General features: G+C 36.1%; 3 protein-coding genes and 1 long non-coding RNA gene across 4 annotated transcripts; 2 read left to right on the top strand and 2 right to left on the bottom strand.

Moving 5' to 3' along the window:
* Positions 1-13,134: 13,134 nt before the first annotated feature.
* On the bottom strand, positions 13,135-19,666 carry LOC130955465 (glycoprotein 3-alpha-L-fucosyltransferase A-like). The gene is made up of 7 exons (XM_057882314.1): positions 18,999-19,666; positions 18,072-18,232; positions 17,290-17,531; positions 16,359-16,463; positions 15,161-15,317; positions 14,757-14,984; positions 13,135-13,824 (listed from the first exon to the last, which is right to left on the bottom strand). Exons 1-7 carry the CDS (start codon positions 19,389-19,391, stop codon positions 13,569-13,571), a joined length of 1,542 nt encoding a protein of 513 aa, XP_057738297.1. The 5' UTR covers positions 19,392-19,666; the 3' UTR covers positions 13,135-13,568.
* Positions 19,667-21,536: 1,870 nt separating this feature from the next.
* LOC130957076 (uncharacterized) lies at positions 21,537-22,197 on the top strand. Its single transcript, XM_057883971.1, has 2 exons — positions 21,537-21,935; positions 22,117-22,197. The coding sequence occupies exons 1-2, from the start codon at positions 21,537-21,539 to the stop codon at positions 22,195-22,197; spliced, it is 480 nt and encodes a 159-aa protein (XP_057739954.1).
* Positions 22,198-22,723: 526 nt separating this feature from the next.
* LOC130954082 (uncharacterized) lies at positions 22,724-23,218 on the top strand. Its single transcript, XR_009076173.1, has 3 exons — positions 22,724-22,930; positions 23,031-23,110; positions 23,198-23,218. It is a non-coding gene; the product is annotated as an uncharacterized LOC130954082 (long non-coding RNA).
* A 16,243-nt stretch (positions 23,219-39,461) lies between these two features.
* LOC130957077 (uncharacterized) lies at positions 39,462-40,787 on the bottom strand. Its single transcript, XM_057883972.1, has one exon. It carries the CDS (start codon positions 40,785-40,787, stop codon positions 39,462-39,464), a length of 1,326 nt encoding a protein of 441 aa, XP_057739955.1.
* Positions 40,788-72,089: the final 31,302 nt, after the last annotated feature.

Here is a 72,089-nt window from a genome sequence, read left to right on the forward strand (position 1 = left end):
GCATCGCCCTGGTGTCATCTCGGGGCCACTTCTGAGAAGGAAAGTTATCGGGAGAATTCACCACAACAAGTATCTCAGGGACTTGCCCTTCCCTTCTCCCTTCCACCACCCAAGGCTGAGGCCGAGGTTGACGACTTATGGTCGCAGACGACGAACCCCCGTCACCACCAGCTGTGATAGGAGGTTGGGATGCCAACCTCCTCTTCATCTCTTCAATGGCGGCAAGACCTCCAACCATGTCAACTGTAAGATAAAGCAAAAGATAACTCATTAAATAAAGAAGTCAGAAATAAATGGAGACGAAAAGATTTGGAATCTTACTGATGGCATTCCGAGCAGCCTGCTCGTTTATGAGAATATCTCTCAGAATCAACAGACGCTCATTCCACAGCATCATTAATAAATTGATACTGAGGAGTTCGTCAGTATTCACATGAGAAAGTTGGATTTTCGGCGAGGAAACATGGAAGTTCCAATAGAGATTAAATCTCTTGGCACCCTCTAAAGTCAGAAAGAAAGGAGTGGTACCCTCAACCCCCTCAACCTTAAAAAAAATTCTTTGAATCGATGATAGGATTCTTCAAATAAAGTAAAAATTCTTCTATTCGGGTCACCACAAAAAGATATAAACCCGCGACCTTGTGACCTAAATGGGACTGTCAAAGTGAAAAAAATAGAAGAAGACCCTAAGTGAAGGTACGATATCCAAGAACGAGCACCAGGAGCTTGCCATTCATCGGGGCAGGTCGGGGTCTCGAAAAATTTGCACTGCCACGATAACGAGCCCCAATGACCTTTTTCCTAGCCATCACCTACAAAGGCACCACTACATCACTACTACTACCAAGAAGGATAAGTTCTAACACTACAAAATTTTAGCTAAAAAAAGAAAAAATAAAATCTTGGAAGCACAAGAATGAGGGCAAGCAAAATCATCAAGCCACTTGAAAACAAATGGTGTCCCACCTATATTTAGCCTAATCAAAAGAAAATAAACGAAAGGAAACACATCGAAAATGGCAAGGGGCATCAAACACAATCCACAAAATAGGAAGAATGAACAAAGATTAAAAAATAAAAGCTTCAAAAAGGGAAAATCACATGCATGAACAAGAAGTATCAGAATCACTAACCTTAAAATGTTAATAGAAGGGATATCGACAGCGATGAACTTGACGAAGGCAGAGAAGGAAACAACTTGAAGAAGAAGAAGGCTAAAGAAGACTCGCACAAAGTGGAATTGGTAGAAATGAAAGATAAAGTAAAGAGTAAAGGTTATTTAAATCTAAACTAATGTTGCATTTATTGAAAAGAGAGAATAAACTAATGGTTTGAGGAATGAGGGAAGCATAACTGATTTAAAAATTAAAGGAAGCTGTTCAGTTTCATTCAATAAACTCTTTAAAACTCCTGTTTAAAGGAGGGCCTAACCCATAAACTCTGATACCCTCAACCGGAAAAGACCAGGTCTAGGAATCCGAGTTAGGGCACTGTCCCAAACAAAAGGAGAGCGTAACTAACCCAATGATTAAGGCCATAGCCGACTTCAGGGGATAACGGCCAGGTGTTACAACGGATATGTCGCCATACTCCATAACCACCGAATCCTAAAAAACAATACGCCATAATAAGTATTCAATGTTAGAAAAACGGCAACCCAAAAGGGCAAAAACTAAAAGGGAATGGCAACTACCAGGTAAACACACGAAACTCACTTACAACCTCACACTCTACTGACTTTGGCATCGGATATCTTGCAGGTTGCCCTCCCGGCCTAGTTTTGCGCTTGACAAAGTTGGGATCTCCAGTTTCCACCTTTTCAGATCGTGACCTCGTTCTGAGCACGAACAAAATAATATAAGTGAAAATAAATTTATTTCTTGCAAGTCGGGTCGGGATGAGGAATTTAGGTAGAGTTCAAGTTGAAACATTTAAACTCGCAAATAGAATTAAAATAGAGATTAAATCTTATTCTACCTTTTTGTATTCTATCATATCTATTGTTACTCCTGCCTAAGGGTGACAATGGAGTGGATAGAGACATATTTTTGTCTTACTCGATCTGCCTATAATAACTCGTATAGAATCTGTTCGCTCCTATTCGCGAATAGTAAAAAGTTGAACCCTAACATACTTCTGTGGATACCCACTACGTCCTTACCTGCTCCTATAATTATTAAAATCCAACATATAAAATTAAATTTTAAAATTTATAATAACTATCATCACATACATATTATAAATTAAAATAAAAAAATAACTATGATATAATATTATTAATCATTTTATTAATTACTTTATATATATTTATATATATTATATACATTAAAGCGAATAAAGATGGGTATTATCTAAAACCAGTCTCACACTGAGGTATAATTATCTGCCTGAATGGATAGGGATAGGATGAGTATTTGTAGATTTGAATAGTGTTCCATTCCTACTCCTATTAGCAAGTACAAGATACTGGTTAGTGAATATCGTATGTTAGAAGTTAGAACATTTAAATTTTACACACTTAAAATAGAAATCAAAACTAATTTTATAATGGTTTTCTTTTCTTTTCTTTTATTATTTTTGATTTGTGGGAGGATGTGCATGGTTGAAGACCTATTTTTTGTGTGTTTGAATGCTTACCCTAGTAAATGTTTACTAGGTATAAACATCAATTTTGATTTTTGCAGGTTACATGAAATAAAATAGCCTTAATAAATAAAAAACGTAAATTAACTTATTTTTTAAATGTGTAAAATTAATCGGTAAAACTAACATGACTTATTTGTTGTCTATAAAAACTATTTTGGTTTATTAAAACAAAAATGTTAGGTATTCAAATTTTTTGAGTAATTAAGTGTTAAAATTTAAAAAATATTCATGCATCACTCTTTTTCTCTCCTTTAATGATCATTTTTCTTCTAGTTTTTCTTCTTGATGATATTATTGTTGATGTTATTGTTATTTAATTTTTTTTTCTTTTTTTTTCTCCTTATTTTTTTTTTTATTATCATTATCATCGTACTCATCATCTTCATCTTTTTTTTTCTCTTATAAATGTTCAGAAAACTAGAGCACAGAAATTTTGATACACAACACATAAATTTTGGTATGCAGCACACAAATTTAGTATACAACACAAAAAATTTTGAAAGACCATATGCTCCAAACATTGACACCCAACTAATGAAATACGCAAAGTACATAAATTTTGGTGTATAACGTAGAAAACATGGTGCATAATACATCAATTTTGATGTGCAGTACATAAATTTTTGGAAAACTACATACCTAGAATATTGACTCACCCAACTAAAAAAAGGCCACGGATTCGTTACTCCTACTTTTGTGTGGGAGTAACATTAACCATCCTAAAATATTTATGAATGGAACCCCATTTTTTATTTTTGAAAAAATTTATAATTAGACATTGGCTCTTTATATTTTTCGTTTTTCAACATGTTCTCCTTCCCTTTTAAACATTCTTTTAAAGAAGAGAGACATTTGGCTTTAGGTTCCTGCTTCCTTCTACCGCCGTTGCACCACACTCCACACTTTTAGATCTCTCTACGTTGTCATTGGTTCTCATTCCTTGCCCTACTTCCTCACTCATTCTTTGCTCTTCACCGTGAGCTGTCACTGATACTTTGCTCCTCGCCGTCGTTGCTGGGTGGTCTCGCCTTGTTTCAATGTCGTGTTGCAATTAGAGTGCCTATACCTCGCTCCAACATGGTTTGCATCAGAGGGAACAACTAGTAATTTTTTTATTCTATTCAATATTTGAATTGAAAATTATTATTGATTCTTGTGTCAGACCTTGTATTGCCACTTGGGTGGATCATTATTTTTAAAACACAATTCTGAGCCTTTTCACGTGTTTGTGTGCATCAAATTATTAACTTTGTGATTAAGTATCTATTTTCTTTTGCTCAGCTTGGTGTTGAAATTGTCCATGTCCTCATTGGCCCAGTTTCATACTCATTGCTCTCCAAGCCTACTAAGGGTATTGAGAAGACCTTCTTTCTCTTCTCACTTCTCTCTGAGGTCCTCGCTGGCTACAAGTAAGAACTTTAACTTTTGTATTGTAACTATTGCTTATTTTGATGTGATTATATGTGTGTCATATATCTATCTTGCTCATATTTGTAAAATCAGCAAAGTCATATTTACTAGCATAGTTATATTTGTCAATTGATTCTAATTTTTGCTCATTTTTTAATTATGGATAATGAGATCAGAAAATGCATTAAATATTGAACTTGATGAATCTTTTTTTCACTTGCTAGAAATCTATCACAATTCATAATATTTTTGGTTGAAGTTTGATTTGTGTTTCATAGTTTCTAAGATGAGTCTCTTCCTTTCTAATCTGGTTGTTGGTGATTAAAGTATTTTCAAAGTTTAAAGAAATGTTAAACAATTTTTCCCAAAATTCAGACATAGTTTATGTTAGGATGTAATGTCACTATTTCATCCATGTAGCAAACCCTCGTTAGGAATGGGATATATGGTAATTATTATTTTTATTGTTGTATTGCATAAGATAAGAAGGCATGGATGTATGTGCAAAAATTTATTTGTGTGATGTATTATTATACATTGAGTTTGAACATCGAATTATAAAGGCCAACGCATTATGAGAACCAACAAGTATCTGCCAATTTCTTTATGTGAGGTCTCAGCTTTCCATTCTTCACTTTTTGACTTGCATTTGATAAAATCTTGTATTAGTGAATGGAAAATAGTACTTTTATGATGGTGATTCTTTTTCCAAGTAATGCTAGCAGGTGTTAATGCTGGCCAGCTTTTGGATGTGGCATTAGTCATCTCGTGGTGAATGTGGCATGGAACAATTGAATAATTTGTCATATTTGTCGGAACATTGATCAATGTTAGTTAGAAGGCCTTGGATTTGACATTTTTGAAGATGACGTTCTTGATCATGTGAACATTGATCATGATGAGATTGTAAATATATATGTCAATGAGTTATGATAAGATTCTAATTGCTTAATAGCTGGTAATGATACTGTTTTACTAATATTTTTAACATATGGTGAGGATGCTTCGCATGATAGCAATGAAGCCGAAGATTGATATGTAGCAAGCCAATGATTGGTAAGTTAGATAAAATCGATATAATAATGGTTAAGATGTATCTTTTCAACTTCACGTAATTTCTTTTATTATGAATTCACGCTATTGCATGATCAAGTACCTTTTACTCATGTAATTTTTGGAATCTTGGCTTCAAGGCTCTACTTATTGAGTATGCTACAAAGTATAATCAACTTTTTTTAAAAAAATAAAGCATTATTAGGTCTTTGTCGAGGATGTTACCTTATTACATTTACAATTTACATACATACATACAAGAGCAATTCTTTGATGCTTTTTTTACTCTGGTTAGTTTTAGTCATTTTCTTTAGACTGATATGTGTTTCTTTGCAAGCTAGTGTGATTTATATTGCTTATTGCTTTGTTGCTGTGACCAATTACGGTAATAAAATTATGATTGTGCCTTTTATATTCACTGTTATTCTTTTTTCTTTTTTTTGAAGTAGTTCCTTTATTCTATAAACTAATAAATCATCTTTGGTACAATAGCATCTTAAATAATCACAATTACTAGATATAATTTAAGTAGTATTGAATGACCTTTTGTGAGCTGATTATTGATTAAAGAAAAATTAGTTTTTATAGTTAAACAGGTTATTTGTGGTTTAGTAAGTGAATTTAGTCTACTACTATGCATGCTTGTGATTTTCATTGTATGTAACTGATTGCTCTATTGTAAGTGTAACTCTTTGATTTCCTCGTGTAGAGTTAGAACCGTAAGGTAAAAGACTTAACTGCCAAGGATACTCCCTCTTGCGAAGGATACAAGGCCTATGTGTGACCTGGGGACACCAACCTACCTCACGTTGAGTTGTCAGATCTCATGTGAAAAGCTTAGCCTAAATGTAGTTGTGATTGGCACTGTTGTGCATGATCATATCTTTGGTTATATTTTGAGATTCACTTTTTTTTCAAGCTAATGCAATTTTGTTGAGTTTTTGACAATATGGCACTGCTTTTATAACGTTGAAATGAAGATTATAATGATTAATGAGTGATTTTTTAGCATTAGTCATATGATTGAAAATTTGAGTTTTTGCACTATAGTTATGGACTTATGATAAATAACTAACCTTTTACATTAGGTAACCTTATTATAATCTTAGTTTTTGACTTTTTTATATTAGATGCAAATAGTGCAATGGCAATTGAATCTATTTTAATGATTGATGCTGGTTTTCTATAAATATCTGCCATCAAACTCATTTGATCATGTAACCTTTCCAAATGTATCTGCTATCATTTGATCTTAGGGTATTATGATTGGCTTACTTTTATATACACACTCAATCAGGATTCTAGTTTTGAAAATGTAGTAATGGACTTCTTTTTCTATTTGTTCTACTTTTTATACAACACTAACGATGCAATTCTAGAGGAAATAAAGAAAGACCACATGCTACAACTTGGCGGGAAGGGAATTGCCAGAATGTAGCCTATTAAATGTCAATGTAAATGGTAAAGATTGTTATATATGTTGTTAAGCTGATGCATGGTGCATTAGAACCATAGCTGTGTTTGTAATTTTTTTTAAATTTGTATTCAATTAGAACAAGAATGAAATAACTCACAAAATGAGTTTTGATGATTGTTAAAGGAATTGAAGTCAAGAATTGAGGTTATTTGAGGGGAAATAGATAAATGGAGTGTTATTCGTGTTGGTTCCTTTGTTTAAAGGTTTTCAAATGCTTTTATGGCACTTCATGACTTGAATAATCCAAACAGAGCTCTTGTCTCATCCATTAATTTAAACAAATACACTTTCTTGTTTTTCATGTTTTTATGTTAACCGCATCTTAAACTAAATTCGCCATATTAGAAATCCAAGATGATTGCTACTTTGGAAAAAAATGTCAAAGCTTGAGCATTATGATCTAGAAGACCAAACAAATCAAAGTTATTTTTGTAGGTAAAAATTACTTTCAACTTGATCCACTAAGTAAACTATACTTACAGATATTAAAAGAAGATCCAATATTTAGTCACAAAAGAATATTATGTTTTAAAAAATTTCTTGGGACACAAAAGACAAACAAATCAAAACAAAATATAGGTTCATTTTCAAGTTTTTAACTAAATTATCGGATAGGTAATTAATAAAAGAGATTCTCATTGTACAACCTTATATGTACATCTACACAGTACTTTACAACAACATATGAGAAAAACCATAATATCCTAAACTAGCATTAATGTATATCTACACAGTTTTTTACAAATCAATCATTTTTCCATGTCCTCCATGTTCATAGGATGCCATATTTTAATGTGCCAACCATTCCATATGTTGTTTGCTAAAATTGTATTGACTGCATGCCATTTCTAGTTATAAGTACCCGATCCAAACCTTGTAATTTTCAAATCCACACAGCATGCCTTGTTGGTGACATTGAATCTTAATTATACAACATAAAGCTGAGTAAGCTTTGACGTCCCAAGACCAGAATAGTAAAACCTAGAAGTGAAAAAAAAAAGATACTTTACCATAACTTTGATGATTCTTCAAAATATTCATGGAGCCCTCAAACACGTCCGTTGTCACAGAATGTCGATGTTGTGTTTGATATTGTCAACAAATAGTATGTACACCCTAAATTGGATAAGACCAAAATCAAGTGGATAAAGAGACAGAAAAACACAATAAATTTAAAAAGGTAATAGCTTAATTAAGCATTGGGGATTTAAAAACTTCTAAAGTATATGAAGTTAAAATTCCGACACAATTGTGTTGGCAAAAAAAGATAATGGGGTAGCAATTGCAAATCAACTGGTTCATTAATTCTTCTATAGTAAGGTTAACCACTTTAAGCTTAGTGTTTTTAGTTGCAATTCCATTTCTCTACAATAAACCAAGCACTTTGTGCTTGATCTTCATTCTGTGATATAGAAAAAGAAAAAAATTAGTGTTACTCAACTTCACTCCTTTAAGTGGTTGATATCTTAACTAAACCACTCTTAGCACCAACTTTTGAGATCGGAGTTTCAAAGCCAAAGCAAAAATCAATTTTAATTAGCAAGGATATATCTAAGATTATGTTTGAGAATAGATGTATAGAGTAATAACACAGTTAAGCCATTCTCATATATTTTAGCGCAATTTGTTATAAGCTACTATCGCTTATGTTGTTTATTATTTCTACTCCTAATCCAATGTGAATTCCCTATACAAGACACCATGTATTGAATTTTAGCTCTTTAGAATCATTGCCTACTTTTACAACAGGGGTTAAATTTCAAACAAGAAAAAAGTAGGAACCGTATTCAATTAGAAATTAAAATAGTTTCTACCAACAAAATTACAATAATCAAATTCAATCATCCAAGCATAATCAAGGACTCCTAATCTATTTTAAAACTTTTCACTGGTTTATTATAAAATTCTTTTGAAATCAAAACAACATTCAAGTAAAACTATTAAACTTATAAATAAATCCATTGCCAATGAAAATTGCACATTTGTACACTTCTCAGAAGGCATACTCTGTCACATGAAGAACATTCAAATTCACATAAATTTTTTATAGAAAAAAAAGTAAAATAAAAAAAATAAAATGAAACCTTAAAGGAGTAGGTCGCAGAGGTAGAGGTGGAAGGAGAAGGACAGATATCAGAGTCACTGGTGAAGAAGAGGAATAGAGAGGTGACAGAAAACAATGAAGTGATGGACCTGAGTGTAGCGGCGGCAGCGGCAGCGGCAGCGGCAGCGGCAGCGGTAGCAATAGCGTGTTGCGGTGGCGAAGATAGTATGATGCAAAAGAGAACGAGCAACCGCGCAGATGGAGAGGATCAAAGAACGAACACGGCGCAGGGAGAGGATCAGAAAGCGAGCTACTGCAGAGAGGAAGCTAAGGCACACAGAACGAGCGACGTTGATAGGAAGTTGAGTGAGAGAAAAATCCTAACAGAGCTCTTATCCTTATTTAAACTCATATTAAAAGAGATAAGAGGAATATGTAAAATAAAGAAATTAGAGGGATCAATATTTAATTATTGATTTTTTTAAAATATAAAAAAAACAGAATTTATTTTGTAAATATTTTAGTGATGGTTAATCATACTTCCACATAAAAGTGGGAGTAAGGAATCTATGGCCCTAAAAAAATATAGCAACAAAATTGTATGCTATATGTAAAAATTTGTGTGCTATGTGTAAAAGTTTGGATGCTATATGCAAAAATTTGTATACTATATTTAGGGATGTTCAAAAAAATTAATTTAACTAATTTTCTTAGTATAAATAATTAAAATTTTTGTGTCACATTATACTCATAAATATACAATTTTAGTTTGATCAATCCATGACCACATTTAAATGAAAGATTTTATAAAAAAGAGGATAATAAACAAGAAATCTTTGTATCAAAGTGAAAAAATAAAGATAAAAAAAGAAAGAAATAAGCAAAAGAAAAGATAAATATGATAGAGAGAGAAAGAAGAGAGGTTAAGAGAGAGGGACGAGAGAGGTGGAGAGAAAAAGAGGGAGAAAGGTTAAATCGAATTTTTTACATGTTAAAAACTAGTTTTAGCATATAAATTAGTTTAAATTGATTTATTAAATTAAAATTAATTTTATTTTTATTAACTGGTTTAAACTGGTGCACTACATTATAAACTGGTTTAAAATCAATTTTGAAAAACTGAACCATGAACACCTTAATAAATTTGTGCAAAAATTTGTGTGTTACGTTTGGAAAATTTGTGTGTTATGTATAAAAATTTGTAGGCTATATCATTAAATTTGTGTTATGTACAAAATTTAGTGTGCTATACTTCAAAAATTTGTATGCTATGCTTCAAAATTTATGTGCTTTCCAACAAAAATTTATATGCTATAAAAAATACAAAATTAAACACTAGTACGTATTATTTTGAGAATATTTTTTATTGTTAATGGCTAACTTAATTATACTTAGTTACTAAAATATCTTGTGCACATACCATTACTATTACTGTTATTAAAATACCAAAATATCTTATGCGAATACCTACACTTACCAAAATGAGCATTAACTAATTTTAACTATGTTATTTCAAGTCTTTAGAATCAATTTCGTAAAATTACTATCGAATGCAAATCGCTCCACTAAAATTAGGACAAATTACTTAAATAAAATAATTAGATGAAAAATTGATGTAAATACAATATTCTAAAACAAGTTACATTTTAGTCTTAACTCTATTCTATATAAATCGATATAATCTATCACAGTTTTTGAATTTATACGTAATCTACGAAAAAATTCCTGTTACAGATTATGAGTAGTAAAAAAAAATCATAAACCACTGCTACCAATCGTGGATTAGGAGCAATAAAAGGTGGCCATAAACAGCTGTATATTGGCACAATTTATGAAAGAAAGCAAAACAAAAATCACTATTGGCATAGCAGATTATTAAGGAAAAAAATATAATTAATCTGTTGCTAATTATAACAGTTTACGTGTTTAAATGATAGATGTGAAATTTATGACATTGGAAGAGTTAATCATGGAGATTACTCCCGTTTATATTGAAAGATATGTATAGATATGGTGAATTATGGAGTACCATCAAAATTGTGAATGATGGAATATTTTTATCAATATTTTTTTTATGACTACTTTTGTCAATATATAATACTTTATGTACATCTTTTATTCCCCTATTATTCATTCAAAGATTTTTTATTTTCTATATTTTTATCCACTATTTTTATTCCTGAAAATGAAATACATGTATATATACATATTCAATTGTGTCTATCTTATTTTTTTTCATTATTTTTCTTTAATTTATCTCTTATAAGAAGTTTTTTAAAAAATAATTTTTTAATGACAATTTCTAATTATTATTAACTTTAACTTTTTTCAATACAATTAAATAACAAATAAAATTCAACCTTTATTTAGCTAATTATTATTAAGACCAATTTAAATAAATACAAAACACGCATAATTAAATTTAATCTCATTTACTTCCTCTCTCTCATATTTAAAATAAACCTCCTTAAAAATCAATATATTTGATTTAAGACAAAAACAATCTAAATAAAAATAGGAAAACTTAAACTATAAAACTTAAAAAAAATTCAAATACTAAATCCTAAATCTTAATATATAAATTCATGTCATTAATTTTAAGAAGTTTGGTGAGTGAAAGAATTTTTTAGAATAATGATCAAATTCAATTTGAGTTACAAGTTAAATCTAAAAAAAAAAAATAGAAAGTAAATCTATACAAAATTAATATAATTTATTTTTAATTTAAAATATAATTTAAGACGGATGAATCATTAGCTATATGACATTTTTCAATTTTTAATAATATAATAAATGCAAGTGATATATATATATATATATATTCAGTAATAAAAAATAGTGGACAAAAATATAAAAAAAATCTTTGAATGAATAATAGAAAAAAAGGTATACATAAAGTATTATATAGCAACGGATTAATTACGAGCTAATTGGTTCGCGAAAATGTTTTTTATTTTTATTTTCAACTTTTTATATTTTAGAAAATATGATTGGTTTATGAAAAAAAGAGTTTATTTCCAAACATTGAAAATAATAAAAATATGTTTAGTTAGTATATTTTTAAAATGTGCTTTTAATATTGTAGAATTTAAAATTATATTTTTTTTCAATTATAATTTTAGTTATTTAATTTTTTATTAAGTTAACATTAATTTTTATACCGTATCAAATATAAAGTAAATTACTATCTTAAAATAATTAATTGTATTTATAATAAAGAGACATTGCTTAACAAAAATAACAATAATAAGTCTAGGTGATATTAAAAAATAAATACGAGGTACAAATACAAAATAAATAAAGCATATAAAATGGGAATACGGTTAAATTTGACTTTAAAAATGAAAATACCGTTGAAAAAGAGGATAATTGGATAAGAATACAAATGAGCTTTTAGATTAAAATCTTTATGCATCTGAATTTCACTCTGTTTTTTGGATATTCTTTTCTGTTATCATCCCAACAAAAAATAATGTACCAACAGAAAAAATAAAAAAGTATACTAACAAAAAAAATTATCATATTGCTATGAAATTGAGAAATACATCAACACAAAAATTTCAGACAAGCACCGAACAAATTTGAAAAACCTTAGATAGAGACGTTAAGGAGCTTGAAATTAAAAAAAAAATTAATATTACAAAAAAAGTTAAAATTTAAATTTCACCCCATTTAATATTCTAATTTAATTTATAAAAATAAAATAGTAAGAATTTTCAAGCCGCAAAATAAAGTTTTAAAGAGCTTTTAATTAGCAAGTCATAGAGACTGAAAGAGGAAATGAAAATACAAACTCAAATTTGACATCATATTCCAATTTAAAAAATATAACAGAAATTTTCATTAAACAATAAAAGTCTTTTACCTTTGAATGGACTATAGAGAATAAAAAAGCCGATGAAAGAGAATGAAAGAGAATTACCGGAGTTGGAATAGCCCGTGGAAGAGAGTGAAATGAGACTTGGAGGCGCTGGCTTTGTGTTTTTAACGTTATGTGATTTAGGATTTAGTCTTGATGGGTTATAAAAGGAATGATGAAGGATCGAACACGGTAAATCAAGGATTTTTCAACTGAAAACACTGTGTTTTGGATTAAAAATATTTTTATCATTTTTAATTAAAAAAGCTAAAAATTAGAAAATATCATTTTCAATTTTGCACTCTTTTTTAAAAATATTTTCACTAAAAACAATGTAAAATTACTCAACAAAACATATTTTTATATTTTATTTTCATTTTCGTTAAAAATGAAAATGGCCAAATCAATCAGCCCATTATATTTCCAATAACATTGCTTCTAGTCCGCTATTGGCAGTAGGTTTATGGGTTTTTTGTGCTGCTCATAATCTGCGACAAAAGTCTGTCTAGTAGTTTACGTATAGCGATTTATATAAAAGAGTTGGGATCCGGATGTAATGTGTTCTAAAATGTTACATTTGCATAAATTTCTCATTCAATTATTTTATTCATGTCATTTGCCCCCAAAATTAATTATTTCTAAAATCATCCTACAAATGCAAATCCAATCACACAGTTAAAAGATAAGTGATCAAGATCAACATGAAGCAATATGTACCATTGAGTGAAATGTTTAAGATTTCTATCAAATTTGAACCTAAAAAATATACAACTATCACACAGTCCATATTATGAGCGAGTCTAGAATCTAGTTGATCAAAGGCAAAAGCACAATCATCTAACATCAAATATGGAGCTTCATTTCATGACTTTGTAGTGCACAAATGAGTTCTAATCTGAAGTAAGGTATTTTCTGAATGGTAAATCCCTCTACGAGTTGGCCAAGAGACTAGGCAAAAACCAAGCCATTCCAATCTCATTCATAAACCTCTAATCCCCGGTGAATTAGCAGGCCTAATGTGTATTTCTGTAAGGCGGTGAGTGAGTGAGTAAGTAAGCGAGAGTGAGAGAGGGCACACGCTACACAAAAATGACTTCGAACTTGGCACATGGACTGCTTTCCAAGTGAGACGTGAAATCCGCATCCCCGTTGAAGCTGAAGGAATAAAGTGCTTGCCTCTGCGTCAGGCCGACCGGGTATACTTTGTAAACTTTTAGTTCGTTTCCTCCGCTTAGAACTTTAGGTCTTTCTGGCTTCCATACAGGTTCATGATTCAGGGATCTGAACTTCAAAAGAATAGCATTCTTCAATGCTTCCAGAGTTAAATTGTTTGACCTGCCAAATGGCATCAAAATAATGAGTTCTCATATGAGATGACATTCTTCTAGAACAGACGTAAGCAATTGGTCTGATCAACAACATATTCAGAGTGAATCGAATCATGTCCTTTTAGCTCCTAAACTTAAAAAATGTGTAAATCAACCCCTGAAGTTTTCAAAATGTGCATTTCACCCAAAGTAACTGTAATTTACCCTTTGGAACTTTGGGGCCATGAACAACTCACCTCCTTGAACATTTTTAAATATACAACTGTTAAATCCTTATTAACAATTGATGGAAAATTTGTCAACAAGGTCAATCTACTCAATTTGAGAAAGTTCAGAAGTTGATTTGCACATTTTAAAAAGGGTAAAATATATTTTTTGTCTTTGAAGTTTGACAAAAGTTTCAAAAATACCCCTAAATTTTATTTTGTTTCAATTTTGTCCTAGAAGTTTTCGATTTGTATCATCTATACCCCCTGGCCGCTAATTTTTCAAAAAATTTAGGACCAATTCAACAACAATTTTATAAAAACAACCTTCAACACAAGCAAATCAAGCATAACTTTCATGCATTTTTGTTGGATTGGTGTTAAATTTTTTAAAAATTTAGCTATCGGAGGTATATTCGATGCAAATCGAAAACTTTTGACAAAAATTGAAACAAAATAAAATTTTGGGGTATTTTTGAAATTTTTGCTAAACTTCAAGAACAAAAAATATATTTTACCCTCTTAAAAGTTAAGGGGCTAAAGTGCGCACGACTACAAGGGTAAAATGCAATTAACTCACAATCAAATGACATTATATTTTATACTTCTCATGATTGTCAATAAATCAGGGGATGCCATCAAATCTGATGGAAGTCTAGCGACAACAAAATCTGATTGTACTTTATACGAAAATATAGCATAATGAGTGTTACTACTAAACAAAATATTATACCTTAAGTAAATGGACTCCATTTCAAATCTTCCCCTTTCCCTCACATAGATATGATATACAGTTTCTGACCCCCGAGTGCATTTGCAAGGACGCTTCTTGAAGTCCGGGCTCTTCTCTTCCTTCTCTCTGATAGTGGTGGCCAAGTGAATGCAAAGACGACAAGATGAATGCACGGCTGCCATATCCACAAGGGCCTTGAAAGAATCAGAGGGGCCCTCATACTTCCACCTATAGAGAAGAACACAACATCCATTCACATTTGGAAACACATAAACCCTAAGATTTATTATTCAGAATCACATCATGAAACTCGCTGATTTTACATTAATCACCAATTGAAATGATGCTAAGTAATTAAAGGAAATGAAAATGACATGCTATAAAATGATGGTCTTCCAATTTACCTCAGTGATTGATTAAATGCTTCAGGATTTTCTGCTAGATATTTCATGGTTTTGGCTACAGACTCAACATCTTGTATCTCTTTAATATGTAAAATTGACCCAGGAGCAGGAGCAAAATCCTGAATATTTGGAGCACCAACAACCACAGGAACAGTTCCTGACATAAAAGAAATCAATTTCCAGAAGCAGCACCATCACTGAATTGTGCGAAACATTTCAAGAAACCAAACCTAAATGTAAAAAATATTCCATATATGGAAATGCACAACTCTTCTACATGTAATACTCATGTTGGAGCATCCAAATGCCACAATATGACCTGGCAGCATATTATCACAAATCAGATGAAGTTTGGCCTCAGGAAATTATTTTAACTATAGACTCCAGACAGGATTCAAAGGATGGCTTGTGGATACAGGAAAGAAATACCATAAGAGATGGAGGGACAATTCTAAAGGAGTCGTGAGATGCTTAACCAATTTGCGGAGTTAACAACAATGAACAGTGTGTGGGGAGAAGATCCTGAGATCCTTTCAGGACCATGCTAAATAGGAGTGAGGTGCAAGTACTGTGGAGGGGAAAGTCTGGGAGGCAAAACTTTTTTCTTTCTTTTTCTCCTTGGATCATACAAACTAATCCTCATTGGATTCAGCTCTGTTTTTATCAATATACAAGAGTTTTCTCCTTCATTATCTTATTCTATTACCGGCATCAATCAACTACAAATGTCACCCCACACACTGTTTAAAGTTTCGTTAACCACTTCAAATATCTCTAAATTTTATTCAAGCACAGATTGGCAAATAATTTGAAGGAACAAACTCGAGACAGTAGATTGGGCTCAACAAACTATTAGTCCAAGAACCATCACATAAGATGACTCATTTAATGTCGGCAATATCTACATTATCCACCGCTTAAGGACCACATGATCTATTAATTTAAGTGTGAACAACTTGTCATCATTAATATCCCTCAAGTTATAAAAAATGGTGCACTCAATTGCAAACAAATTTTCAAATTGCATTTCTTGGAAAACAATGTTACTAGATTGCAAAGAAAACCAGAAAATGGGATGCAAGAATCAAAGGTTTCAGAACCCCATGGACAACTAGTGCTACATAATGATGTTGCATAATGCATACCTAGTAGATACAATATCAAATAATGTGAAGGAATGATAAATATATTTTCATACCAGCAACAAGGGATTGGAAGAATTTTTCAGTTACATAATCCTCCTCATTAGAATTTTCAAAGGCTAAACTAAATTTGTAGCGCTTCAGGGTTTCCACTTTGTCCACTGCAAGAAATTAATAATAATCGTTAATACATCATTGTATATTCATTGAAATTTGGAAGTTATCACCGTAAAGAGGGGAAAGTTGGACCAATTTCAAAATACTTCTAATTAATGATAAATCAGTCAATCACCTACTAGATTTAAATTTATCAATATTAATGATAAGTTAAGTCTCATCAGATTGTTGACACGTCTAGATTTAAGTTTGATTTCCTTATAATGAGTATGTGTAGTAAAACACCATCAACATTAACAACAACAAAATCCAAAACACAATTGTAAAGATAAGATCCAAATAACAGAGAATTTAATTAGAAATGTGCAGAGACAAATTTCAGAACCTAGTCTATAATGTGAACAAGGTACAGCTTAAGCATTAACAAGTTTTTTCGGTTTAAGAAAAAGTAGAGAACCTCTGACTTTAGTGACATACATGCAAGATCTAATGATCTATTAATCGAATTTCAAATGTTTTTTGAATGTCAATTCAGCTCAAGGTAATAGACCAGTTGGTGCTCAATTGTGGTTTGAATTCTAATGGTTCTGATTAGAGAGCATTTTTTCACATTGAGAATTTATGTAGAAAGCATTTGTGGCCACATAAGAACCAGGTCACAGTCTTTTGAGGTTTAAGTACAGCAATCCAACCACTTTCTTCCCTCATTTGTCAGACAAACTAGCCACACCAACATTAATAAAGAAAGTACTATAGCATAAGCATAACTGTGTATATTTAAAAAAGTCACCATCTAAGAGGTAGAAGGGCGAACAATAATGGGGACAAAAGACATCAATGTTTTAATTTATTGCAATTATTCGAATGTACCTCTTCCATCATGGTTCCTATGACAACCGCCATAAGAATCAATCTTGATGTTTTCTTTTTCAAGGGCTTCAAGAGCTTGCAACCGAAAATTTCGAGCACCACAATTAGAAATGAATGCAGCTGCTAGAGCACTTTCACTTTTTGGCTTCACGGGTGCCATGATGTCATACTCAGCCCATGAGAAATATCCAACAGGAACATCAGATGATAGACTGGTTGTCATTACAATTTTATATCCCCTCCTAGAACATAGCGATGTTGAAATATTAGTTCATTTATTACACTATTTTTAAGCTTTTGAAAGGGAACATGCTCCAGCCTCTACACCAAATAGAGAACACCAAAGAAAGAAGAAACTCAATTGAGAAAAATAAAATCGTATACGCACAGTAATAAGTATTATGCGTTAATTATAACATGCAATGAAAAGTAGACAGTCACCGAATTGATTGAAACCCTGTACCACATAGCATATAGGTTATGTTCAATTTCATAGGATCAAACTCCCGAGCTTTATGTTTGCCCTCCTTTAAGACATAGTAGAAACTTTGTTCTCTACTTTACATTACCCACACTTTTTTCGATTTAACTTTAAAAATGAAGCAAAACAATTGTATCAAATTAAAGAAATATGTACCCTTGTAACCTCGCGGTTGTGTGTGTGTGTTGGGGGGGGGGGGTGTTTACCCACTTAAACTTTAATGGACCAAAAATAAAGCAGCCATATACAAAGTAAATTATCAAACCTAATGACTCAGCACTTTATATTCGTGCTTACCCACCGTCGTGCCATTGCAAGATTGTTCTCTGAGTAGTATTGTGCGGATTCCATCGATCGTAACACACTAGCTGTTCCAGATGGTTGAGGTAGCCCAAATGCAGCATCAGGTGTCCTATCCCCATCATAACCAAATTTGCATCCCACCGCACATGATTTCCACTCCTGAATTGCATGAACTAAAAACTTCAGACAGACAGGAACAACCACACGGACTTTAAACATTTAGCAGGCGGTTACATACACGAACTTTTTGCAATCAACAATCAAACATGCCAACAAAATAGCATTGTAGCCGCAAAGAAATTCTTCAACATCACCCACAACAAGGAAGTAGTGAAGTCTACAATCAGTGCTAGAAAACATATACATCCACAACAATTGTGATCAAGTACCAACAATTGCAATTCATAATATTGGCTACATATATTTCAAATTTGGATTTTGTTGCTTTCTCGTTTATAATTTATAATCAGCTTGATTACACTTCCTCATAAAATCCGTGACAGATCATGCCTCACAAAATCAGAATATCTAATCTTTGTCTGCCTCAGAAATCATCCTTTTCACATACAATATCTAAGTATAAGCAGCTCATATACAATATACAAATTCAAAACCTGCAAAGTAGATCCATGCTTCTAACAAGCCGATATCCAAATAATATAAAAACTATACTAATTAGAGCAGAATGTGCTTGGAACTGCATACACTAATTTACTAACTCGTGAATAAACGAATAGTTAACTACCCTTTCAACCAAATGTGTGTCTAAATTTGCAAATTTCGGAAACCAAAAAAAAGAAACATGCTATAACATACATACAATAATCTCTGAACAACAACTAGCTATTAAAAACTTCTATCAAATCAAAGTTACAAAAGAAAGATGGAAGAAAAAGAACTAAAAAAAGAAGAAAGAAATTGAAACCTGGTCAGCTCCAGTGACATAAACAGGTTCCTTGTTAAAATCCCTTTCATACGTTACAGAATCTTCTCTCTCCAACCACTCTTCGCAGCTCTCCGATTCCGAATTCTTTTTATTAGTTCTACCAACAAGCAAACCAAAATCTAAATCATCAGCACCATCCACCACGGACGCAGCACGTGACCGGTAGAAAAAGTCAGTGACCATAGCTGCGTTCTCCGCCATGTCGAGCCTCCCTAAAAACGCGATCTCCGCAATGACCACAAGTGCCACCACAAGAGGCATTAGATTCGAACATTTCCGCTTCGGAAGCAAACCCGATTGAACCGATGAAACCGGTAAACCTTCGTGAGTTGACTCGGTTCTCGAGCCTCGCAGGTTCTGCACGAGACCCATCAATCAACGGATTCTAGCTCCAATTTCTCGATTCCTTCAATTTCCAATTTTAAATTGGCCGGAAAATCCGATTGGGGATGGAAAGGGAAGAACTTGGTGCCGTTATAGCTACGATTTCTAACCCACTTTCTACGATTTGAAAGAAGTGAGGGAAGAAGGACAAAAATGAAGACTTGTATTTTTTTTTTTTTTTGTCAGTGGAAGAGGTAAAGATTTTTCAAAGTAAACGGTGGGGTGGGGTGGTGTGTTGAAGCTTGAACTCACTGAAACCAATGAGCAACACAACACGACGAAGGAAAATATGAACAAGTCCTTCTTTATATAATTTCATAGTCATATTCTGGTAATTCATTAAATATAAATCTTAAATATGGTCTAATTGATTTATGAATTTTATAACAACCATAACAGCAATAGTAATTAATAAATGCATTTGGTCAATTAGTTCAATTAGTTATAATTTAAATCACATAATTTTTCTATATTTATATAAAAAATACGAATTCGAATTTTATTCTTAATTTTTTTTTAAAAAAAAAGAGTAAGTGTATACTAAAAAAATAAATATCAATTATTAAATTAATTGTTTATAAAAAATATATATTAAAAATAAATTAAATAATATATATTTACATACAAATTTTCAAAAATATATTAGCATTGCTCCTTTTTTTAGTCACTAAAAATATAATAATTAATTTGATAACTAATTTTTTATCTTGACGAATAATATTTTGATTTTACAATGACAAATTAAGTTGATTCTTTTATAATAATCTAGTTAACAAAATATTTAAATGCAATAAATTATTATTATGGTATCCTATAGTTAGCTGAGATTATGCCAAAAATAAGAGATTCATTTTAATCTTCCAATATATGGAATTAAAAATAAATATTTAAATTAATTTTTAAAACTTTAAATTATATATTTTAAAAAGTTTTTAAAAATTAATTAAGTTAAATAAATTGATTTTTTATTATTTTTAATTTAATTTTAAATATATGTGTTGAATAAATAAATTTTAACAAATTTTATTTAAAATAAGTAGCTTTTAAAAATAAATTACTCCTTTAAAACCGTTATACCCTCAAAGGAAAAAAAAAAGAAATAGAAGTGCATAGTTACAATGGGGCAGATGCCCCCACTTAAACCCCTTCCCCCTTCTTATTCTCAAGAGTCTTCTGTGATCCCTCCCTCTCTCTTTTATTTTCATTTCCTTCGTACAAATCAAATCACAACCACAAATCAAGAAGTTCATACCAATGAGTAAAGGAAGCATTTAACTTCTGAATTTCTATTATTATTGAGGCTTCAAGGTAACTCTTTGATTCAATAATTAGCTATATCTCAAATTTTTAGCATCCCCATACTTGTGGGTATAGCAAAATCTGAAATTAGGGTTATTAGGATTAGAAAATTTGGGACTTTTGTCAAAGTGAGTAAGAATGTGTTAATTGACTACATTAGTAGCTCACAAATATCATTATTGTCATATTTTTAGAGTTGTAGAGTGATTGGACATCATGTGGTAGCTCAGTGGCGCGTTCAGAGTTGCTTCCGGTTCCTTAGAATCAAGTTGTGTGTGGATATTATATCTATAATTGTTTTTAAATATATTATTATCAATATTTTTGTTGAATCATTAATTTTGGAGTTTGAAAATATTTTATTATTGTGATTTTTGAAATAAATATTGATTTGTGAAACTTAAAATTTTATAAAAATATACACGAGATGATATTTATATATTTTGTAAAGTATACATATTTTCTTATTTGACTTTATTAAATTTTAATTAAATTTTAGTATGCATTCTTACCGATCCGGACCGAACTAAACCGAAGAACCGAACCGAAAAAACCGAAAACCGAAATAACCGAAAACCAAAAAAACCGAAAAAAGTGATGTGTTGCTGTTTTTTTGCGGTTCGGTTCGGTTTTCGGTTCTCACTACCAAAACCCTAACCGAACCGAACCGAACCGGTTCATCTCAAAACCCTAAAAAATTAAACCTACCCCAATCCCCCCCACCCCCTTAGATGCAGACACCCATAGTCCCATACGGCCATACGTGACTCGTGAGAGACTGAGAGTGTGAGACGGCCACACCCCCACTCCCCTTATCTCCTTCTCCTTCCCCACATGCGCGACAGGCCGACAGCTTCCCTCTCCAAATCCCAGATCGAAGCCTTCCTTAGTTCCGCCAAATCCCACCGCCGAACAGAGGAGAACCCCACCGCCGGTGCACGACCCAGCCTCCAGCCCTCCACCCAGCAGCGTTTGCTGGAGTCACTTCTGACCACGCCACCTGCGACCTCGCCGCCTCCAGTCCACCCAGCAGCGTTTCTGGAGCCACCCCCAACCTCGCCACGTCCGACCTCACCGCCTCAGTCCACCCATCAGCGTTTCTGGAGCCCACCCACGACCTCGCCACGTCCGACCTCGCCGCCTCAAGTCCACCCAGCAGCGGCTCTGGAGCCCACCCACCCAGCCACCGATTGTTCGATTCAAGTTCATATGGAGCCCGAGCCATCTATTCAGGTAAACTTTGCTTGATCTGTTGTTCAATTTAGACCTAGGGTTATAACTTATCAGTTTATTGATTTATTGTTTATTGCTGATTCATTGTTTATTGCTTATTTATTGTTTATTGTTCATTTTATCAGTCTATTGATTTATCAGTTTAGCATTGTATTGATTTATCAGTTTATCAGTTTATCAGTTATTCAGTGCTGGTTCTGTGCTTAATGATTTAAACTTCAGCTGCTTGTTTATTGCTGGTTCTGTGCTTGTTTATTGTTGATTCTGTGCTTGATTTATTGCTGGTAAAAGTGCTTGTTTATTGCTGGTTTTGTGCTTGTTTATTGCTGGTTCGGTGCTTGATTTATTGCTGGTTCGGTGCTTGATTTAATGCTGGTTCTGGGCTTGTTTAATGCTGGTAAAAGTGCTTATTTTTTTGCTAATTTTGTGCTTGTTTAATGCTGGTAAAAGTGCTTGTTTATTGATGATCTTGTGCTTGTTTAATGCTGGTAAAAGTGCCTTTTTTTGCTGGTTCTGTCCTTTAATTTTTTGTTGGTTTTGTGCTTGTTTAATGCTGGTAAAAGTGCTTGTTTATTGATGATCTTGTGCTTGTTTAATGCTGGTAAAAGTGCCTTTTTTTGCTGGTTCTGTCCTTAATTTTTTTGCTGGTTTTGTGCTTGTTTAATGCTGGTAAAAGTGCTTGTTTATTGCTGGTTCTTGTGCTTGTTTAATGCTGGTAAAAGTGTCTGTTTTTTGCTGGTTCTGTCCTTGATTTTTTTGCTGGTTTTGTGCTTGGTTAATCCTTGGGTTGATTGCAAGAGACGTCTTAGCCATGCCAGTTTCCACAGTTGCTTCAGAATCGGCATTTAGTACTGGAGGAAGGGTGTTAAATAATTATAGGAGTTCTCTAACACCGATGACAGCTGAAGCGTTAATTTGTACCCAAAATTGGCTCCGAAACTCTCCAAAACTTGTCCTTGAGGAACTCATCGAGGAATTGGAGAAGTTGGAATTAGGTATGGTTAAGTTTTTACTTATAATTTTCTTTATTTTAATCTAGTTTTTATTAATATATATTAATTGTTATGATTGTTTCTTGTTTTATATATTTTGTAGAAGTTGCACCCACTCGTGATCCCAATGAAGAAGATTCTGGTGTTGAGTCTGATTAAAGTACATCTTGTTAAGTTGTTATGGTAGGAATTGTTTTCCTTATACTATTATTATTATAATTATTATTGTTGTTGTTGTTCTTATTATGTAACTTTTTTTTTTAATTTCAGGTTGGTTTGCATTATGAAGTTTAGCTATTTTGTTGGAGAAGACACCATAACTTTGCTAATGACAATTTATTTTTATTTTCAGTTGTGTTGACTGTTGAACTATTAAACTTCTTTAATTATCGTATTTGAATTCTGTTATCGTTATATTTCATTAGATCAAGACTTTGTTAGCTATTGTGTATTTTGGTTTGTCGATTTTAATGTTATGACTTTGCATAATAGTATGGTAGAATTTTTTTTATTTGATTGAAAAAACCGAACAAACCGAACCAAACCAAACCGATTTTAATTGGTTTGGTTTGGTTCGGATGACCTTGAAAAAAAAACCGAACCAAACCGAACCGCAGCATAATTAAACGATCGGATCGGATGGCTTTTCCTTCAAAAACCGAACCAAACCGCACCGCGAACACCCCTAGCAGATGCCCCCACTTAAACCCCTTCCCCCTTCTTATTCTCAAGAGTCTTCTGTGATCCCTCCCTCTCTCTTTTATTTTCATTTCCTTCGTACAAATCAAATCACAACCACAAATCAAGAAGTTCATACCAATGAGTAAAGGAAGCATTTAACTTCTGAATTTCTATTATTATTGAGGCTTCAAGGTAACTCTTTGATTCAATAATTAGCTATATCTCAAATTTTTAGCATCCCCATACTTGTGGGTATAGCAAAATCTGAAATTAGGGTTATTAGGATTAGAAAATTTGGGACTTTTGTCAAAGTGAGTAAGAATGTGTTAATTGACTACATTAGTAGCTCACAAATATCATTATTGTCATATTTTTAGAGTTGTAGAGTGATTGGACATCATGTGGTAGCTCAGTGGCGCGTTCAGAGTTGCTTCCGGTTCCTTAGAATCAAGTTGTGTGTGGATATTATATCTATAATTGTTTTTAAATATATTATTATCAATATTTTTGTTGAATCATTAATTTTGGAGTTTGAAAATATTTTATTATTGTGATTTTTGAAATAAATATTGATTTGTGAAACTTAAAATTTTATAAAAATATACACGAGATGATATTTATATATTTTGTAAAGTATACATATTTTCTTATTTGACTTTATTAAATTTTAATTAAATTTTAGTATGCATTCTTATATATATATTTTTATATTTTATTTAATATGAAAATTTAGTAATATGTTATAATTATTAGAGATTTGTTATAAATGATTTGGTTTGGATTGGTTTGGGAGACTCTGACTAGAAAACCGTAGTTAACGGCGGTTATGACGTTAACTTACATGCATCTAACTCAGACCTCAGCTAGCAGGGGCGTTGCTAGCCCAACGTGTAGGCCACACGTTTGATCTGTTATACCGTACAAGTACCCTAGAGGAAAGGGCTACCCTTAGAGGTGGAGCCGCCCTAGGTGTGTAATATTTGATTTGATTTGACTTCTTGAATGAAAACTCCTATTTCAGTTCATCCGCTTAACTACTTATCTATTTGTTTGCATAATTAATTAATATAAATTTCTCATCTCTGAAAGGAAATATAATTTTCAAGATAAACTTTGTATTGTCTCGTGTGGGTTATAGATGTAATGTTTGCTCACTGAGTTGCAAAACTCACCCTATTATATTCTCATATTTTTCAGATACAGGAGTCATTCCAGGTTCCATTCCACCTGTCCCTCAGTAGATCTTAGTCATTTTTGTGAGCCCTTCTTCTTTCCAAGGGCTAAGTAATTATGTAATGGAACATTTGCTCAAAATTTAGATTATGTCAATGCTCCATATGTCACAGGCAGGATCCTCGTGTGGGTTATGTTATTTTGAATCTTGAACTGTTTAGGTAGTAATTATGATTTGGTGATGTAAGACTTATGATTTTAACTATATACTCTAGTTATCAACTTTATATATATATATATATATATATATATATATATATATATATATATATATATATATATGATGCATATTCTGGATATATTTGGTTGTGGATATGATTGAAGTATGTTGTTGTTGTTGTCTTTGGAAATGGATGTTTATTGTTGATACATGGAGTTAATATTTATGTGGGTAAGGTCCTAGAAACAGAGGAGATTCTGTTCGTTTTTCTGAAAATTTGGTCGTTTGGTTTATTGAGGGACTTGTCCCTTTAGCGCCAGTCATGGCTGGGTTCGAGCCATGACAAAGTGGTATCAGAGCCTTAGGTTTTCCTGTGTAATATAGAGCAAGTGTTCTTTATTAAGATCACAATTGTGCAAATGGAAGCCGGCCCATTTTCACAAAGTGTTATGTTACTAGAGGCCTAAAGGAAGTTGTCATCAATCCTTTGTTCTCATGATTCTTTCTGTCTGTCCTATTCTCTTTGAACTCCATATACATATCTCGTTGGGGATTCAATCGCTTTACTTACTCGATAGGTGGAAGATGCCACCTAAGAAAAGACGTGGTGGAGCTATTGGTGCTCCTGATACTGCTGAATCCAATAGGGCAGTTTCTTCACCACTTGGAGCACTTCGACAAAGGCCAAGGAGCCAAAGAATAGATGATAGGCGCGAAGGAGAGATACCCCACGTGAGAGTTCAAGAGAACCTCGCAGTAAGAGAGACTCAACTGGATTTAGTAGCTGAATTAAGGAGAATGAATCAAACTCTTAATGCGGTATTATAGGTTCTAACAAATCAAAATAGGGGCGGAGTAGGAATTCCTAATATGCGAAATCCTCAGCCTCATAGAGTTCATCAATTGTTTGGGGATTAAGAGCCGCCAATTGAAAAGTATTTGAAGTTAAATTCGTCCACTTTCAATGGAGATTCATTGGATGAAGATCCACAACAATATCTAAAGGATGTAAAGAAAGCTATTCGAGCTCTCAAGTGCACCAAGGAATGGACTGTTGAGTTAGTATCTGATGAGCGGATAATTTATACGCTTTTAGGCATTGTTTTTAGGTAGTTTTTAGTATGATCTAGTTACTTTTAGGGATGTTTTCATTAGTTTTTATGCTAAATTCACATTTCTGGACTTTACTATGAGTTTGTGTGTTTTTCGGTAATTTCAGGTATTTTCTGGCTGAAATTGAGGGACTTGAGCAAAACTCTGATAGGAGGCTGACAAAAGACTGCTGATGTTGATGGAATCTGACCTCTCTGTACTCAAAATAGATTTTCTGGAGCTATAGAACTCTAAATGGCGCACTCTTAACGACGTTGGAAAGTAGACATCCAGAGCTTTCCAGCAATGTATAATAGTCTATACTTTATTCGGGAATTGATGATGTAAACTGGTGCTCAATGTCAGTTTCATGCTGCATTCTGGAGTCAAAGGCCAGAAACACGTCACGAACCAGAGTTGAACGCCCAAAACACGTTACAACTTGGCATTTAACTCCAAGAGAAGCCTCAACTCGTGGATAGATCAATCTCAGCCCAAGCACACACCAAGTGGGCCCCGGAAGTGGATTTATGCATCAATTACTTACTTCTGTAAACCCTAGGAGCTAGTCTAGTATAAATAGGATAGTTTACTATTGTATTAGACATCTTTGGACGTTTAGTTCTGAGATCTTGGGGGCTGGCCATTGATGACAAGTCATCTTAGCCTAGTTTTACTAGTCTTTTTCTTTTGTTTTCACTTGAATTATGCACTTTCTTAAGCTACAAGCAAGCCAATTTAGGTAGATTTTCATGCTTCCTTTGATTGAATCAACCATATGTGAATTAATGCTTTTTCATGAGGTTTGATGCCATAATTGGTGCATATTAGGATAGAATGATCATCTCATGATTTCAAGCATAGCTTTGATGTGTTTGGTTGATTTATGATAGGTGAAGAAAGCTTGGAAAAGGATTGAAATGAGAAGGAATGGCTAGAAGCTAAGAGAAGACAATGAATCAAGTGAACTTGAACCAGGAATAATTGAAGTTGGAATTGAAGTTAGCCCCAACGTTAGCCCCTAACTTGGAGGCTAACGTTGGAGATTTGAAATTGCTCCCAGGGGTTAGCCACGTTAGCGCCAACGTTAGCCCCTAACTTGGAGGCTAACGTTGGCATGAGAAATTGCTCCCAGGGGTTAGCCACGTTAGCGCCAACGTTAGCCCCTAACTTGGAGGCTAACGTTGGCATGAGAAATTGTCCTCCAGGGTGTACTTCCAACAAGAATAACTTGAGCTAGAGAGCTCCAAATGAGGTGATTCAAGAAGCATTGGAAAGTAGGAATCAAGAGCTTTCCAAGCATATATGGCACTGCATGGTGGACACTAAAATTGAGGGAGAAAACTGCCCCACAATGTGCATAAATGAACATGTGGGCAACCTGCAGTGAGGCCACTTGACCTCTGCACCTTCAATGGAGTATAACTCGAGCTGTAGAGCTCCAATTGATGCGCTTCCAACGGCAAATGAAAGTAGACATCCAGGGCTTTCCAACAATGTATAATAGTATGGGGTGGACAAAACGTTTGAGCCTCCAGAATTGGCGTTTTCGCCAACGTTTGAGGGCTAACGTTACCTCAAACGCTGCACACCAAAGCCAGCGACCATGCCCTCTTCAAATGATCATAACTTGAGTTGTAGATGTCCAATTGAAGTGATTCCAAATGGGTTAGAAAGCTGACATTCAGAGCTTTCCAACCATATATGATAGTCTATATTGGGCATAAAATTGGCAACATGACAAGAGGACAAAGTTGGCCCCATAAATGTGCATAAGGGAGGCCAACGTTAGGGTCAAAGTTAGCCCCCTAACGTTGGCACCAACGTGAAGTGCAGAGAATGGGGTTTGCTGCTAAAAAAAGTTAGCCATGAAGTTAGCCCCTAACTTTGAGGCTAACTTTAAAAACCCAACTTTGCAAAACTCACATCCGGTTCAATTGATTCACTTGGGTCTCTTTCCAAATTTCAAGAGCAATCAACCAAGGCCTCCTTCAACCCAATTCCATCAAGAGCAAAGGCCCAAACCAAGGCTTGAAGATCAATTGAAGAAGGTGTATAAATAGGCTAGAATTCAATTTGTTTGAGAGAGTTCTCTTTTTAGAATTTTGCTGAGAGCTTTCCTTGAAGTTTTGAGTTACAGAGTGATCTTTAGTTTCTTGTTTCGGGGGAAGGAGAAGTCCATTCTCTTCCTCTTAGCTTTCAATTTCAATTACACTTGTCTGGGATCTTGGGTTGGAGAATTGAAGGAATTCTGTTTCAATCTCACCTTAGATCTCTCTTTTGATTTACTGTTTAATTGAATTTAGATTCCTGTTAATTGCTCTTCTTCTATTTCCCTTGCAATCTACAATTTCCTGGCTATTGTTCTTGTTGGATCTAGGAAGGCATTGAGATCTAGACTCAGTTTTCTAGTCTCTGGGTCCTGAGATCCAATTCTCACATTTTAAATTTTCTGCTCTTGCTTTACTTATTCATTTACCTTTCTGTTTTAACTACGATCTAATCCCAATTCCCAATTATCCTTCTGTTCGATGCAATTTTACTTTTCCTTATTTAATTTCTGCAAATCCAACTCCCAATTCCCTTTACAATTCAAGTCATTTACATTTCCAGCACTTTAAGATTTTGCAATTTACATTACTTGCTCTTTAAGTTTCTGCCATTTAATTTCTTGTTCTTTAAGATTCAGCAATTTACTCATTGCTCTCTTTACTTTCAATGCAATTTAAATTCTGCAACTCAATTAACCAAATCTTGATTCGCTTGACTAATTCAACCACTAAACTAAAATTGCTCAATCCTTCAATCCCTGTGGGATCGACCTCACACCCGTGAGTTTTTATTACTTGATGCGACCCGGTATACTTGCCGGTTAGATTGGTGTTATTTTTGGGAGAGATTCTTGTCTCAACCTAAAATATCCCATCAAGTTTTTGGCGCCGTTGCCGGGGATTGATTAGATTGACAATGATTAAGTGAGGTGGTTATTTAGATCAAGCATTTTTTCTTTAAATTTTGATTAACCCACTAACTGTTTGATTTATTGTTTAAACTAACTAAAACTTCAATTTAGCAGTAAATTGAAACATCACTGGTTTGTGAATTCCTTTTGTCATGCTTGTATGTCAGGTACAAGAAGAAGCACACTAAGTCTGCATGAACAAGACGAAAGAATCCTCCAAAGGCTAAGAAGAGAAGCAAGAGAAAAAAATGTTGCTGGAGAGGAAGAATCAGATGAAGAATATCATGAATTGGAGGAACACTCAACAAATCCAACAAATCCACCAGTGAGAATGGCCAACAACAATGGTCAACCCCAGAGGAGAGTCTTGGCTTCATATACATTTGCTAATCCAAGGCATTGTGGGAGTAGCATCCTTACCCCAAATGTCGATGCAAACAATTTTGAACTTAAGCCACAACTCATCACTTTGGTTCAGAACAATTGTTCTTTTGGTGGAGGATCACTTGAGGACCCGCACCAACACTTATCCACCTTCTTGAGGATATGCAACATGGTCAAAACTAATGGTGTGCCTCCTGACAGTTACAAACTGATGCTATTCCCATTCTCTCTCAGGGACAAGGCCACTCAATGGTTGGAATCGTTTCCAAGGGACAGCATCGACAACTGGGATGATTTGGTAACCAAGTTCCTTGCCAAGTTTTATCCACCTCAGAGGGTTATAAGGCTGAAGGCTGAGGTACAAACATTCACACAAATGGAGGCTGAACCCATTTATGAGGCATGGGAGAGGTACAAGGCTTTAGTCAGAAAATGCCCCCCTGCCATGTTTAATGAATGGGAGAAGCTACAAAACTTCTATGAAGGCTTAACATTGAAATCCCAGGAGGCTTTGGATCACTCAGCTGGAGGTTCCTTGCAACTCATGAAAACTGCAGAGGAGGCTCAAGAACTCATTGACATGGTGGCTAACAACCAATATTTCTTTGCTCATTAAAGAAGCCGCCAACCGTCACAAAGAAGAGGAGTAATGGAGCTAGAAGGAGTGGATTCAATCCTGGCTCAAAACAAATTAATGCAGCAGCAAATTCAACAACAATTTGAGCAGATGGCTAAAAAGATTGATAGCCTGCAAGTTCCAGCAGTAAATACAAGCCAACCATCAACCAAATGGGGGCAAAATGAAGAAAACCAAGAAGATCAGCAGCAGGAACAACCTCAATATGTGCACAACCAAAGCCCCAGCCAAAATGACGTCTATGGTGACACCCACAATCCATCCTGGAAGAACCATCCAAACATAAGATGGGGAGATAACCACACTCAAAATCAGCAACCATGGCAAAAAAATTCAAACCAAAACAACTCAAAAAACAACCAAAATCACAACCAGCAAAACACTAACCCCAATCCATATAGAAAATCCCAAAACAACCACCCAAATTCTAGCTACTATCCACCCAATAACCAAACCACTAACCAAAATACCCACCATCAACCTTCAACACCCCACAACCAGCCACAAACATCACAAGACACTCAAAGGATCTCCAACTTGGAGACATTGATAGAAAAGATGATGAAGAACCAAGAGACAATGATGGAGAAACTCATGAAAATCAAGAGATGGCAAGACAAGATCAAGAAGCAGCAAGAAAAGAGCAAGAAGCAGTAAGAAAAGATCAAGCCACAACAATCAAAAACCAAGAAGCTGCAATCAGAAATCTTGAGAGGCATATGGAACAAATGGCTAAACAAAACACAGAGATGGGTGAGAAGCAATCAAATGCATCCCCTAGTACCACTTCAGACCACCCAAGGGACAAAGGAAAAGCTACAAAGTGGGAAGAATGCAAAGCAATTATGGTGGGAAGTGAGAAGGAAGCCATCAATCAGGAAGAACACAACAGAAAAGTTCCACGAGAAGAGACAGAAGAAAGAAGTGAAGAGGAGAGAAAGACCAAGAATGCAAAAAGCTCAAAGAAAGATGAGGACATCCTTGAAACACAGCTACAGGAGAAGAAGGAAGGGGTGAAGCCAGATGTCCCCAAACTTCCGTACCCTCAGAGGTTCAAAAAGAAACGAGGATAAGCAATATTCAAAGTTCCTGGACATATTCAAGACACTCAGTATCAATATTCCTTTCTTAGAAGCACTTGAACAGATGCCATTATATGCCAAATTTATGAAAGAAGTGCTAACAAAGAAAAGATCCCTGAAGGAAGGACAGATTGTTGAGATGACAAAGGAATGTAGTGCTATCCTCCAAAGAGAGTTGCCAGAGAAAAAATGATCCTGGGCGTTTTTACATACCTTGCACCATAGGAAACATAACAATTGAGAAGTCATTTTGTGACCTGGGTGCAAGCATAAACTTGATGCCTTTGTCTCTAATGAGGAAACTTAAAATTTCTGAGCTAAAGTCCACACGAATAGTTCTCCAAATGGCTGACAAATCCACTAAGCAAGCACTGGGAGTTGTGGAGAATGTGTTGGTAAAAGTGGGAAAATTCTTTCTCCCTGCTGACTTTGTTATCTCAGATATAGAAGAGGACCCTGACACTCCCATCATCCTGGGGAGGCCTTTTCTAGCTACGGGCAGAGCATTGATAGATGTTGAAAAAGGGGAATTGTTGCTGAGAGTGCATGATGAGCACCTAGCATTCCATGTTTTTAAAACCCTGCATGAGCCCACTCAAGAAGAAGATTATATGAAGGATAAGGCCAGAGATCAAAGCTTGAAGGAGGCATTCAATGAATCAAATCCAAGACTTCTAAATCCACAATTGAAAGAAGTAGAGATGGTGCAACAGACCAAAGAAATCAGGGAGGAACTAGATTCAAAACCCCCAGATGAGAACCTCAACACCCCAAATAAAGAACCACCAAGGCAGGGAGTATCTCTTGAGAAAGAAAAGAAGAAGAGGCCAAAAGGGTGGAGAAACAAGAAGATCCCTACTGAAGGCTTTTCACCAGGGGATAAAGTGGTGCTAAACACCCAACCAATGAAGGTGTCTCAACAATTATCTGAATACTACACTGTGAACCGGGTCCTTTCACTTGAACACCTAGAGATCATCAAAGAGGAGACTGGAAGGAAGTTCACAGTAAGAGGAGAAAAGTTGAAGCACTATGATTTTCAACCCCCATGATCAGAGAATGAAGGATGTCAAGCTAGTGACATTAAAAGAGCGCTTGTTGGGAGGCAACCCAACCTGAGGTAATTTTCTCTTCATAGCTAATTTAATAAAAGAGTTGAGTAGATTTCTATGTATTGCAAAGAGCTAAGTTTGGTGTTGCACACCAAAATAGTTAAGGGGTGAATGTTGGATGCTAAGCTTGGTGTTCCACCAAAAATTTCATTAAGAACACATTGCACCCTCAGCATGATCAGTATCAGCTCCAAACCATCAGAGAAACTGCTTAACAATTGTCATGTTTCTAGTTTTTGGTTGTTTTCTGGTTCATAGTTTGTTTCTTAGTTCATAGTTTATTTCCTTAATAAAAGTACTTGATGTTTCATGCATGTATTCATTTTGCTACATATAGAAGTAGGCAAGGAACTAAGTTTGGTGTTCCCACATCAACTTAGGTTCACAGAATCACAAGCATACATGCATGCTAACTGCCTCTCAAGTGCTTGGGGAACAAGCAACTTTCAATATCTTTTGTAGGAAGTCATTCAATCTCTTGGAGGAAAAAGTACATCATCATGGACAGAGGAAGGATATAGAAGCCAACAATGATGATGACACAGAGGAAACAAAGAGACTCCAAGAGGTTGTATTGTTCTCTGACTAATTCTAGTTCAAGTATGTTAATTGAAAGTGCAAATGTCCCCTGTTAATTAGTGTCTTCTTAGATTTATTTACTGTCTACGAGTTTGTTTGGTTTCATGCTATTATGGCTTACTAGTCTAAGTGCTTGATTCACTTTCATCTTACTTGAATTATATGCTTTGTTCCTCATGCTTGAATAAAAGAAAAATAACTGTGAAATAGAGAAAGAGTAAAAGTCTAGCATGATATGAGACAAAATAAGGTTATGTGGTGGTATGTGCTGGTTCATTAGTTGATTTATGAATAAGGCTGAATGTTAGCATGACTTTGTGATATGAACTTGAGTTACATTTCATGAGACTTGACAAAAGAAAAAGGTCCAAAATAAAAGAAAGAAAATGCAAGAAAAAGAAGCAAAAAGAAATAAACAAGGCTGGGCATCAATAGCTTGAGATTTGGATATATGCCTGTGATGCTTTTTGTACAAAGATAAGCTTGGATAACTAGGTTCTAAGGGGTGCTTCATCACCCGGCAACTTGGGTTAACTAACCCGGGATTGCCAACCGAAAGTCCACCATCAAGAGCTACTTTGAGACAAAGCATTTAGTAACCCAAAGAGGTGCTGGGCATCAATTTCCAAAGAACTAACAGAGATGAACAAAACAAGCTAAATGCCTGTGATGTGTGTGTGCTAAGGAGAGGCTTGAGCAAGTAAGTCCATAGGGGTGTTTCAACACCTAGCATCTTGAACCAACTGGGGCGGGAATGCTGGCTGAAAGCTTACTCTAAAAAGTTGCCTTACCACATAGCATTAAGCCTCAGCCAAGAAAAGAACAAGAAAAGCTAAGGACCAAGCTAATAACAAGTCTCATTTTTTTTTGTAATTCAAGTAAGGATCCAAAGGAATGTTGATGTCCTAGCCCCAGAATAAAAATCCCTAAGATACCATGCATAAAAACTCCATTTACCAGTATTCAATGTCTTCCAATAAAAGGCTTATACACTTCTCTGCTTCTAGTAATTTTTCTTATGTTTTACTGCTTGCTTGGGGACAAGCAAGATTTAAGTTTGGTGTTGTGATGACAAGTCATCTTAGCCTAGTTTTACTAGTCTTTTTCTTTTGTTTTCACTTGAATTATGCACTTTCTTAAGCTACAAGCAAGCCAATTTAGGTAGATTTTCATGCTTCCTTTGATTGAATCAACCATATGTGAATTAATGCTTTTTCATGAGGTTTGATGCCATAATTGGTGCATATTAGGATAGAATGATCATCTCATGATTTCAAGCATAGCTTTGATGTGTTTGGTTGATTTATGATAGGTGAAGAAAGCTTGGAAAAGGATTGAAATGAGAAGGAATGGCTAGAAGCTAAGAGAAGACAATGAATCAAGTGAACTTGAACCAGGAATAATTGAAGTTGGAATTGAAGTTAGCCCCAACGTTAGCCCCTAACTTGGAGGCTAACGTTGGAGATTTGAAATTGCTCCCAGGGGTTAGCCACGTTAGCGCCAACGTTAGCCCCTAACTTGGAGGCTAACGTTGGCATGAGAAATTGCTCCCAGGGGTTAGCCACGTTAGCGCCAACGTTAGCCCCTAACTTGGAGGCTAACGTTGGCATGAGAAATTGTCCTCCAGGGTGTACTTCCAACAAGAATAACTTGAGCTAGAGAGCTCCAAATGAGGTGATTCAAGAAGCATTGGAAAGTAGGAATCAAGAGCTTTCCAAGCATATATGGCACTGCATGGTGGACACTAAAATTGAGGGAGAAAACTGCCCCACAATGTGCATAAATGAACATGTGGGCAACCTGCAGTGAGGCCACTTGACCTCTGCACCTTCAATGGAGTATAACTCGAGCTGTAGAGCTCCAATTGATGCGCTTCCAACGGCAAATGAAAGTAGACATCCAGGGCTTTCCAACAATGTATAATAGTATGGGGTGGACAAAACGTTTGAGACTCCAGAATTGGCGTTTTCGCCAACGTTTGAGGGCTAACGTTACCTCAAACGCTGCACACCAAAGCCAGCGACCATGCCCTCTTCAAATGATCATAACTTGAGTTGTAGATGTCCAATTGAAGTGATTCCAAATGGGTTAGAAAGCTGACATTCAGAGCTTTCCAACCATATATGATAGTCTATATTGGGCATAAAATTGGCAACATGACAAGAGGACAAAGTTGGCCCCATAAATGTGCATAAGGGAGGCCAACGTTAGGGTCAAAGTTAGCCCCCTAACGTTGGCACCAACGTGAAGTGCAGAGAATGGGTTTGCTGCTAAAAAAAGTTAGCCATGAAGTTAGCCCCTAACTTTGAGGCTAACTTTAAAAACCCAACTTTGCAAAACTCACATCCGGTTCAATTGATTCACTTGGGTCTCTTTCCAAATTTCAAGAGCAATCAACCAAGGCCTCCTTCAACCCAATTCCATCAAGAGCAAAGGCCCAAACCAAGGCTTGAAGATCAATTGAAGAAGGTGTATAAATAGGCTAGAATTCAATTTGTTTGAGAGAGTTCTCTTTTTAGAATTTTGCTGAGAGCTTTCCTTGAAGTTTTGAGTTACAGAGTGATCTTTAGTTTCTTGTTTCGGGGGAAGGAGAAGTCCATTCTCTTCCTCTTAGCTTTCAATTTCAATTACACTTGTCTGGGATCTTGGGTTGGAGAATTGAAGGAATTCTGTTTCAATCTCACTTTAGATCTCTCTTTTGATTTACTGTTTAATTGAATTTAGATTCCTGTTAATTGCTCTTCTTCTATTTCCCTTGCAATCTACAATTTCCTGGCTATTGTTCTTGTTGGATCTAGGAAGGCATTGAGATCTAGACTCAGTTTTCTAGTCTCTGGGTCCTGAGATCCAATTCTCACATTTTAAATTTTCTGCTCTTGCTTTACTTATTCATTTACCTTTCTGTTTTAACTACGATCTAATCCCAATTCCCAATTATCCTTCTGTTCGATGCAATTTTACTTTTCCTTGTTTAATTTCTGCAAATCCAACTCCCAATTCCCTTTACAATTCAAGTCATTTACATTTCCAGCACTTTAAGATTTTGCAATTTACATTACTTGCTCTTTAAGTTTCTGCCATTTAATTTCTTGTTCTTTAAGATTCAGCAATTTACTCATTGCTCTCTTTACTTTCAATGCAATTTAAATTCTGCAACTCAATTAACCAAATCTTGATTCGCTTGACTAATTCAACCACTAAACTAAAATTGCTCAATCCTTCAATCCCTGTGGGATCGACCTCACACCCGTGAGTTTTTATTACTTGATGCGACCCGGTATACTTGCCGGTTAGATTGGTGTTATTTTTGCAAAAACTTGATGGGATATTTTAGGTTGAGACAAGAATCTCTCCCAAAAATAACACCAATCTAACCGGCAAGTATACCGGGTCGCATCAAGTAATAAAAACTCACGGGTGTGAGGTCGATCCCACAGGGATTGAAGGATTGAGCAATTTTAGTTTAGTGGTTGAATTAGTCAAGCGAATCAAGATTTGGTTGATTGAGTTGCAGAATTTAAATTGCATTGAAAGTAAAGAGAGCAATGAGTAAATTGCTGAATCTTAAAGAACAAGAAATTAAATGGCAGAAACTTAAAGAGCAAGTAATGTAAATTGCAAAATCTTAAAGTGCTGGAAATGTAAATGACTTGAATTGTAAAGGGAATTGGGAGTTGGATTTGCAGAAATTAAACAAGGAAAAGTAAAATTGCATCGAACAGAAGGATAATTGGGAATTGGGATTAGATCGTAGTTAAAACAGAAAGGTAAATGAATAAGTAAAGCAAGAGCAGAAAATTTAAAATGTGAGAATTGGATCTCAGGACCCAGAGACTAGAAAACTGAGTCTAGATCTCAATGCCTTCCTAGATCCAACAAGAACAATAGCCAGGAAATTGTAAATTGCAAGGGAAATAGAAGAAGAGCAATTAACAGGAAGCTAAATTCAATTAAACAGTAAATCAAAAGAGAGATCTAAGGTGAGATTGAAACAGAATTCCTTCAATTCTCCAACCCAAGATCCAAGACAAGTGTAATTGAAATTGAAAGCTAAGAGGAAGAGAATGGACTTCTCCTTCCCCCGAAACAAGAAACTAAAGATCACTCTGTAACTCAAAACTCAAGGAAATCTCTCAGCAAAATTCTAAAAAGAGAACTCTCCCAAACAAATTGAATTCTAGCCTATTTATACACCTTCTTCAATTGATCTTCAAGCCTTGGTTTGGGCCTTTGCTCTTGATGGAATTGGGTTGAAGGAGGCCTTGGTTGATTGCTCTTGAAATTTGGAAAGAGACCCAAGTGAATCAATTGAACCGGATGTGAGTTTTGCAAAGTTGGGTTTTTAAAGTTAGCCTCAAAGTTAGGGGCTAACTTCATGGCTAACTTTTTTTAGCAGCAAACCCCATTCTCTGCACTTCACGTTTGGGCCAACGTTAGGGGGCTAACTTTGTCCCTAACGTTGGCCTTGCTTTGAGTTGGAGTTGCGCCAACGTTAGCCTCCAAGTTAGGGGCTAACGTTGGCGCTAACGTTGCACACCCTGGAGGACAATTTCTCATGCCAACGTTAGCCTCCAAGTTAGGGGCTAACGTTGGCGCTAACGTGCCTAACCCCTGGGAGCAATTTTAATTCCCAACGTTAGCCTCCAAGTTAGGGGCTAACGTTGGGGCTAACTTCAATTCCAACTTCATTTGTTCCTGGTTCAATCTCCCTTGATTCATTGTCTCATCTTAGCTTCTAGCCATTCCTTCTCACTTCAATCCTTTTCCAAGCTTTCTTCACCTATCATAAATCAACCAAACACATCAAAGCTATGCTTGAAATCATGAGATGATCATTCTATCCTAATATGCACCAATTATGGCATCAAACCTCATGAAAAAGCATTAATTCACATATGGTTGATTCAATCAAAGGAAGCATGAAAATCTACCTAAATTAGCTTGCTTAAGCCTCAAGAAAGTGCATAATCTAAGTGAAAACAAAAGAAAAAGACTAGTAAAACTAGGCTAAGATGACTTGTCATCATAACACCAAACTTAAAGCTTGCTTGTCCCCAAGCAAGAAATGAATTATGCTCAAAGGTTCTTTCAATTAAGATGGATTGAGGAACACTTGTGAATTATAGTGAGAGAAGTGATTAAGTAACAGTGGGGTAAACTCTGAATTATATGCTCAAGCAAGGGTTTCAGTGCTCACTAGTCTTTACATATTGGGAGTCGTAGGTCTTTAGGATTTTCATCCAAATGGTATCATGGAGATCTCTTTATATGTAATCACCTTGAAGCAGCTTATTATTTCTGTGTTTTTGACCTCGACTCTAAGTGTCATGTCTCAAGGCGGCTCTTTAGATAAGCTTTCAATCAATACTCCTAAACCAGTTGGTTTTAAGGTATTAGGTGTTAAGGCACCCCTCGGATTTACTTGCTCAAGCCTCTTTCCCTGACACACTTCAACCACAAGCATTTACTAGGATAGCAACTCTTTTGAGTTTTTGTTTCTTTCTTTCTTTTTCTGCCTAGTAATTGATGCTCAGAGCCTTGGGCCATGTTCTTTTTGTTTTTGTATTTTCTTTTCTTTTCTTTTTATTTTGTTTGCTGCTTCTTGGATCAATTGATTTTTGAGAATCTCCACAATACTTCTTTGAACTTCATATCCTGCCTATGAGCTCCCATGCAAGTTTTCACAAGCATGCAACCTCAATACATAATCATACAACTAGAACCACCACTTCTCCTAATCTTTTGCTTTCCTCAAAATTATTTTAATCCCTCAATCCTTCTTTTCAAAGAACTATCATGTGATGCATTCTTGAAAATTGAGTGCAAACAAGTTTTGAAGATAAGAATGTTGTGAATGATCAGCCATCTTGCTTATTGAATTATAAAAGGAGATTATGCTATGCAGGCAGGCAGGAACATAAAAAGAAAACTAAATGATGCAGACAAACAGGGCAATTAAGGATACAATCTAACTTTCAATCACAGCAACAATTGATGTAAAACAATCACTTAACAATACAACCTGTTGGAGTTCACTTGCTTTCCTTCTCATCATCATTAATGCTAGCCTTTATGTTCATCTCTTGCTTCTTTGATTGATGATGATAAATCCCTCCAAAGGCTTGTATGATACTCTGCAATGATATTGAAAGTTGCTTGTTCCCCAAGCACTTAGAAACAGTGGTTAGTCTGCATGATTTATTTGTGGGCTTTTTGAACTTACTTTGGTGTGGGAACACCAAACTTAGTACCTTGCCAATGCATCAAATTAACCATGTGTGAAACTCTTTCTTCTTTTTCTAAGGTAATAGACTAAAAACTAAAAAACAGTAAGATAATTAACTAGTTCGTCTAAATGCATGAAGCTAGCCTTATGGCAGAAAGTGAGAATGTGTTTCTGAATGAAATTTTTGGTGGAACACCAAACTTAGAAATTTTCATTCTCCCTTAAATTGTTTTGGTGTGCAACACCAAACTTAGCTTCTTGCAATCTAGATAAAACTAATTAACAGTTTTATTGAATTGGATATGAAAACATAGTTACCTCTGGTTGGGTTGCCTCCCAACAAGCGCTCTTTTATTGTCACTAGCTTGACATTCTCCACCCTCTGATCATGGAAGTTGAGACTTCTTACTTTCCTCCACAACTTCCCTTTCCTTCAACCTAGCCTCCTTCTCATGGCTCTTTGGGCTCAACATTCCCTTCCTCTCATTCAGTTCAGCAAGGTTTTGAACTAGTTGTTCCATCTGCCTTTCAAGTCTTCTAAGTACAGTTTCTTGGTTCTTGCTTATCATCTCTTGATGCTTCTTTATTTCTTCCTGCTCTATTGCCATCATTTCTTGAATTTTCATAAATCTTTCCATCAGTGTTTCCAGAACATAAGTTCCTGGAGCAGTTGGAAATGGTTGTGGCTGTGTCAACTGTGGTGGTTGATAAGAATTATTTTGGGCGAATGGTGAGGTAGGCTGGGGTTGGAGGTGTGTGTGTTGGGGTAGTGCTTGATGATTGTTGTTGTGGGAATGGTTTGTATGCTGATTTTTGAAATTGGGGTTATTGCAGTTGAAATCCCTTGGTTTTTGATTTTGGCTTTCGCCTTCCTTCCAGTTGGATTGAATTCTCCAGGGTGGGATGTACGCATCATTCTGAGATTGATGTTGGGGCATGCTGGAGTGACTTTGGTTGTTAAAATTGAAGTCTCTTTGTTCCTGGCATTGAGATTCCTTCATTCCTAGATAAGAATGTGGTTTCCATGGTGGAAATTGTGCCTTCACTGTAGTAGAATGGAGAAAGTCAATTTGTCTAGCTATTGACCCCAATTGTTGCTGAGTTTGCTGATGTAGCTGTTTGCTTTGATCCATGATTGCCTTCATTCCTTCAAGATTCTTTATCTCCTCATCTGAAGTTGCATTCTGTGGAGTCTCAGGTGAGTGTTGGTTGTTGGCCCTCTTGTTCTTGAGTTCTGTAGTTCCTTGGCCAGCTGCTGTTGCTTTGAAGAGGCTATCTAAGACGTAATCCACTGCTCTCCTTGTTTCTGGGGTTAATCCTATATAGAATGCTCGGAAACCCTCTTTGTCATCTACTTTCTTGTATTTTTCCCATGGTTTGGACAATGACTCTTCCTCTCCTTGTATGAATGGCTGAATCCCCTCTTTCATCTTGATGTTCTGTTGGGATGAGGAGAATTTGGTCAGAAATTTGGTGACCAATTCGTCCCAACTAGTAATACTGCCCTGGGGCATAGTTTCGAGCCATTGTGCAGCTTCATCTCTTAGTGATAGGGGGAATAACGAGAGCTTCCAGGTGTCATGATTTACACCTTCGAAATTGACAACACCACAAGTTCTCAGAAAAGTGGATATATGCTGTTTAGGATCCTCCAATGGACTTCCACCATAGGAGCAATTGTTCTTGATTAGTGAAACGAGTTGCGGCTTCATGTTGTGGTGTTTTTCTTTCGAGATTTCTTCTTCAATGACAGCCTTCCCTCATGCCTCTCTTCTTTTCTTCTGTGACATAAATCAATCAAACGGAACACACAGTAGTACTTTTGAAAATTGAGTGTAATCAATTGAGACAAAACTTCAAATGGTTAGTAGGTTAGTAGAGGCAAATCTTCAAACAGTTAGTGGGTTAATCAAAAATAAAGAAAAAGTGCTTGATCTAGATAACCACCTCACTTAATCATTGTCAATCTAATCAATCCCCGGCAACGGCGCCAAAAACTTGATGGGATATTTTAGGTTGAGACAAGAATCTCTCCCAAAAATAACACCAATCTAACCGGCAAGTATACCGGGTCGCATCAAGTAATAAAAACTCACGGGTGTGAGGTCGATCCCACAGGGATTGAAGGATTGAGCAATTTTAGTTTAGTGGTTGAATTAGTCAAGCGAATCAAGATTTGGTTGATTGAGTTGCAGAATTTAAATTGCATTGAAAGTAAAGAGAGCAATGAGTAAATTGCTGAATCTTAAAGAACAAGAAATTAAATGGCAGAAACTTAAAGAGCAAGTAATGTAAATTGCAAAATCTTAAAGTGCTGGAAATGTAAATGACTTGAATTGTAAAGGGAATTGGGAGTTGGATTTGCAGAAATTAAACAAGGAAAAGTAAAATTGCATCGAACAGAAGGATAATTGGGAATTGGGATTAGATCGTAGTTAAACAGAAAGGTAAATGAATAAGTAAAGCAAGAGCAGAAAATTTAAAATGTGAGAATTGGATCTCAGGACCCAGAGACTAGAAAACTGAGTCTAGATCTCAATGCCTTCCTAGATCCAACAAGAACAATAGCCAGGAAATTGTAAATTGCAAGGGAAATAGAAGAAGAGCAATTAACAGGAAGCTAAATTCAATTAAACAGTAAATCAAAAGAGAGATCTAAGGTGAGATTGAAACAGAATTCCTTCAATTCTCCAACCCAAGATCCAAGACAAGTGTAATTGAAATTGAAAGCTAAGAGGAAGAGAATGGACTTCTCCTTCCCCCGAAACAAGAAACTAAAGATCACTCTGTAACTCAAAACTCAAGGAAAGCTCTCAGCAAAATTCTAAAAAGAGAACTCTCCCAAACAAATTGAATTCTAGCCTATTTATACACCTTCTTCAATTGATCTTCAAGCCTTGGTTTGGGCCTTTGCTCTTGATGGAATTGGGTTGAAGGAGGCCTTGGTTGATTGCTCTTGAAATTTGGAAAGAGACCCAAGTGAATCAATTGAACCGGATGTGAGTTTTGCAAAGTTGGGTTTTTAAAGTTAGCCTCAAAGTTAGGGGCTAACTTCATGGCTAACTTTTTTTAGCAGCAAACCCCATTCTCTGCACTTCACGTTTGGGCCAACGTTAGGGGGCTAACTTGTCCCTAACGTTGGCCTTGCTTTGAGTTGGAGTTGCGCCAACGTTAGCCTCCAAGTTAGGGGCTAACGTTGGTGCTAACGTTGCACACCCTGGAGGACAATTTCTCATGCCAACGTTAGCCTCCAAGTTAGGGGCTAACGTTGGCGCTAACGTGGCTAACCCCTGGGAGCAATTTCTCATGCCAACGTTAGCCTCCAAGTTAGGGGCTAACGTTGGCGCTAACGTGGCTAACCCCTGGGAGCAATTTTAATTCCCAACGTTAGCCTCCAAGTTAGGGGCTAACGTTGGGGCTAACTTCAATTCCAACTTCATTTGTTCCTGGTTCAATCTCCCTTGATTCATTGTCTCATCTTAGCTTCTAGCCATTCCTTCTCACTTCAATCCTTTTCCAAGCTTTCTTCACCTATCATAAATCAACCAAACACATCAAAGCTATGCTTGAAATCATGAGATGATCATTCTATCCTAATATGCACCAATTATGGCATCAAACCTCATGAAAAAGCATTAATTCACATATGGTTGATTCAATCAAAGGAAGCATGAAAATCTACCTAAATTAGCTTGCTTAAGCCTCAAGAAAGTGCATAATCTAAGTGAAAACAAAAGAAAAAGACTAGTAAAACTAGGCTAAGATGACTTGTCATCAGCCATTCGGCCATGCCTGAACCTTCATCACTTATGTATTTTCAACGGTGGAGTTTCTACACACCATAGATTAAGGGTGTGGAGCTCTGCTGTACCTCAAGTCTTAATGCAATTACTACTATTTTCTATCCAATTCGATTTATTCCTGTTCTAAGATATTCATTGCACTTCAACTTGATGAATATGATGATCCATGACACTCATCATCATTCTCACCTATGAACGCGCGTGACTGACAACCACTTCCGTTCTACCTTAGACCGGGCGCATATCTCTTGGATTCCTTAATCAGAATCTTCGTGGTATAAGCTATAATTGATGGCGGCATTCATGGGAATCCGGAAAGTCTAACCTTGTCTGTGGTATTCCGAGTATGATTCTGGGATTGAATGACTGTGACGAGCTTCAAACTCCTGAAGACTGGGCGTTAGTGACAGACGTAAAAGAATCACTGGATTATATTCCAACCTGATTGAGAACCGACAGATGATTAGCCGTGCTGTGACAGAGCATTTAGACTATTTTCACTGAGAGGATGGGATGTAGCCATTGACAACAGTGATGCCCTACATACAGCTTGCCATAGAAAGGAGTGATGAAAAACTAGAAGGAAGAAGTAGGAAAGCAGAGATTCAGAAGGAACACAGCACCTCCATACGCTTATCTGAAATTCCCACCATTGAATTACATGAGTAACTCTATCTTTACTTTCTGTTTATTTTATTATTATTCCAAAAAACCAATAACCTCTTAATTTAGTTAAATCATCCTGACTGGGATTTACAAGATGACCATAGCTTGCTTCATACCAACAATCTCTGTGGGATCGACCCTTACTCACGTAAGGTTTTATTACTTGGATGACCCAGTACACTTGCTGGTTAGTTATGTGGAGTTGTGATAAAGTGTGATTCACGTTTGAGAGCACCAAGCCTTTGGAGCCATTATTGATGATCACAATTTCATCCACCAAGTTTTTGGCGCCGTTGCCGGGGATTGTTTGAGTTTGGACAACTGACGGTTCATCTTGTTGCTCAGATTAGTTAATTTTCTTTTCAAAAAGTTTTCAAAAATTTTTTCAAAATTTTTCAAAATTTTCGTTTTTCCAAAAAAAAAATATATATTTATTATTTTCGAACAATTTTTTAAATTATTCTATGGCTTCAAAACTTTCAAGAATGAATTCTAGAGTTTCATGGTAATATGTTGAATCCTAGCTGGCTGTAAAGCCATATCCAAACTCCTTTGGGATTGGTCTTCAACTAATTACCACAATGCATGTAATTCCATCCTGAAGCTGACTGGCTATTAAGCCATGTCAAACCCTTTTGATTGTAGCTTTGGGTTAATATTGAAAGATTCCTGGAATTCTTCTTAAAGATTTTGAATTTCTTATTTTCTTTTTCCTATATGTTTTTTGAAAAAATAAAAGAAAATACAAAAAAATTATGAAAATAATAAAAACCAAAAATATTTTGTGTTTCTTGTTCGAGTCTTGAGTCAATTTATAAGTTTGGTGTCAATTGCATGCTTTAAAAATTCTTTCTTGAATTTTTTGAAAATTCATGCACTCATGGTGTTCTTCAAGATCTTCAAGTTGCTCTTGGTAAGTCTTCTTGTTTGATCTTGATGTTTTCTTGTTTTGCATTTTTTGTTGTTTTTCATGTGCATTTTTTCATTCATATTGTCTAAGCATTAAAGATTTCTAAGTTTGGTGTCTTGCATGTTTTCTTTGCATCAAAATCTTTTCAAAATTATGTTCTTGACGTTCATCATGATCTTCAAAGTGTTCTTGGTGTTCATCTTGACATTCATAGTGTTCTTGCATTCATCATGTGTTTTGATCCAAAATTTTCATGTTTTGGATCATATTTGTGTTTTTCTCTCTTCTCATTAAAAATTCAAAAATAAAAAAATATATTTTCCTTTTTTCTCTCCAAATTTTCAAAAATTTGAGTTGACTTGGTCAAAAATTTTTAAAATTAGTTGTTTCTTACAAAGTCAAGTCAAATTTTCAATTTTAAAAATCTTATCTTTTCAAAACTTTTTCAAAAAATCAAATCTTTTTCATTTTTTCTTATTAATTTTGAAAATTTTAAAACATTTTTCAAAAATCTATTTCTTAATATTATTTCAAATTTTCGAAAATTATGCTAACAATTAATATGATTGATTCAAAAATTTGAAGTTTGTTACTTTCTTGTTAAGAAATGTTCAATCTTTAAATTCTAGAATCTTATCTTTTAGTTTCTTGTTAGTTAAGTAATTAATTTTAATTTTAAAAATTAAATCTTTTTCAATCCTATCTTTTTAACATATCTTCTTATCTTATCTTTTTATCATATCTTTTTTAAAATTTTATCTTTTTCAAAATTTGATTTCAAAATATCTTATCTAAATTCTCATCTTCTTATCTTTTAAAATTTGATTTTAATATCTTTTTCAACTAACTATTTGACTTTTTGTTTATTTCTTATCTTTTTCAAAACCACCTAACTACTTTTCTCTCTTTAATTTTCGAAAATATCTCATCCCTTTTTCGAAAAAATTCTTTTTAAGTAACTAATTATTTTAAATTTAATTCTATCTTATCTTTAATTTTCGAAAATCACTAACTACTTTTTCAAAATTATTTTCAAAATTCTCTATCTCTCCTCTTCTTCTATTTATTTATTTATTTACTAACACTTCTTTTCACCTCTCTTCATCTCAAATCACTACTTCTATCCTTACCCATTCTTCTTCACTCTTCTTCCCTTTCTTCTTCCCTTTCTTCTTCTACTAATAATTAGGAAACTTGTCTGCGTCTTTAGGGGGTTGTAACTGATCTGCTTTCTCCTTGTCTGAAAGAGGGTTCTTGGCATAACTGGAGAAGAGAGAAGCAGTGGAAGATTGAGATTTCTTCCTTTTTCTAGAGGTAACCTTGGCTTTTCCCCTGTCAGACATCCTGGAGAAAATAGCAATCATAGGATATAAACAATTAAGCCAAGTAGAGGAATATAAAGTAAGGAGTTAAGCATAGACAGAAAATAAACAACAAGAGGATTGACATATTCATGAGGTGAGTTAAAGGAGAGAACTCTTGGAATACAAAAAAATATAGATCAAATACCAAATAGGATACAAACTAAGAATTCAAGCAATGCTAGCAAAGTGCTTGTTTCTTAAGCCACAACAATTGTCATACCCAAAAGAATGTGAAAGGGTTAATTTGAATAGTTACAGAGTCAAGCAAGTCAAAAGTTAGAAAGGCAATTAGAAATTACTGGCATGACAAACATGGGACTTAACCAAGAGAAGCTCAAAAATTATATAAAACAAGCATACTCACATTCATGAGGATGATGCAAGCCATTGATGATGAAATGCGAAATGCATAAAAGTATAGAAGAGGGAAAACAAATAATCATCAATGGGTTGGTCACTTAAGTTTGTGAAAATTGGTGATGAAAGATTAAGAATGTACTCATGTAACCTAAAGTAAGTTGGATATAGCTACATGAGTGAAATTACACCAATGACCACAACCCAATAGAACCTCATTCAAAAAGAACAAGACTAGACCACTTGAAAGTTTCGAAAGCACTTCAATGGTTAATGAAAAAAAATATGAATGAAAGCGACCATGAAGGATGAAAATTGGACCTAACTCGCATGATTGAAGACATTCAAGAGGTTCAAAAATGATTTGGTTAATCAAGGTTTTAATTGTCACAGAGTTCCAACAATTAGTCCCGTGATTCCATCAATGCACAAGAAAAGGGGAACCAAGATACAATACGGGAATGCTGGCAAAATCAACTTAAGAATTGAACTTGGTATGAGTCAAGTGAGTATTAGTTCAAAGAATGCCAAGTTCAGTTCCTAAGCTACAGTTAATAAGAGGAAAGTTTCCAAAAATTTCGGCAGCATTCTGGCAATAAATCGGATGTTCCCGAATAGCAAACAGCAGAAAAAACAATGTCATATGAATCCAAATTACATAAAATATGTCAACAAGCAAGGATTGCATATGATTCAGGTAGCATTAATCAAGCAAGGCAGCAATTAAGCAATTCATGTAAATCCAAAATTAGTACAGCAGTAACAATATATATACACAGAACAACAACATCATTCACCATTCAGCAAAGCAAATTCACTCAGCTTTTTCAGATAATAAAAATAGAGCACTTATCAAGTCTAAAATCCTCTAACCACAACCTATCTACCTAACCAACTAGGATCAACTAAAACATGCATATCTAACTAACTTAAACCTAACAGAATTAAACGAAGCTAACAAAATTAAGGGAACAGAACAAGAAAATGAGAACCAGAGAGGGAAGCAGGGGCACCTGGGGTCAGAAGCAGAAACAAGACAGAAGGGAAAAGAAAGTGGAAGCGGTGCTGCCCAGAGACGGTGGTGAGACAAGGCTGTCGGAAGCGGCGGCACCGAGAAGGTGGAGGACAGGGGCGGTTGAGCAGACACGGTGCAGGGCAGAGGAGCAGAGCTTTGCTCCTGTCAAGGTAAAGTGAGAGGACTATGAGATGGAGGGAAAAATAAGAGGGTGATGGTGGAAGGATGCTCGCCGGCGGCAATGGAGGCCGCGGTGGTGCTGGCTTGAGCAAAGAGGGAAAATGACCGAAAGAGGGAAAGAGAAAGGGGAGGGAGGAAGAAGGAGAGAAGATACGGGGAGGAGAGTGGGTGTGGGCTCGGTAGCGGTGTCGGTTGCCGGAGTGGTAGTGATGGAGCTTGATGGGTGGGTGTTATGGGGGAGCAGAAGGGAAAATGGAACGATGGATGTGACTGAGCTAGGGCTTCTCACGTAGATGGGGTTATTGAATTTGAATCCACGCGTACGCGTAGGGCACGCGTGGGTGGACAGAAGAGAGAATCGACGCGGATGCGCTATGCACGCGTATGTGTATATGGAGAGAGTGCGCATTGACGCATACGCATGATGTACGCGTACGTGTGGAATGAGAATTGTGCCAGAAGCACAATTCTGGCGCGAAGTTGGCATGACTCTCGGGAACAATGTATGGGTGCTGCACTTACACATCGACACGTACACGTGATGTACGCATACACATGGAATGGAATTGTGCCGAAGGCACAAAATGGGCGTAAAATGGGCATAACTCTCTGGAAAGGGTATGGGACTTGCATTGACTCATCGACGCATATGCATGATGCATGCGTACGCGTGCCTCCCCCTTTTTTTTTCAGAACACTAGAACAAGGCTTAAAATTCTTCTAACACTACCTACAACTCAAAACTAACAAAAATGCAAAATTAACAGAAATCTTTTGGGTTTTGGAGAATTTTCAAACACAAAGAAAACATAACCTGCACCTTAAGCAACTAACAACCAAAGCATTAAAACAAGACTATATGAAGAGAAAAACTACCTACAATGGCAACTCAAATCACTTATTAATCAAATCTATAGGAGAATGGAAAGAGTTTACCATGGTGGGGTGTCTCCCACCTAGCACTTTTAGTTTAAGTCCTTAAGTTGGACATTTGGGAGATTTTTCATCATGGTGGCTTATGCTTGTACTCATCCTTGAATCTCCAAGGATGCATGCTCCTCAAATGGTTGTCAAAATTTCCAACCATCTTCACCAAGCTTGGGTGAAGTTCCACCCAAGATATGAGCTCCCAAAATTGGTCTTCATGTTGTGATCCAGGATCCCATATCTTGTTTTCACACCCGTCTTCTAGTTGATCGTCATGGTTCTTCCATCCGGGTGGTGGACACATAGAATTCTCCTTATAACACCAAATTCTCCTTCTAGACCCACATAAACTTGCGTTCATCCAACCATGGTGCCTATGCCTTGAAAGTTCGACCTTAATGAGCCTAATTCCAAACTTCCAACCACTACACAATTTCCCCTTACTCTTAAATTCACAAAGAGCTCTAAGTTACCCATCCACTTCAATCAAACCATATTCAAGGGGAATAATGAAGCTTAGGGTTAAGAATTTTACCCACTTGAATGTTGTGTTGGATGGTGACTTAGGAAGGGGAGCTTACCCACACTTAGACAATGCGAGGTCGACTCCCTTATGCTCTTCCTTAATTATTTCCACCTCTTGACAGCTTCCTTCAATTTCTCCTTGCTTGTTGACTTCATCCAAATCCTCCTCATCATCAATCAAGTCAAACTTTGGAGGTTGTGTGAAATCTATTTCAACATCAACTTCACATTCATTGGAAGAGTCTTTAACAATGTCTTTAATGTCACTTGGTGTAGAGTTGTCTTCAATATCTTCAACTTCATATTCCATGGGACAGGATTCCATTTTGGATAAGAATTCATCAATGATTTAATATTTCTCTTGATCGACCTCCTTAAAGTCTCCAACTACGATATGCCTTGGAGGTTGTACACCCTCTTTGACATCAATATTAAGCTTCTTGGAGAGAAGTTCTTGAGATTCCCATAGTGGTTCCGCATCTCCTAAGTCATCAACCACTTCTTCCTTTTCTTCAATAATCATAGGTTCCTCCAATTGTTCCAATACAAAATCTAACTCCTCTTTTTCTACTGGGTTTTCCAATCTCTCCTTCATGCTTTGCTCTTCTTTTGATCCTTCGTATGTAGCCATGGAGGTGCTTTGAGTGCAAGAGTATCGGGAGATTGAAGCATCCACTACCTTGGTCAAGGTAGCCGTAAATTCTAGTATATCCCTTTTCGTCTCTTCTTGCCTTTGAAGGAATAAGGTGAGAGAATCATTCATTGGAGTTTGGGGTGGATAGGAAGGTTCCTCATTTTGGAGAAAGGGTTCATAGTAGAAAGGCGGTTCTTCTCGATGGAGATATGGCGGTGAGGTGTATTGAGGTGGTTCTTGTTAGTAATCGTGATGGGATTGTGGGGGTTCTATTGGTTTCTCTCATAATGGTCACAGGGATGAGGTAAAGGTGATTGGTTATGTGATGGATAAGGGTCATAGGGAGTCAATTGGTAAAAATGGTCTTGTGAGTATAGTTGAGAATCATGTTGAGGATAAGGTTCAAAGGCATATGATGGTGGTTGTTGATTGTCACAAGGAAATTCATCATAGCCATTGAATTGACATGTATTAGGATGGGGATTATACCTATAAGTAACCAGAGGTTGTTGCCAAGAGGAGTGGTCAATTCGTTGAGGCCCCTCCCATCTTTGATGGTTCCATCCTTGGTACATGTTGTCATTGAAATTCGCATTTCCTACAACATAATTGTAACTACACTCATAGCCAAAAGGATGAGAATTCATAGTGAAAATAGAAAATAAAAACAAGAACTAATAAGAAACGAGAAAATCAAATCCTAAAACTAGTAAGATCTAACAAAGAAACAAAAGGCAAACATATTCACAATAGTCACATATATACAATAGCCAATAACAAGGGCACATTTGCAATTCTCCGGTAACGGCGCCATTTTGATGAAGAGATTTTTGATGGTTAAGAATTTCACAAATGAAATCTCGTTGCAAGTATAGTTTCTAAACCGACAAACAATCCTCTCATGCAAAAATTTGATTGTCACAAGTAACAAACCCCAATAAACATAATAACCGAAGTATTCAAAACCTCGGGTCGTCTCTCAAAGGAATTGCAGGGAAGTGTTCTTGTTATTGGTTATGAGATGTATATTTTGGGGGTTTTGAATATGAGACATGAAAGATAAATGGCAAGAGAATTAAACTAATAGCTAAGAAAGTCTCTTGGCAAGGTATGAGAACTAGAAGTCCTATCCTCATTATCTTCATCAATTGCGACAAAAATTGTCCATTGTTCCACTTAGTTAACCTCTAACTATGAAGGAAAGTCAAGTGGAAATAATCAATTTGATTCCTCAAATCCTAGTCAACTCCTAAGGAAAGACTAGCTTTAGTGGAATTCAAATCAACTAGCAACTTCCAATTATCAATCAACAAAGGAGTTTGATAACTCAAGAGTCTCCAATTACTCAACCAAAGCCAAGAGATGAAAAATCTACTCTAGCATTCTTCCAAGCATTTTATCAAACAATTGGAAGGCATAAAAGGTAAGCAAGATGAAATTACAAGGAAAGTAGATCTACAACTACTAATCGTAAGGAAATTAACAACAACAAATCAAATCAACAATAAAGGAACATGAATCATAATTTGCATTAAAAGAAAAATAGAAGAAACAAGAGTGCATCAACATAAAAGTAAAGAATTACAAGGAGTAATACAAAGCATGAATTAAACCTAGATCTAGAGAAGTGATTAAACGTAATCCTAATCCTAATTTTAGAGAGAAGAGAGAACTTCTCTCTCTAGAAACTAACTAAAGCATCATAAAAACTAAATTATGACTAATTGGTAACTTGTGTGTTGATCCCGCTTCAATCTTTGGGCTTAATAGCATCAGAAGTGAGTTGGATTTGGGCCTGGGAAGCCCAAAATTGCCCCCAGCGGATTCACTTTAAGTAGGTCACGTGCGAGCACCGACGCGTACGCTTGGGTCACGCATATGCGTCTCTTGACAATTTGCTATCCACGCGTACATGTCATGTACGCGTACGTGTCGCCATGCGACTCCACTTTTTACGCGTGCGCACTAGCTGCGCGTGAGCGTCGATGAGTACATCCCAAATCCTTAGTTTTCCATGATTTCTCCACTTTACATGCTTTTTTCTCCACTCCTTTGATCCATTCCTAGCCTTTTTCTCCTGAAATCACTAACAAACACATCAAGGCATCTAGTGGAATCAAAGGTGAATCAAAGTTAACTAATTAAGGGCCTAAAAAGCATGTATTTACACTTGAGCACGATTTAGGAAAAAAATATGAAACCATGCTATTTCCTTGAATAAATGTGAGAAAATTGGATAAAATCCACCTAAATTAAGCACAAAATATACCAGGAAATAGTGATGCATCACCCTCTCAAAATTAGCCAGCACCAAGTCAGGGGCCAACAATAGAAGTCTCATTCAAGAGACTCTGCAATCACCATCCATATCAAAGGAAGAGGAAATACTGACCATATCCAATTAACATTTAGGGTGGATGACTCCTATAGTCAACAACCTCAAATTCGATGTACTTCCCAAGGATAAAAAGGAAGCCAAAAGGCTTGTAAAAAGAGGCACAAAATTACACACTAATCCACAATGTCTTATATAAAAGAGGGATCTGAACACCCCTCTTAAAATGCATTCCAACCTCTAACGCAAAAGGAAGTTTTAGAGGACGTACCTAGTGGCATATGTGAAAACCACTTGGAAGCTCGGTCACTGGCCAAGAAAGTGATTCGAGCTATCTTTTTCTGACCGACCTTACAAAAGGAGGCAGCCGAGTTCATTAAGGCATATCCACCTTGCCAGAAATATGCTAATTTCCACGTGGCACCTCCTGAAGAGCTCATTAGTGTTACCTCACCATGACCATTTGCGAAGTAGGGTCTTGATCTACTCGGACCATTTCCACAAGCACCGGGCCAAGTCAAATACCTCATAGTAGGGATTGATTACTTCACCAAATGGATTGAGGCACAACTCTTAGCAAACATCATTGCTCAAAGAAGTTAGAAATTCTTGTATAAGAACATTGTCACAAGGTTTGGAGTTCCCTACTCCATTGCCATGGACAATAGGACACAATTTACCGACTCAACCTTTAGGAACTTAGTGCCCGACCTTAAAATAAAACAACAATTTACGTCGGTGGAACACCCCCAAGCCAATGGATAGGCTGAAGCAGCTAACAAAGTTATATTGGCTGAGTTAATGCGCCGATGATAAACCCCGTTTTGACGGTTTATCTTGTATTGATTTTAAGAGAATTTGTCACCTTTTACCCACATTTCTGTGCGCGTACGCGTCGATGCTGGTTTATGATTTTTTAATGAAAACGTGACCAACGAATTATCAAGGGTTGTGGGGCTCAATCTCAACTAACTTTGGCGCCAGAAATGCTATTTAAAGCCAAGGATTGAAGAGCAAAGGGGGATTCCAATCATTCACACTCATTAGTTATAGTTTAGTTTTAGAAGTAGTTTCTAGAGAGAGAAGCTCTCTCTTCTCTCTAGAATTAGGATTAGGATTAGGTTTAGTTCTTTGATCTAGGTTTTAATCTTTGCTTTCTTCTACTTCTACCTTTCAATTCCTTGTTGCTACATTCATCTTCTTCTATTCTTTTGGTGTAATTTCCTTTATGTTGTTCTTGTGTTTTGTTGTAGATCTAGTATTGTTCCTTCCATTTCCTTTCAATTCAATAAGAGGTAATTCATAATAATTGTTCTTCTTTGCTTTTCTATTATTGATCTCTTGCCTTTGTAGTTAGATCTCTCTTTAATTCTTGCAATTTATTTTGTTTACTTTCATTGCCTTTTATGTGTTTGTTGAAATGCCTCTTCTAGATATAGTATAGATTTTGTTCCTCTTGGCCTAGGTGGAGTAATTAGTGACACTTGAGTTATCTAATTCCTTTGTTGATTGATAACTGGAGAGATTGCTAATTGGTTTGGAGTGCACTAAAGCTAGTCTTTCCTTGGGAGTTGGCTAGAACTTGTGGCTCAAGTCAATTCATCCACTTGACTTTCCTTTATTTAGTAAGGGTTAACTAAGTGGTAGCAATGAACAATTCTCATCACAATTGAGAAGGATAACTAGGATAGGACTTCTAATTTTCATACCTTGCCAAGAGCCTTTTATAGTTGTTAGTTTATTTTCATTGCCATTTACTTTTCATGCTTCTTATCCAAAACCCCAAAATAACTCATAACCAATAACAAGAAACTTTATTGTAATTCCTAGGGAGAACGACCCGAGGTTCGAATACTTCGGTTTATAAATTTAGGGGTTTGTTTTAGTGACAAACAACTTTTTGTATGAAAGGATTAGTGATTGGTTTAGAAACTATACTTGCAACGAGAATTCATTTGTGAATTCTAAACCGTCAAAAATCTAATCATCAGCCGACTACAAGATACGAAAGGAGCTTGGGCCGACGAGCTCCCTCAAGTCTTGTGGGCATATTGAGCCATCCACAACTGGAGAATCACACTTCCGACTCACTTACGGAATAGAAGCAATGATTCCCATTGAAGTAGCTGAAGAATAATCTCGAGTCATATTTTACAATGAAAGAGTTAACACTCAGGCGCAAAAAGAAGAGCTCAACTTCCTTCACAAAGTCTGAGAAAGAGCTCGGATTAGAGTGGAAGCTTTGAAGCAAAAGATGGCTTTAAGGTACAACCAAAAGGTGGTCAAAATAAAATCCATCACCAACGACCTCATTCTGATCTGAAATGATATCGAAATATAGAAATCAGGAGAAGGAAAGTTGGCAGCCAATTGGAAGGAACCTTACAAGATACTAGAGGTCCTAGGTAAAGGTTATTACAAAGTGTCCGACCTTCAAGGGCAGGAGCTCCCAAGGTCTTGGCACGCTTATAACTTGAGGAAATACTACAGTTAGGTAGTAAACCTCATTTGATTGGTGCACACTTTTTCTCAACTTCAATGGCTTTTTAATGAGGCACCAACACGAAGCCTAGGGATGTTCAAACCCCTGGTATGCTTTTGTAAAGGAATTTTTTAAGATATTAAAAAAATTCCTTTTTCATTTCTTTAAAGGTTTCCTATCTTGAATGCCTTAATTTAAGCTCGATAAACCGCACAAATCATTGCTCAAACTAAAAATGGTCGGCAAGATGAAGCGATGGTGAAGAATTTATAATCCACAAACTAACCCGCAAGTGCATTGGGTCATACCAAGTAATACCTTAGGTGAGTAAGGGTCGATTCCACGAGGATTGATGGACCAAGCAACAATTGTCGAATGATTCACTTAGTCAGACAAGCTAAAATGGGTGTTTTGAGTTTCAACTTGCATTAACCAGTAATTCATAATGATTAAGAAAACAAAAAGTAAATTGGTTGTGATAATTAAGATGAGAAAACAATTAAGGTTTTAGAAATGTTTAGAATTCCGGATTGACAATTCTTATTAACTACTTTGATCATGCAAAGTTTTAATTCACAGTAACTTTAAGTGATTAGACTCCAATTTCTTGGTAATTTAATCATCCTCTAACTCAATTAACTGCTAATTCCTTGGTCACTTAATCTCATTAGAGTGTTTAAGTTCAAACCCTAGTTTAAAGCCACACAAAACACTAAAGACCTAAAGATGATATGATTATATGTCACGTATCACATTAAATTCAGATAATCAGAGGTTCATGAGAATTTAGTTTCAAGCTTATAATTCAAGTGATGAAGTTTTTCCAAAAATCAACAAGAATTCAAGTTAGAAAAGAGTTATTTTCCAATATACTCTAATCCGTAGGATGAAGAACGAAACTAATTCTTGAATATAAATCAACACATTAATCAGAAGTAGAAAACAATATTATTAATCAATCTAAATAAACAGAGCTTCTAACCTTAACAATGGAGGTTTAGTTGCTCATGGAGAAAATAAACCCTAGCAGAGAAAACGTGTAATGTGTAGAAGAGGAGAAGAAGAAGAGGAGAGGAAGAAAACCTAGGTCAAGATATCTTTTCCTTTTACATCTAATCTTAATTAATGTAAAATATATTTTTCTAAAACTTAAAATATCTTTTCTTAATTTAAAAATTAAATTCTAAACCTAATTAAATCAAACAGAATAAAAAAGATCACACGGAGGTCTTTTGGAGCCAAACTCGATAATTCCAAGTTTGGCGCCACTATGACCGCATTCAATAGAAGCTTTATGAGTTCCTAGCACCAAACTTAAGCTGGATCAAGTTTGGAGCCACTAAGGCCGCATCAAATGTGGTGTATTATGAGTCTTGGCGCCAAACTTGGGTTAGATGAAGTTAGGCGCCACCTTGGTGGCGTTTGGTGCTGTGATTCCAGAAGAAATGTATAAACTATTATATATTGTTGAAAAGCTCTAAAAGTTGGCTTTCCAATGCCTTTAAAATCGCATCAATTAGACTTCTGCAGCTCAAGTTATGCTTATTAGAGTGCGAATATGTCAGGATTGACAACATCATCTACTTTCTTCCTTTTCTTCTACACGAACTCTGTCAAACATGCCTGAATGCCACTTGTAATAAATCAAATTGCAAAAAAAATTCAAAGTAGCATTCATGGTGGCTAAAAACACCTAAATCTTGATTTAATTTAATAATTTCACATGCAAATTCACAAAGAAAAGATAAGAAAGATGCTCACGCATCAAGTGACGAGGTAAAAATTAATGTAAGAAGTTATATAAACATCTCGTACAAAACAACCTCAAAGAGATTGGATAAAAAATGATCTTCAAAAGTAACTTGACAAAGACTGACTACTCGAAGTCGGATCTACGGAAGAAAACTGATAACTCTCAAAATTTTCTAAGACTTAAGAAGTCAAAGCAAATAGTACTCTTCTACGAGAGCATGACTTCATTTTGAGAAACAAAAAGTGACTTTGCAAAATAAAGTAAAAAGTTTTTAACATTACTTCATAAAAAAAGGAAGTTGTGAAAACAACTAAATAGAAGATAAAAGTATTCAGAAAAACTACAAGCTATTACAAAAAAGCGTTATAAGGCCCACAGGTTAGGCCATAGCAAAATCTAAAGCAAAAAAAGAAAAGGCTCAAATAGGAGTAAGGTCCTCGCCCATAACCAAATCTTTCTTGGCCGAAGGAGTTGGGGGATGAATGGACACTGGCACAACAGGAATGCCAGCAGGAGCCAAAGAAAATATCTCCATAACAATGACTTCAGGCTGTGCTCCCGACATTGAGGTCTGGCCGACTTGAGGACCCAAAGAATTTTGGCTAAGGGGAGGCTCGTCCTCATCTTCCTCAAGAGCAGGGACAATCTTATTGGTGCACGAATTAGGATTTTTCACAGCTTAACTGGAAAGTGCACCGGGTCATTCAAGTAATACCTTAGGTGAGTAAGGGTCGATCCCACGAGGATTGTCGGACTGAGCAACAATGGCTATCCAATTGAACTTAGTTAGCCGAATAGAAAAAGGTTTTGAAAGTTTCAATTTGCATGAAGCAGTAAATAAGAAAGTAAATAAAGAAAATAAAAAGGTTTGGTGTAAAACAGTGCGAGAAAATAGTTAAGACTTCGGAGATGTTTATCTTTCCAAATTAAAAGTTCTTACGAACTATTTTAACAATGTATGATTCATTCAATGGCAAACTGTAAATGTTTAAACCCTAATCTCTTAGTGATTTAGCCTCCTCTAACCTTCATTATCTACTACTCTCATGGTCACTTAAATCCGATTAGAGAGTTAAGTTCAAAAACTAGTTTATGGCCACAAAATCCCTAATTACCCAAAGCTAATAGGATCATATATCACATATCCTAATTAGTTCATGTAATTAGCAATTTATGAGGAATTTGTTTTCAAGCTGTTGTTCAAGCGAGATAACTCTCTCGAGAATTACAAAAACTCAAGTAGAATAAGGGTTATACTCTCGTTCCACCCAGATTCATAAGATTAAGAACAAAAACAATCCTTAGAATTGAATCAAAACTTTAATTAAAATAGAAAAACAATAGTTCTAATCCATAGAAATAAACAGAGCTCCTAACCTTAACCGAAGGGGTTTAGTGGCTCATGACTTTCAGAGAAAAGTAGAGTTCTAAATAGTGTGGAGAGAGTAGATAATGTTCGAATCCCTAAAGGGTGAATCTTTTTCCTTTTATACTAACCTAATTTGATTTGAAACTAAAATGAAATATTCAATTCTAAATCTAAAAGATTTTGTTTGTAAATAAAAATAACTAAAATAAGATAAAAGATAACAATTAAAAGCTAAATCCCATCAAAGATGCTCCCATGGGTGAGTTTGACCCGTATCTTGCATTTTTCTGGCATTTAACACCGGTAGCGGGAAGTTCTGGTGCTGGTTCTGTCCTCTTTGGGGCCAGCCTCAGCATTTAGTGCTAGATTTGGCAGTGATTCCAGAAAAAAGTATTAACTATTATATATCATTGAAAAGCTCCAGAAGTTGGCTTTCTAACGCCGTTAAAATCGCATCGATTAGAATTCTATAGCTCAAGTTATGCTCGTTGGAATGTAAGGAGGTCAGGGTTGACAACATCTACTTTCTTCCTTTGTTTTTGCACAAAACTTTGCCAAATTCACCCGAATTTCTCCTATAAGAATAAAAACACCAAAACAACTTAAAGTAACATCCAAAGAGAATTTTTGCACTAAAATATAATAAAACTTAATAAATTCTAAGTAAAAACAACTAGAAAATGAAGGAAAAAATGGTATAAGATGCTCACGCATCACAATACCAAACTTAAACTGTTGCTTGTCCTCAAGCAACTAAAACAATATAGGACCAAGAAGAGAAAATTTCTAAGACTCAAGTGTTCATTTAACCTCAGATCTAGTTACTGAGTGGGGCTAATGACACTCTAATTCTGAATAGGTTTGGCATCTCACTATCTTTTGAAGCTCAGAAGCATTAGTATCCTTCAGAACTAGGACTCAAATGATATTATAGATTTTCTTCTTTAGGCTCTAATTGATTCTTGAACACAACTTTTTCTTTCTTTTCACTGGTGCTTTGCACCTTGAGGCTAGCCGTGACTCTAAGTGTTTTGTCTTCAAGCTTAACTTGAAACAAGAACACCATATGCACTTAACTGGGGAACTCCTTAAGTTCTGATTTTTCTTTGTATTTCTCCCAGGCAGTGGTGCTCAAAGCCTTAGGCATACTCTGTAACAGCAATTGGTCACGACTTTAGGTGTTTAGTCTCAAGGGGTTACTTGTCACTTTCACACCGCAAGCATATGGTTAGGAAAAACCACTCTTTTGAGCTTTAGATCAGTTTTAACCCTCCTAACCATTGATGCTCAAAGCCTTTGATCTTTTTCTTTTGATTTTTTTCTTTTTGCTATTTTTTTGCTTCAAGAGTCAATGTCTTTCTTATTTCAGAGAATCTATAATACTTCTCTAAGTTACTATTCCTCAAGAACCAATATACTCAACTCCAATATCTAATATGCACTGTTTAACTCACACATTTTGAGCTAGAGATAATGCCACCACATCAAAGTAATCAGAACAACTCATAATATATAACTCAAATCTCATGCATTTTACTACTTCTTTTTCTTTTATTATTCTTTAAGCTTAATGAGCAAAACATGGGACATCTTTCAAAATAAACATAAAATAATAGAATAAGGAACTAAACTAGAAAGCAAACAAATTCTACTGGTGATCATGCAAAAGCTAGAATAGAAACAGGAAATAAGCTAAAAATACTGAAAAATAGAAGATAAGATAAGGCAAGGGATAATGAAACTCAACCACCTCAGTCATGGTGGCTGCTGCTCCCTCCTCAGGATGTGCTCTTCCATTAAGATGATTCACCTCCCTTTTGTGCCATGGATGATAATATAAACCGAAAGCTCGCTCTGCAACACCAAACTTGAAAGTTTGCTTGTCCCCAAGCAAAGTGAATTGAAAATGGGAGGGATATGAAGAGCACATGAATGAGTAAAAAATAAGACAAAAGAAAATAAAAGTGATAGAAAAGGGAAGAAGAAATTAAATTTAAAACTTTTTTTTTATCCTTGGTAGCGTTAAATGCCCATTTTGGACGTGAAACGCCCCAGGGGAGTAAGTCTTTGGGTTGGAACGCCAATTTAGGGAGTCAAACACGCCATCTAAAATTCCCTTACTGGCGCTAAACGCCCTCCCTGGCATTTAGTGCCCCTAGCATATTTTTTCCAGGGTGTTCTGTTCTTCTGTCTGACTCTTTCTGCCCTATTCGAAGTGCTGTACATGACCATCAACATTAGAAAACCCAAGAGAACTATGAAAATCAATTAAAAATATAATTAAATGAAATAAAACTGAAATAAAACTGAAACAACTAAAGGATACTTATAGTGGGGTTGCCTCCCAACAAGCGCTTCTTTGCCGTCATTAGATTGATGGTCAGCTCCTTTAAGGAAAAAGATAGTCATAGAGGCTTAAATCCTCACCCCTCACTGTGTGCTTCTTTCCTGTGCTCTCATGGATCGGCTTAATATGCTCAAGGGATAGGATCTTATTCACTGTGTGAGGTATGATTGGACTTCTAGTAATGATCACTTTCATTCCACATGAAAAGTTTTCAGTGGGAATCTTTTTATTCCTCGAGCCCTTTGATACCTTCTTCTTGGGACCTCCACCCTCCTTAGTGGGTGGTGAATGTCCAACACTAAACTTAGATTTGATGTCAGGGGAAACTGTATGGCTTTCCACCAAGTGAGAAGGCTTAAACATTAAGACCTGCATGCAAGTACCTCTTTTATTAGAGAGTGGTGGATGTTTAAAAACCTTGAAAACCATGTAGTCCTCATGTAACCTCAGCACCAATTCGCTTCTCTCAACATCAATTAGGGCTCTTCCAGTAGCTAAAAATAGCCTTCCTAGGATGACGGGAATCATCTGTATCCTCTCCCATGTCAAGTATCACAAAGTCTGCAAGGAGGAATAGTTCTCCAACCGTGACTAGTACGTTCTCCACTAGCCCATATGCCTGCCTCAAGGACTTGTCAGCCATTTGTAGGGTTATCCTTATTGCTTGTGCTTCTTGGATTCCCAAATTCTTTAGTTCAGACAGAGGCATCAGATTTATGCTTGAGCCAAGGTCACATAGTGATTTCTCAAAAATAATAGTCCCAATGGTACAGGGGATCAGAAAGTTTCCAGGATCATGCATCTTCTTGGGTAGCTTCCTCTGAATTAGTGCACTACATTCCTTGGTCAAGACTACAGTTTCATCTCCCTTTAAGGCCTTCTTTTCAGAGAGTAAGGTTTTTTATACAGGCTATATAGGGAGGTATCTTCTCTAACACCTCAGTGAAAGAAATATTGATATGCAACTTTTTAAAGATTTTCAAGAACTGAGTGAACTATTCATCCTCGATCTCCTCTTGAAGCTTTTGATGGTGTGGTACTTCAGGCTCCTGTGCCACCAGTGGGGCATATAACAATGTGCTTCTAGTCTTTTCTTGAACCCTTTCTTCCTCCAGCTCCTTAGCAACTTGTACTTCCTCTGGCACAGATTCAACATCCACTGTGATGGCCTTGTACTATTCTCCTAGGATAAGCACTGTGTCACTGGGAAGAGTGAAGGGTCTCTAAAGTTTCCGAGGGTATGACAATTTGGCTTTGTACTCTGAAGCTTGGGTAATGCAGGATGTGTATCAAAAGTGACCGGAAAGGGGTTGTCGGGGTGCCTTGAGGGGGCGTTCTTTGAGTCTTTTTGGGCGTTCAGCACCCTCCTTGGCTCCCTTAATAGGCGTTCATCGCCCTCCCTGGTACTCTCTGTTTCTGCAATTTCTTACTCCGATGTATCTTTTTCACCCAGTTCTTCATTGCTCTTAGGTTGAGTGACTACTATCTTGTCACTCTTTAATCGAATTGCCTGGCATTCCTCTCTGTACTTGGGGACCATATTACTAGGCGGGGTTCGTTCAGGTGTTCGCTGGTCTTTCTAGTTCAATTGCATCTTCTGGTTCTTCAGGGAGGCTCGGGTTTCCTGCATAAAGCTTTGTTGGGTCTTTACAATTATGCAAGAATGGATGCCAGGTCAGGGGTACCTTGAGGTTGTGGAGGTTGAGAGGGAAAGTTGTTGATTGAATTCTGATTAAAACCACCCTAAGAGTTATTGGCATAATTCGGTTGCTGTCTCTGAGGTTGCTCTCTCCACCCAAAGCATGAGTGATTCCTCCACCATTGATTAAAATTCTGAGAATAAGGAGTATTATGGGGGGTTTCTGGAGGAATTCCCCATGTAATTGACCCGCTTAGGTGGACACTGGCTATAGTTGTAAGGCTCACCTTGAGGAAAGCCACCACTTACATCATACGGAATATCTGGAGAGGTGCTCTGAATCTTTGAAACTAAGCTCTATATGCTACTCACTATTAAGTTAGGAGTTTGTTCTGAGCAAGAATTGCATCTGCAACATACATCTTCATGAATCCATCCTGTTTCTGCTCACACACAAACAGAAAACAAAGAAAAGTGGAAATCTCTATGTCAGAGTGTAGAGAATTTCCAGTGAGGTATCCTATGTAAAAAAAAGAAATAAGAGAAAACTAAGCAAAATTAAGACACTAAAATTTCGAAAATAAAGGAAAGATACACAAAACTTAATTAAAAAATAAGAGTATAATTTTGAAAACTAAGAGATCAAGACACTGAAAATTTTGAAAATAAAAATAAAAGACACTAAAGGGACACCAAACTTAAAATTAGAAATAAAGGAAAGATAAACAAAACTTAATTTGAAAATTAAAGGAAAAATAAAGAAACAAAACTAAGAAAAATACCTAATCTAAGCAACCTGACAACTAGTAATTGTCAATCACAAACAATCCCCGGCAACGGTGCCAAAGACTTGGTATGCGAATTAGGATTTTGCACATCTTAATCAGCAAGTGTATCGAGTCATCCAAGTAATACCTCAGGTGAGTGAGGGTCTATCCCACGAGGATTGTCGGACCGAGCAACAATGGCTATCCAATTGAACTTAGTTAGGCAAACAGAAAAGGGTTTTGAAAGTTGCAATTCGCATGAAGGAGTAAATAATAAAGATAAAAAGGTTTGGTGTAAAACAGTGCGAGAAAATAGTTAAGACATCGGAGATGTTTATTTTTCCGGATTAAAAGTTCTTACCAACTATTTTAACAATGTATGATTTATTCAAATGGCAAATTGTAAATGTATAAACCCTAATCTCTTAGTGACTTAGCCTCCTCTAACCTTCATTAACCGCCACTCTCGTGTTCACTTAATTCCGATTAGAGAGTTAAGTTCAAAAGCTAGTTTATGGCTACAAAATCCCTAATTATCCAAAGCTAACAGGATTATATGTCACATATCCCAATTAGTTCTTGTAATTAGCAATTTAGGAGGAGTTTGTTTTCAAGCTGTTGTTCAAACAAGATAACTCTCTCGATAATCACAAGAACTCAAGTATAATAAGGTCATACTCTCGTTCCACCCAGATTCATAAGATTAAGAACAAAAATAATCCTTAGAATTGAATTAAAATATTAATTAAAATAGAAAAGCAATAGTTCTAATTCATAGAAATAAACAGAACTCCTAACATTAACTGAAAGGGTTTTGTGGCTCATGACTTATAGAGAAAAACAGGGTTCTGAAAAGTGCAGAAGAGAGTAGATAATGTTCCAATCCCTAAAGGGTGAATCTTTTCCCCTTTATACTAACCTAATTTGATTTGAAACTAAAATGAAATATTCAATTCTAAATCTAAAATATTTTGTTTGTAAATAAAACTAACTAAAATAAGATAAAAGATAACAATTAAAAGTTAAATCCCACTAAAGATGCTCCCTTGGGTGAGTTGACCTGTATCTAGCATTTTTATAGCATTTAATGCCGGTAGGAGGAAGTTCTGGCGCTGGTTCTGTCCTCTTTCCGTGCTAAACACTAGTCTCGACGTTTAGTGCCAGATTTGGTAGTGATTCCAAAAAAAAAGTATAGACTATTATATATCGTTGGAAAGCTCTAAAAGTTGGCTTTCTAACGCCATTAAAACTGCATCAATTGGACCTCTGTAGGTCAAGTTATGCTCATTGGAAAGTAAGGAGGTCATGGTTGACAACATCTACTTTCTTTGTTTTTTTCACAAAACTCTGCCAAATTCGCCTGAATTTCTCCTAAAATAATAAAAACACCAAAACAACTCAAAGTAGCATCCAAAGAGGATTTTGTTACTAAAATATAATAAAACTTAATAAATTTTAACTAAAAATAACTTGAAAATGAAGGGGAAAAGGGTACAAGATGCTCACGCATCCGTGCTAAAAAGAGAAAGATCAAAGTCAGGTGCAAGAACCTTGATCTGGGCTTCTAGGTTCTCAAACATTTCGTCCATCCTTAGTGTGGCCGACTCCTCAAGTTCCGTGCATCTCTCCTTCATCTTTTCCAGCTCCTCTTGGAGTTCCAGTTTTTCCCTAAAGACTCGAGCATAACTCTCCTCCGACTTTATCTTCTCCTCGGCCAAAGTAGCAGTGGCCTCCAACTTTACCGACCTCTCCCGAGCTCTCTCTAGGTCAGTTCTCAAAGTCTCTCTCTCTCTTGCTCCAGCTCCTTTTTAATCTTGGTAAGTCTCTCCATATCAGCACGGGCGGCCACCAGAGCACTAGCCGTGGTCTGTATAGGAGTACTCCTCAGCTCCTTAGCCAAAGTGGCACACACTCCAACCGTGCGAAGCCCTCTGTGAGCTAAGACTTGAAGGTGATTCTGAAGGGTCACGTCATCTATACTCACATGATGATATGGGAGAAGGTTTTTTTCCCCCCAAGCCAAAGCATCAAAATTTCTTGAGTAGATGCTATCCCCCTCATCCTCCTTCTGTCTCTTAGAGGGGGGTTCTGCTGAAGAGTGAGACTGAGGAGAAGGATCCAAGGGTATAAGCTGGGTAGCAGGAGTCGGGATGATTACCTTCAAATCTGAAGGGTCGGACTCTGACTTCTTTTGAGAAGATCGAATAGAAGAGGACCCAAATTTTCTTTGTCATTGAAGATTCCGAGCTGCCACATTCTTTGAAGATCATAGCACATTAATTTCAAAAGCAGTAAAAGGAAATCGGATACCTAGGCGAGTGAAGAACTAGTCATAAGCATAAAAGAAATGTCACTCAGAGTCTTTTAAAGGAGGAAAACACACCCTCTCTTCTGGGTAGGGTGCCACTAATTCATAGTTCCTCTTGTCTTCCCTATTCTCATATACACTATGGTGCCTACGGAACTCCTTACAATACTCCTTATTAGTTATAGGACACAAGAAAGGACAGTAGTGTCTACCTAAACTCGAAGGCTAAGAGGAACTTTGGTTGACATACTCGTAAGAACAGTGTGCGACATAAAGGCTACACCTACAAATGCAAAAGTAAAGAAGACCGTTACCAAAAGAAGTCGGACCTCGTCCAAAACAGATTGGGTAAAATCAACACAATAAAAGAAAAAGTCACTCTTTTCAAAAGTTTTCTACGGAAGGACCAAATGTCATCTTTTCAATGCAACATCATCACATCAAAGCGACACCATTAGCGGCAACACAACACACAAATCAACAGGGTAATGACTACAGTAGTGAAAGTGCAAAAACAGAATCTTTCATTTTGAAATGTCTTTAAACGTTTCAAGCGTTCCACATCAAAGTCAAAAAAAACTTTTTTTCAACAAAAAGGAAAAAGGGTAACGATAGTGGAGGTAAAGCTCAATTAAAACAAACAATCTCAAGCAAGTGGATGTAAGAGTTCAAGAAAAAGACTAAAGAAGACAAGAAACCAACCTCGACGGGGATTGCGAAAAAGAGTGTAAGAACCGCAATTAATTAACTGTTTAATTAAATAATTAAATTGCTCAAAATAGGATCCAAAAATTTAGAATGTGAATTAGAAATTTTAAATATGATTTTCGGACTCAGTAGATTTTATAAGTTGGAAAATGTAATTTTCTACAAAAAACCGCATAAAAATGCGAACCGGTAAATGAATCGGCAGTACCGGCTTAAATCAGTCCAGTGTTGTGCAAGAATAATTAAAAATAGTAGAAATCCTTAGAAAATATTTAGAGTTGAAAACCGAGCGTTAATTTTATAGGTTGGCCCAAAAATGCTAATGGGTTGGACCGGGCCCAAGTTGGGCCCAAAGCCCAACATATAAGACCTTCTTTAATGAGCCATCTGCCTATTTACCATCCTCAAACACAACACAACACAACTGAGAAGAGAAGAGAGAAGAGGGTTCTATTAACTATTCACCTCAACCTTCCCAAGCTCATAACTTGAGTTACGGAGCTCCGATCGCCGCATTATTTCCGTTCACGCGATCACCACGAGGAGCTCTACAAAACCCACCCAAGAAACTAGTAAGGAAATCATGAATTCCTGTCAGCCTTTCCTTTCATAAATTCGAAATTTTGGATTTTGTATTGAGTGAGATTTTGTGATTTTGGGTGTTTAGGTACACTCTAGCTTTTGGTTCATATTGGGTTTGACCCAATCAATCTTGGATAAGGTGAGTTTATTCTCAACCCTTGTGAAATTGTGATTTTGATGAACCACAGGTTGATTTAGTTATGAATTATGTGTATATAGCTTGAATTGGTGTTGTATGGAGAATGTTGGTGACTTGAATAGCTTGGAAGTGGAATTGGTGATTTGAAAATTTGTGGAAGCTTGGTTGAGGTCAATTTGGTGAATTAGTGCATATTGGGAATTGGCTAAGGTATGGTTTTGGTTTTCTCTATATAAAATATAATATTTCTGAACACTTAGGTTAGTGCCCATAGAATAGGATGGATTGAAATAGCTTGATGAATTGGATGATTGATGATGTATGATGAATTGATGACTTTAAATGATTTTGATGAATAATGATGTTGATATGGATAAATATAGTTGACTATCATTGTTGAGAACAAATGAGATTGTTTGAAATGACTATTAATGATATAATGATGATTGATGATTGTGTTGGGTGAGAAATTGTTTTAGTGTAAGACAATTGATCATTGAAGTTGAGGAGTGTATAATGTGAGTACAAATTTGGTAAGAGTGGTGAATTGTGACAAAAAAGGGTAGGATTTGATGTGAATTTGAGTTGGTTTAGTTTTTAATTGGTTTTGGTTATGAATTTTGGAAAGTTGAGAACCTTGTGGGTTTTGGTGAACTTTGACAGAGCATAACTTGAGCCTCAAAGCTTGAAAATGAATGAACTTTATTTTAAATTAAAGGTGGCTTTGAGAGCTTCAAATTGATGTAAAGATTGTAGGAAATGAATTTGTGTAGATAAAGTTATGACTGTTCAAAGTTTAGTGCAAAAAACTTAATTCTGCAGCATTTGAAATTTTTCTAAGATTGGTATGGGCTACTGATAAACTCCCTTTTTAGGGTTTATCTTGCATGGATTTTTGGGGATTTATCAATGATCTTCCATACTTATTCACATAAAAATGTATGATTTTGTGTTCCTTTCCCAACTTTGCTTTAGAGATGGAAACATGCTTCTTTTACACTAATTTAGACACATTTTAACCCCCCTATTACCACTCGATGCCGTGATCCATTTGTTAAGTGATTTCAGAACTTACAGGGTAAGGATGGCCTAGAAGGAGGGAAGGAAGCATGCATAAAGGGAAGGAGCATGAAAAAATGGAGCTTTGGAGTTTGAGCAGCGGCGCGTACGCACGCTACAAGATCGGTATGGAGAAGCCAAATGCCCGAGCCGACGTGTTTACACGGCTAAGCCAAATCCTCAAGGATGCGCACGCACGCTTGACGCCAGCGCATGGATTGTGATGCTCCAGGGATGCGTACGCGCTGATGCCGCACGTGATTTTTAAAAGAAAACGTGACCAGCGATTTAGGAGCAGTTACAAGCCCTTTCTAGTGCAAATTCCTGGCGGGAAGACCATAAGAAGACCCAAAGAATAGAGGATTGGAAGGGATTCACCCATTTTTTTACATTTTCTTGATATTTTCTCCTAGTTAGTTACACTTTGGAGGGGAGAGAAGCTCTAACCTCTCTCTTGAACTCTACAATCTCCATCTCAATTTCTCTTAGAATTCTTGGTGAGATCCATGGCTAATTCATTGTTCTTTTGATTCAAAGTTGTAGATATACTCTTTTCTTCTCAATTAATGCTCTTTTGATTCATTCGTTCTAGATATAAATTTGTGACTTTGCTATTTGGATTTTGATCTATGATTTGATGAATTTCAATCTATTGTTTGGTTGTTGATGCTTGCCTTGAGTTGAATAGTTTGAATTCAAATCCTTTTTCTCAATTTCCTAATGTTTTTTACTATTGCTCACCAATTGTTTGAAGAAATTCCAACCCTAGTTATGGAGTAGATTCCTCTTACTTGGCTTAGGGGTTGAGTTGTTGGAGATACTTGAATAGTCAACATCAATTGCTAATCCTCAATTGAGAATTGCTAATTGACTTGTGTGTCACTCAATCTAGACTCCCTTGAGGTTAGGCTGGGACTTTTGATCCAAGTTAATTACCTTCACTAAATCTTCCTCCATGCTTAGGAGTTGACTAAGTGAAGCAATGATTAATTGTTGATACAATTGATGGAAGCTATAGTGATGGAACTTCCAATGCTCACCCTTAGCCAAGGCTTCTGCCATAATTGATTGTTGTTCCTTTTAGGGTTCTCATTTGAATGCGGAATGTTTTCTTTTGAATTTTTATTCTTTTGAAAACACGCATCTTCTTGCTTTGGGAATGCGCAAGGGTTTAATAACCTTATTAATACTTTTAATGCTCCGTTTCTTCGTTTCATTTTGAACTTCTCACAAAAACGGTTTCTCTTCTCTGTTTCTTTTCTGTAACTTCCCCCTTTTCCTTTCTCGCTTTCAGTTTTTGCTTGAGACTTGCATTTTCGCGTTTCTTTTCGCGATGTCATTTGGTGATTCTTGGTGCTTTTTGTTGCTCGATAGGTGATTCCGTCTCCCCATCTTCAATCTCTTCGAGGTTTTCTTCTTTGCTCAGGTTGGTTCTTCCTTTTGTTGTTCTTATTATTTTTTGGTAAAGCTTTGATTTTGCCTATATGTTTGAAAGCTTGAATCTTTTTGTACTCTTGTGCTTGTTCGCCACTGTGATGTAATTTTTTTGGCTTCCTTTTCGTCTTTATGCGTACTCCTGGTATTTCTCTTTATTGAGGCTTTTTAGGGCTTTGCATGTTTCTTGTAAAAGGGTTATGATCTTGATGATTTCTGCTTTGGCATGTTGCTTGATAGTTCCTCTGCTTTGTAGATTGAAGGTTTTTCCTTGTGAGGATAACTTTAATTTATCTTCTTCGTACTATCGTTTGTCTGGAAGGGGATTTTTCTTTGCCAGGAATTTTACTGGGTCTTGTCTTTGCCTCCAACGGATGCCCCTAGACTTTGTTGTGTGTCTTGGGATTTTCCTTTTTACTACTTGTATTGCCCTGAGTCATGTTTGTCTCGGTTGTTTTGAATTCGCCCGCACTATTTTGGTTAGTAATCCATTTTCTTTTCTTCCTTGTAGGAATAGTTGGCCATGTCTTCTCGCAAAAATATTGTTGAGACGTCTTCCAAGGTTCCTAAGGGGATGTCCGACTGGTTGGACTCCCTTGTGTTGCTGTGTGTATCTCTAGCTAATTCAGAATTCTGTGTGGAGCTTAGGAAACATCATCGAATATGTAGTAGTGGGGATTAAGAAAACAACTATGAATTGGTAGCACCTGATTCTGATGAAAGGGTTTGCTTCCCTGTTCTGACCCAGGGGGAGCGTCCCTTTTTTTATGCATACGATTTCTTCTTTAGCCAGATGAACAACACCCTTCCCTTTACTTCTTTTGAGACCGACCTGTTATGGTCTTGTAATGTAGCCCTATCTCAGCTTCATCTGAATTCTTGGGGTTTCATTAAGATTTTTCAGTTGGTTTGTCAGGAATTTGGTGTTACACCTTCTCAAACTCTTTTTTTGTATCTCTTTGTGTTAACCAAGCCTGGAACTACCAAAAAGAAAGCTTCTTGGATTTCTTTTAGGTCGGCCCAGGGACATAAAGTTTTTTCCATGTATGGTGAGTCCTTCCGGGATTTTAAGAATTACTTTTTAAGATCTGAGCTGTTGAAGGAGCTCGTCCTTTCTTTTTGGATGAGAATGGCGAGCCCCACTTTCCTCTAGAATGGCAGAAGAACGTAGTGGTATCAAGGTATACTTGAGAAATGTTGGACGAGGTTGAGTAGTCTTTTGTGACTGTCTTGGAGGATATTTGGGGGGAGCCTCCCCATATTGATACCAAGAAATTTTTGGGGGATCCGTCCTTAATCCGAATTATGCTGGGTATTATATTTTGCTCCACTTTACTTTGCTTTCTTTGTTTTCTGGTTTGTAATCTGCTTCTATGGTTTCCTTTATTTTTCAGGGATGGCCAAGAATAATGAATCCATGAAAGCCTTCAAGAAGGCGAGGAAGGCTACAGCAGCTCAAAATGTCTCGGCCAAGGTGGCTGGGGAGGGGTCCTCTCAGGTTTTGTCGAAGCCATTTGTTCCGAGCTCTCCTGGACCAAGGAGGATGATCCCTACTCCTCGGGTTTGTTTGGTTTATCCTTCACATGCTTCTGCTGCTACCTCTTCTCCTACCGGTGCTCCTCCTCCGAAAAAGCAAAAAACAGTTGAGCCCTTTAACCTTGATGCCCCTAACTTTGACGCTGTCGAGTTTGTGGACCAGCAAATTGATCCTTATGGTACCATGCCTACTGACGATGTTTCTCTTCTTCGCCATTTGGACTTTATTACTCGGAGCAACGTCAAGATGGCACACATGGGTGCGGCTTTATATCGGACTGCCCAAGATCTTTCCATTCATGCTACAAAAGCCTTTATGGAGGAGGCTAAGTTGGAGTTCGACTGGATGAAGGGTTTAAAGGAGGAGTGCGAAGTGAAAGTGACCAAGCTAAAGAAGGAGTTGGAGGGCAAAAAGGCTAATTCTATTGCCTTGGCGGCTTCTGTGAGGTTGGCTGAAGACACGGCATTGAAGCACAAGGAGAGCTACATCACGACCTATAGGGAGATGATGCGTCTCTGGGATGATTTAGAGTCTGCTCGAGCTGATTACGCCGAGCTCCAAGGTCACCTTTAGGCAGCGTAAATGCTGCTTATGAGAACCTGAAGGAGCAGGTTTGGGTTCTTGCACTCGAGCTCGACCTTACTCTCTTTATCTTGGACAACATCATAAAAGACGGTAAAATTGTTTCTGATGACGCTGATGATGATGATGTCGACCCTGCTTCAGTGCCTGCCACCAAAACCTCTGTTGCACCGACCTCTTTAACTCCTTTAGCTGAGGTTGGTCATCCTGAGTCAGAACCTGTTTGCCAAATCTTGAACCGGGATGATGGGACAGTAGATGCGGTGCCTCTTCAGACTCGTCCTCCTTCACCCCGTATTGATGCTGCTGACAAGTCTTTGGATCCTCAATGATTATTTTGGATGTTTGTGTAGATAGCCCGGCTTGTGAGCTTTTGAACTTTTTATATTTTGTAAATGGTGGTTCTGACTTTCTGCTACTTTCTTAGTTGCTTGTTTAGCAACTTTATTTTGAAAAACAAAGTAGTTTTCAAGCTCTTGGGGATGATTTTGGTGGCCTCTTGAGTTTGTTATTATTATAACTTGTGGTTTTTATGACATGTTTGTCTGCATCTGTCTGGTACCTTTTTAGGTTTTTTTTGGGAGTGTTGTTGCCTTATTGTCCGACCTCTTTGGATTGCCTTTGTATTTTCATACTTGTGGCTTGATTGAGGTTGTGGATGTTTGGGTCCAACTTGTATGTCGACTTCCTCACTTCGGTCTGAAGTTATTTCTAGTAATCCATTTTGTGTGGACCTTTGTTAGGTCTCTGTTAGGAATTACTTTTTATAACTTGTTTGTGGGAGGCCGATTTCATCATGTCGGTCACTTATAAGTTATTTCTAGTAATCCTCTTTCTTGGACCTTTGTCAGGTCTCTTTCAGGGATTACTTTTTATAACTTTTTGATTTTGGGGCCGACTTCTTTGCGTCGGTCCCTTCTAAGTTATTTTTAGTAATCCTCTTTCTTGGACCTTTGTCAGGTCTCTTTCAGGGATTATTTTTTTATAACTTTTTGATTTTGAGACCGACTTCTTTGCGTCGGTCCCTTCTAAGTTACTTTTAGTAATCCTCTTTCTTGGACCTTTATCAGGTCTCTTTTAGGGATTCCTTTTTGTAACTTTTTTATTTTGGGGCCGACTTCTTTGTGTCGGTCCCTTCTAAGTTACTTTTAGTAATCCTCTTTCTTGGACCTTTGTCAGGTCTCTTTCAGGGACTACTTTTTGTAACTTTTTGATTTTGGGGTTGACTTCTTTGCGTCGGTCCCTTCTAAGTTATTTTTAGTAATCCTCTTTTTTAGGGCTGGCCAGGCCTCTTTCCAGAGATTGACTTTTTATAACTTTGGTTATTGTGATCAACTGGTCTGACTTCTCTATGTCGGCCTGTCTTTTAAGTTATTTTTAGCAACCCATTTTATTAAGACCTCATCAGGTCCTTTCTATGGATTACTTTTGATAACTTCTTGCATTATTCTGTTTTGTCATTTTTCATCTTTGCCGATTTTGTCGAAGTCAGGTTTGATCCTTGTTTGGTTGACCTTTGATGAATTTGGTTTTCATCTTTTTTTTTATCTTTATTGTGGTCGGACAGTGAATTTGATCTTCACTTTCTACCG

Source organism: Arachis stenosperma, chromosome 10 (genome assembly GCF_014773155.1).
Source record: "Arachis stenosperma cultivar V10309 chromosome 10, arast.V10309.gnm1.PFL2, whole genome shotgun sequence".
NCBI classification, from domain to species: Eukaryota; Viridiplantae; Streptophyta; class Magnoliopsida; order Fabales; family Fabaceae; genus Arachis; species Arachis stenosperma.

Coding starts and splice junctions, on each gene's coding strand:
- LOC130955465 (XM_057882314.1), bottom strand. CDS start 19,391: ATGGGTCTCGTGCAGAACCTGCGAGGCTCGAGAACCGAGTCAACTCAC. Junction 18,233..18,998: donor ATGTCACTGGAGCTGACCAG/GTTTCAATTTCT, acceptor CATGCAATTCAG/GAGTGGAAATCATGTGCGGT. Junction 13,825..14,756: donor ATGGAGTCCATTTACTTAAG/GTATAATATTTT, acceptor GCCATTTGGCAG/GTCAAACAATTTAACTCTGG.
- LOC130957076 (XM_057883971.1), top strand. CDS start 21,537: ATGCGCGACAGGCCGACAGCTTCCCTCTCCAAATCCCAGATCGAAGCC. Junction 21,936..22,116: donor AGCCCGAGCCATCTATTCAG/GTAAACTTTGCT, acceptor TCAGTTTATCAG/TTATTCAGTGCTGGTTCTGT.
- LOC130957077 (XM_057883972.1), bottom strand. CDS start 40,787: ATGAAGCCGCAACTCGTTTCACTAATCAAGAACAATTGCTCCTATGGT.